The sequence below is a fragment of the Oncorhynchus mykiss genome, chromosome 13 (genome assembly GCF_013265735.2).
Source record: "Oncorhynchus mykiss isolate Arlee chromosome 13, USDA_OmykA_1.1, whole genome shotgun sequence".
NCBI lineage: Eukaryota > Metazoa > Chordata > Actinopteri > Salmoniformes > Salmonidae > Oncorhynchus > Oncorhynchus mykiss.
Window position 1 is genome coordinate 28852705 of NC_048577.1, and position 72089 is coordinate 28924793.

General features: G+C 42.9%; 2 protein-coding genes across 3 annotated transcripts; one reads left to right on the forward strand and one right to left on the reverse strand.

The window, feature by feature from the left end:
• The first annotated feature begins 6830 nt into the window (after window positions 1-6830).
• LOC110486062 (C-reactive protein) lies at window positions 6831-7901 on the forward strand. Its single transcript, XM_021557381.2, has 2 exons — window positions 6831-6942; window positions 7154-7901. Exons 1-2 carry the CDS (start codon window positions 6885-6887, stop codon window positions 7774-7776), a joined length of 681 nt encoding a protein of 226 aa, XP_021413056.1. The 5' UTR covers window positions 6831-6884; the 3' UTR covers window positions 7777-7901.
• A 726-nt stretch (window positions 7902-8627) lies between these two features.
• LOC110486061 (egl nine homolog 1) lies at window positions 8628-52110 on the reverse strand. 2 transcript variants are annotated; one of them, XM_021557379.2, is made up of 5 exons: window positions 51047-52108; window positions 33431-33550; window positions 18938-19074; window positions 18430-18497; window positions 8628-11249 (listed from the first exon to the last, which is right to left on the reverse strand). In XM_021557379.2, exons 1-5 carry the CDS (start codon window positions 51836-51838, stop codon window positions 11194-11196), a joined length of 1173 nt encoding a protein of 390 aa, XP_021413054.2. In that variant the 5' UTR covers window positions 51839-52108; the 3' UTR covers window positions 8628-11193. The 2 variants fall into 2 exon arrangements, with proteins under 2 accessions (XP_021413054.2, XP_036796603.1); XM_036940708.1 differs by lacking the exons at window positions 8628-11249; window positions 18430-18497; window positions 18938-19074 and adding an exon at window positions 31470-33311 and having other exon boundaries at window positions 51047-52110.
• Between the last annotated feature and the right edge of the window lie 19979 nt (window positions 52111-72089).

Here is a 72089-nt window from a genome sequence, read left to right on the forward strand (position 1 = left end):
TGGTGGAAAAAGTACTCAAAAGTCATACTTGAGTAAAAGTAAAAATACCTTAATAGAAAATGACTCAAGTAAAAGTGAAAGTCAACCAGTAAAATACTACTTTAGTAAAAGACTAAAAGTAGTTGGTTTTAAATATACTTAAGTATCAAAAGTAAATGTAATTGCTAAAATGTACTTAAATATCAAAAGTAAAAGTATTAATAATTTAAAATTCCTTATATTATGCAAACCAGACAGCACAACAAAACCAAGTCAAGACCGAGATTGGGAGGGGGACAAGGGGTCAGAGACCAAGTCAAGACTGAGACCAGAAAAGTGTGAGTCCAATTCAAGACCATGATTGTAATTGTGTCAAATCCCCAACATAATATGAGATCAAAATGTCCAGTATTTCTGCGTTCAATGAGTCTTCCTATAGATTTTTCTGATTTTCATTCTCAAAATCACAACTTTATTTTTATGTGATGGTCTAAGTCCACAACAATGTTTAAACCATATCAATCTGATTGGGTGGGCCTGGCTCCCCTGTGTCCACCCAGGCCCATCCATATCTACGCCTCTGATGCAAACAGCGAATCATGATAATTGCGCATCACAAATAGCCTACAAACCTACACTTCAGACTAAACCTTTTCAATACCTGGTTTGCATACCCATTGTTGCCTTAGTTAGCATTTACTGGTAGATATCATAAGTTGAAATGTCTTTCCTACTGTAACAGTATAACTTTAGACCGTCCCCTCGCCCATACCCGGGCGCGAACCAGGGACCCTCTGCACACATCAACAACTGACACCCACGAAGCATCGTTACCCGTCGCTCCACAAAAGCCACTGCCCTTGCAGAGCAAGGGGAACTACTACTTCAAGGTCTCAGAGCAAGTGACTTCACCAATTGAAACGCTATTTAGCGCGCACCGCTAACTAAGCTAGCCGTTTCACATCCGTTACACTACCCTACCAGCTACCGATGTAATTCTTCTGTGAGCTGCTCCATGCCAAAACCAGTTGAGAGCTGCACAATTTTGCTGCATGAGATGATATTCCGCTGAAACTAGGCTATGTGTATGGTGCCCATGTGAATATATTTCACTTTGCGGTTGTGTAAGGTATTTTGTGCATGATTTCTCAATACTACATAAATTATGTCGTATACCTTCACAACACTACCTTGATACACTTCAGGAGGGATTAACAAGTGAGTATACTTAATATCCACTGAAAAAGTGAGTATACGGTTTACACCTATACCACTGGCCCTGTGTTTTACATAAAATCCACTCTCCTATATGAGTGCACTGGTATTATGGTAGCTGTCCTTTCAGAATCACAAACCTGTCGCACACTGACGGTCAATAGGTTCGCCACTGTGCAAACATGTCCATAATAGATAAAGGCTGTGAAGATATTAATGTTTCAAGAAAGGGGTGTATATATTTGGCCTGGTGAAGCGGTTTTATGCACTGCCTGAATGGAAGTTGATAATTATGAGTTTTTTAATCCGCTGGACTCGGCTGGTCTCTGGAAGAAATGGCAAGTCCTCACTGTCCAAGACCAAGTACAAATGTATCCGAGACAAGACCAAGACACTCAATATGTGGTCTCGAGATTGGACTCGGTCTCGAGTACTTCAACACTGCCAGAAGAAGTGATATTCTAACATCAGGTGCGCTTTTCATTTGTTTATGTACTGCTGTAAATTCACCAGCTGACCTCGACTAGATTCCCACTGTGAGGATGAGCAACTCTGCAGCAACACCAGTTAATACTTCCACTGCGTTGTCCTTTTCCAGATATCAAAGGAAACATCTCTCAATTGTACGAGATGGTTGTTATATGCAGTTCTTTGGTCAATCTGAACGATTCTGTTGTGCCATTTGAGTAGAGCACCTTCACCTTGTCGTCATGACAAAGCAGACTATTGTTTTTGATATTGTAAACATGCTGTACTTTGATAATAGGGTGAAATGAAAAGTATTTTGTAATCTCTGCTTTGCAGAAAATATATATCTTATATCCCAACTATTTTCTTTCTTTACCATTTAAACACATTTACCATAGACAATATAATTGTTGTGGTAGTCTTAGGAAAACCATCTTTATTATCTTAAATGTTTTATTTATTTCACCTTTATTTAATTAACAAGGTAGGCTAGTTGAGAACAAGTTCTCATTTACAACTATGACCTGGCCAAGATAAAGCAAAGCAGTGCGAAACAAACAACACAGAGTTACACATGGAATAAACAAACATACAGTCAATAATACAACAGAGAAAGTCTATATACAGTCTGTGCAAATGAGGTAAGATAAGGGAGGTAGGCAATAAATAGGCCATAGTGGCAAAGTATTTACAATATAGCAATTAAACACTGGAGTGATAGATGTGCAGAAGATGAATGTGCAAGTAGAGATACTGGGGTGCAAAGGAGCAAAATAAATCAATAAATAACAGTATGGGGATGAGGTAGTTGGATGGGCTATTTACAGATGGGCTATGTACAGGTGCAGTGATCTGTGAGCTGCTCTGACAGCTGGTGCTTAAAGTTAGTGAGGGAGATATGAGTCTCCAGCTTCAGTGTGCCACCCAGACCTTCTTGGAGAAAAGTATCTGGCGTTGAACTTGGTGGGAGTAGTTGTGTGTGTATTTTAAGCTAAGGACCCTCTCATCTCTTGCTTTCAGACCTAGATTACAAGGGTTGGATTTGCACCAAAACATTTAATATCAGCACAAGGCATGTACAAAATCTAGTATAATGATTTTAGCCTCATATACATTGTCTACTGGTGTCACATTCGTTGTATGGATGAGACCAAGGCGCAGCGTGATGTGATTACATCTTCTATTTTAATGAAATGAAGAACACTTCAACAAACACGAACATGCCGCTCTGTAGAATAAGTGCAGACACAGGCAACTAATACATAGACAATCACCCACGAATTACCCAAGGAATATGGCTGCCTAAATATGGTTCCCAATCAGAGACAACGATAAACAGCTGCTTCTAATTGAGAACCAATCTAGGCAACCATAGACATACAAAACACCTAGACTAGTAAACAACCCCATAAACATACAAAAACCCTAGACAGGTGCAAAAAACACCCCTTGTCACACCCTGACCTAACCAAAATAATAAAGAAAACAAAGATAACTAAGGTCAGGGCGTGACAACTGGAATCGTTTTTAAATAACAATATGTAAGCAGTGTGGGAGCACATAATATGTAAGCAGCTCCATGGTCAATCCGTGGTCTGCATTGGCCGTTCAGCATTTACGGTTGATACGTCCTCTGCAGAAGTCAGGACATTCATAGTTCTTGCTTTTCGCAGAGCAGCGCAGCCCTGTTGTGAAGGAAGTTGTCAGGGAAGTTTTTGTTTATACAGGACCTCCCGCCCCCACTTATTGTCAATGAATCATGTCAGTGCGGAGCCCTCTGCATTGTTACAAAAGGGGTTGAGAGGCGTACGGCGAAGCGGTACGGAGCTCAATTTGGGCTCTTGGTGCCTCCCGAGGCTTCAAAATTGCATCACATCATCTACACCGCGCCTCAAGCATAAATTGTCTCTAATGCCATCACACTGTAGGCCGGTGGTTCCCAACTCCGGTCGTCGAGTACCCCAACAATACAGTTTCATCTTAGCTCATTGACAAACACACCTGATTCAACTTCTCAACTAATCATCAGGCCCTCAATTAGTTGAATCAAGTATGTTTGTCTGGTGCTACAACAACGATCTGTGCTGTTGTGGGTATTCAAGGACTGGAGTTGGAAACCACTGCTGTGGGCCTATGGCTGCATTGGCGTTGCATGCCATTATCATCTGCAAAATGGGTTCACATGGCTGATATCCTGAAAAAAATAGTGACAATCAAATTAAACTAATTGGAGAGCTTATGACTGAACAAAAAGGTCATGTTCATTTGAGAATATAACACAGAAACACAGACAAATTAGAGACAGATTCCCTTCCCCTCTTTATTGCAGGATTGTGATCTGTGATTAATCAACCTCAACACTAGTTAATCTTGAAAAATTGTTGTTATATTGGTGTGATGAACCTGTGTGTGCTTGCTTAGCAGCTTAGCTTCCTCCCTCTCTGCATACAACCCAAGGTGTACAACAACTCAAACCAGGGCCCCATGGCCGGCCATAGCCTTTTGGGGGCCCTAAGCGAGATATTAAGTTTTATACAAATATATATATATAATTTTTGCAGTTTTAAAACACATTTCATACAATTCTCCTCATTTTGCCATGGGGCAGAGGGAACATTTTGCAGTTTTAAAATGAATTTCATGCAATTCTACTTATTATGCCATGGGGCTGTCACGCCCTGGCCTATTTTGTGTTTTCTTTATTATTGTGGTTAGGCCAGGGTGTGACATGGGTGATTATGTGCTTGTCTTGTCTAGGGGTTTTTGTAGATTGATGGGGTTGTGTTCAGTGTAGTATTCTAGGTAAGTCTATGGTTGCCTAGACTGGTTCTCAATCAGAGGCAGGTGTTTATCGTTGTCTCTGATTGTGAACCATATTTAGGCAGCCATATTCTTTGGGTATTTCGTGGGTGATTGTCTCCTGTCTCTGTGTTTTGCGCCAGTTAGGACTGTTTTGGTTTTTCCACGTTTTCTTGTTTTGTATATGTATATTGTTCACGTTATCATCTTTATTAAAGATGTTCAACCATAACCACGCTGCATTTTGGTCCTCCTCTCCTTCCCAGGAAGAAAACCGTAACAGGGGCGGAGAGACAATTTAGCGGTTTTAAAGCTTATTTCCTGCAATTCTACACAATTTGCAATTGGTTGGAGGGAAGTTTTTGCAGTGTTTCATGCAATTCTAACATTCTAAAGCTCACAAGAAATAGCAAGCATTTTTGAAGCCGTCTGTTTCAGATACAAGTTTTAGGTGTGGTCTTTAACTTTTTTTTTCTCTCTTTTATTTACAAGGTACAAGTCAACAACAGTATTTGGATATGTGTGAACAGAATATGAGCTTATAAATATGAAAATGTAATTGGAAGTTTATAGTGTCCAATTAAACTTAAACGTTGCTTTAAGTCTGTTAAAGTGGCACTACATCTGTGTGAGACAAAACCATAGAGTGGGCATAAAGTTCAAATCTGCGGCAGAAGCTGTCCACCGTCTGGCCTGGATACAATTGTTAAAAGCCCAGTGCAGTCAAAATCCTGATTTCCCTGTGTTTTAAACACTATGAGGTTGGAATAATACTGTGAAAATTATGATAATGCCCTTTTAGTGTAAGAGCTGTTTAAAAAGACTGCCTGAAATTTCAGCCTGTTTTGGTGGGGTGGAGTTTTGGCCTGCCTGGTGACATCACCAGGTAGTAAATTAGTTAATAGACCAATAAGAAAGAGTTACACATTTCTCTGCTAATAACAGTTTTCAGTTTTCCCCTCCCCAGTCAGACCACTTCCAGAAAGCCCTAGCAAAATTCTTGCTTGAGAAATTGCTCTTTGCTAAGGAAGCTATTTTTGTTAATTTTTGACCATTTTGTATTGAAAGCAATCACAGTAAGGTACTTTTTTTTTATTGAATCCATGTCACGGTTGTCATAATAACATTCGGACCGAAGAGCAGCGTGAAATCGGTTCGACATTTTATTAGAAGTGAACCGCACAAAAAAAAACTATAAAGCGCAAACGACACGTGAAGCTATGGAGTGCTCACAGGCAACTACACATAAACAAGATCCCACAAAACACAGTGGGGAAATGGCTGCCTAAATATGATCCCCTATCAGAGACAACGATAAACAGCTGCCTCTGATTGGGAACCATACCAGGCCAACATAGAAATAAAACAACCTAGATTACCCACCCTAGTCACACCCTAACCAAAATAGAGAATAAAAAGGCTCTCTATGGTCAGGGCGGGACAATCCAAAACATACAATCTACTTGCAGTGCTCAGCAACTACACCACACCAGTCATCCAATAGACTCCCATTCAGGGCGACATACAGAAGTATCCAGGGTCAATGCCCTGCTCAAGGGCATGTCGACAGATCTCCCACAAGGCCAAACACGGGGACCCGAACCCTCCAAGATCCCCCACAGTTCCCCAATAGCTGCCCCTCAACCATCTGAGACCCCTTCCACAGTCCCCCCCCCCCCCAAAAAAAAATAACAACAAATATTTTACAAAAAGCCCTAAGAACCCCCCCACCAATGCACCAACAACCAAGAAAATTGACTAAAGAGAAAAAAGAAAAAGACAAAGGAAAACAGGAAACAACAATGCAAAAAAACAAAGGACATCAAGGACAACTACAATCATAACAGCAAGGCCAACGGTATATGTTTGAGTGCATGTCTGGCACTATTTACGTGTGTGCGTGTATATGTGTGTATTTGAATGAGAGTATGTGTATACGCATGTGGACAAACACCTGCACGGCATCAGTCTCAGGCACACCAGCATTAGCTGTAAAAACACTGCCCCTCAGTGTCATTCAAACTTACTTTTTAGTAAGTTTTATTTCAACTTTATTTTTCTAACTTTTATATGATGTTTTCTCAATAATACCATTACCTAATAACTGTGTGACAATGCCGACTAATACACCTGTTGACCTAGAAATTGGTTTGACCTAGAAAGTCTGATGGCAGAACATAAAACATCTTGATAAACTGGCAATGTTGATCAATCATATGAATTTAGATTCTCAGATGACTCTATTTTCTAATCTAGACCAATATCAAAAACAAGGAAGTGGGGAATGTGTTGTGTCTGGCTGGCATTCATAAGAGCATACAGGTAGTTCCTCCCATTTTCAGTCCGTTTTCTATACTATAAATAGGAATATCCTTTGAGGATGTGTCCATAACATTAGTGCTTACTCCAAGTGAAACTACAAAATGGAGCTGCAGACATGGCTCCTGATGGTCTTTACGTGCTGCTATGCTGTGCCACAAGGTAAGACTGAAATCTTGGAGATGGCCCAAAATACTATCATGAATTGTTGAATAATTACATGTGTTTCAGTAGTACTTACTGTATTTACTATACTAATAGGATTGCAAAATTCCCTGTAATTTTCCTAAGTTCTACAAATTTTCAAACACTACATTTTGAAAGTTTCCTCCCTTTGCAACTCTAATAACGAATCTTATTCTAATTGTAACAGACATGTCAGGGAAGCAAATCATTTTCCCAGTGAAGTCAAACACCGCCTATGTCAAGATAACCCCTGACATGAACAAAATCTTCTTTGCTGTGACTGTCTGCGTTCGATTTTTCACCGACTACCAGACAAAGGAGCTGACCATTTTCTCATTGGCCACGCCTTCTCATGCTGATGGTTTTGTAATCTTCAGGGGAGATGGGGGAAATTACAGGGTGTACATTGGGGACCAAGGTATCTATTTCTGGGGATTGCCAGACAAAATGAACGAGTGGAACTCTGTTTGTGGGACGTGGGATGCCAGCACAGGATTGACTCAACTGTGGGTGAATGGGAAGCCAAGTGCAAGGAAAGCGCTCCAAGCCGGCAGCTCCATCTCTGGTACTCCCAGTATTATTTTAGGTCAGGACCAAGATGCATACGTTGGTGGGTTTGATGTGTATGACTCCTTTTACGGACATGAGACTGATGTCCACATGTGGGACAGAGTGCTCTCCCCATGTGAGATCCAAAGCTACATGAAGGGGGAGGTGTTATCTCCAGGGAATGTGGTAAACTGGAACGCACTAAAATACACAAGGCATGACTATGTGGTTGTTGAGAGGATGCAGAACCTGACCTGTTAAACATTTGACCTCAAGAATCACAAACAGATCATTTCAAACCATGCTTAGATTTGTATACGATCATGTGTCTGTTATGCGTGGGAATCGTGTGGAACAGATTTCCAAAATTAAAATCACTTGGAGCTGATTTCCTGGTTGTTTTTTCAGTCTTTTATGTCCAACAATGAAAATGAAAAGAAGAAAAGTGTTGGGGGAGGAATAACACCACCCAGGTGCCAAATTTGGCCTGCGTGCCACCAGCTGGGGAATCCTGCTGTAGGGGGTTGTATCAATTATGTATTAAAACACTAGATTGTTGATTATAAAATTTGATTTGATATGTATTGGCCATTGAGAGACTTTAAAGCCACTGTCCCCCATATGGGTACTTCTCAGGAGCAGTCCTCCATAGGAATGAATGGAATGCTACATTATTTCAATTTAAGGGCAAAATTACATATATTTAAGCATTTATTTGTTGTAGAGTGAACAGTAACATTCGTATTCTCAAAAAATTATACTTTAAGGAAAAACTATTTTTGTTTTGTTTGTTCATATAATACAATTTAAAAGTATGCATTGAGGTGTCTGTTATGTAATATGCTTGACAAAGTGTTGGAGGTGTACAAAAATGGTGACAGTCACTTCAAAATAGCGCCACCTGTCAGTCATCTAGTGTTTATATGCACCATTGGTTTGTATGTGTGCTAGAGCAGATGGAAGTTATGGCTCCCTGCGTGGAGGCCACGTCAAGCAGTGTTCGGAATAAAGAACCAAAAAGGATGTAGCTGTGCCTGCCCACTTATAATGGTTGATATCACAATGCCAAATTACTTTCTCATTTTAATAAAATCTCAATAGTAAATACAATGAAAATGTACAACCACATCTTTATTAATAGTTTGTGTTTCCATGACAGCCTAATTTTTGACACCACAGTAAAGCAGACAGAGGGCTTTTTACTGTATCACCCTTCCTCCAGAAAGGGCAGGTGTAGAAGAGAGCATGTTGATGGGCATGGACAGAGAGTCATAGGATTTATCATGACCATTGTGGTCTGCACACTCCTGACCAGGGGGACCATGCTGTACAGAACTGTCTACCCCTCCAATACCTCCTAAAGCCCCACTGAAGCAGAGTTGGATGGAGTTTGTGATCAACACCCTGGGAGTGGCAGGGTGGATGATGTCCATACTGGCAATTATTCTGTTTCCCCATTACATTGGGGTTGTAGCTTTGGCCATCACCTCCATCACCAGCATCCTTGGGCCAAGTGCACTGAATACCTCAAGTGGAATTTGTCCATAGACAAGGTGACGGTCATTGGCTGGAACATTTCTCATCCTGGCCGGTACCGCTCATCTGATCTTTGTCTTCTTGGTTGCTCTTGATGTAAACTCGAAAGCCAAAAACGTCCAAATCATGTATCATCTTGGTGTTTTTTCTGAATTCAATAGGTGGGCCCCTGTCCTGCTCCTGATAGTAGGGACCATACTCCTGGTTAGAGCAGAACAAGCCAGACTCTGCTATTCACTCAACCTCTCTCTAACAGCTCTGTACAGCGACTGTCATTTGCTGTTACGTAAACAGTGTTGGCAGAGCTATCATCAACATTTATTTAGGGAGTTTCCTCCATATTCCTTGCACATATTTTATTCCTTCATACATTTGTAAACACCAAAAGAGTAGGGACTAGAAAAAGGTCATTGGCTTTCCTGTGGATGTGATGTGAGACAACACCTGGGAAGAGAAGCTCCTGAGGAGACTCAGCAATGAAGGGATATAATTCAGACATGGGTGAAAAAAATGTATATTTCAGCTGTGCTTGATTGAGCTTGCCCTTTACAATGGAACCAATTGAAAGGTCAGTAATTACATACTGGAATTTATATTCAGTATGCAAACAATACATACATACACTGCTCTCTAAATGTTGTCTTATTTACATGTCAACTGATTTATTGATAAATGAATAGATCAATGGCAAATAAATACAGTTTGAACAAAAATTCAAACCAGCGAGTTCGGATACTAGCCCAACGCTCTTAACCGCTAGGATACCTGCCGCATTCAGTTGGGTCTGCCAATTCTCCTGTTGATAAACTCATTGGTCAGATGTGACCACATGATGGCGATGGTGTATAGCCAGAGAGAATAGTCATGCCGGTATTCTTGCAGTCGCTCTCACTCACTTTCAACCTCTGCTCAGTGGTTAGTGAAGGTATCGCACACATGCATACGTGCAGATACACACACACACACACACACACACACACACACACACACACACACACACGCTGTAATGATGAGACCATACAGCAGTAGACTAAAATTGCACATACAAAACCCACCTTTTTACATAAAAATCTACTTCAGAACTGCAAGGCTAATAGGTAGGTGTCAGTTTTTGTTTTTTAAGACAAAGGTGATATTAACATCTGCAACAACTGACAGATCACTGCAGGTCAGGATGCTCCTGTAGCGCACACAGGGCCGTGTTCATTAGGGCACGCAAGGAAAACTTTTAAAACTGTTTTGCAACGGAAAACGAGCATGTCAGTTTCAGTCCATTTTCTTCTGTTTGGTGCCCAATGAACAAGACCCAGTTACCAAGCAATGAGTGACAGGACACAGAACAGCACCGCAGTCAAAATATACCTGCAATGTGAAAATCACTACCGCAGTTTGCAAAAAATGTGAAAACTTCTATCTTATTCGAGTCAGTGCAGCTCGAGCTATTAATAGCCTTTTTTATTCAACTAAGCCAAACCGGGCCGTGACTAGTTGTACTGTACTGGTCTGGCGTGATTGCTCATCATCCTAGAATTGTGATGCAAAGGATAATGTGAAAATAAAGTATCCAAATTAGCGCAGTGCGGTTTGAGTCGGCCCTATAGTGCGCATCAGGCAATAGCCGGACAGTGTCACAACCTCCTGTCGAGGGACATCACACACAGTCTTTTGTACCTTTTTTTATAACACTGAGAGATCCATCCGATGGAGACCACGACAACCCGTCTGACAGATAAGTACATATGGGTACACTTCTTTCATCACCCCAAAATTCACAACAATATTTTTTTTTGCATTCGGTTCACTTAATACATATTATTTTTCTCCATAGCTCATTTTTACACCGGCATTCTTCACATAATAAAGCCCAAAAATCAATGCAACAAGCAAAAACAGAAACTTGGCAAATAATGATGATTCCTTGCAGTGCAATGACATCACATTCAGGGTCTCTGTGTGTGTTGTGTGTCAACTTTGGATATTGGATATAAGTTTAAAGAAAGCAGACTATTCCAAGTTGGGTTCTTTCATATCTCTCTCCTCTACATCCCACCATCCCTTTTCCTTCCCTCTCTCCCACCATCCATCCCTCTTTCCCCATCTGTCCACAGCAGCAGCGGGTGATGGCAGGACGCTTCTCTCATATTAGCTCAGATCCGACGGCTTGTTCAATTCTACGTTTACTCCCTTTTCTCCTGCACCTATAGGACGGAATAGAGAAGGAGGGTAAGCGGGAGAGTTATACTTTATTCAATTTTATTCAACCCGTTAAGAAAGAATTCAAATGTTATTCATTTTTATTCAACCAGTTAAAAACAAATTCTTATTTCTTATGACTTCATATAAATTATTCTTTCTTCAAATCAAATCAAATTGTATTAGTCACATGCTCCCAATACAACAGGTTCACCTTACAGTGAAATGCTTACTTACAAGCCCCAAACCAACAATGCAGTTGAAAAAATATGAATAAGAATAAGAAATAAAAGGAACAAGTAATTAAAGAGCAGCAGTAAAATAACAATAGCGAGACTACATACAGGGTGTACAGAGTCAATGTGCAGGGTAATATGTTCAGGTACAGTGCCTTGCAAAAGTATTCATCCCCCTTGGTGTTTTTCCTATTTTGTTGCATTACAACCTGTAATTTAAATATATTTTCATGTGCATTTTATGTATTGGACATGCATAAAATAGTCAAAATTGGTGAAGTGAAATGAAAAAAAAAAACAGTTGTTTAAAAGAAAACAGGAAAGTGGTGCATGCATATTGATTCACCCCCTTTGCTATGAAGCCCCTAAATAAGATCTGGTGCAACCAATTACCTTCAGACATCACATAATTAGTTAAATAAAGTCCACCTGTGTACAATCTAAGTGTAACATGATCTGTCGAATGATCTCAGTATATATACAGTCGTGGCCAAAAGTTTTGAGAATGACACAAATATAAATTTTTCACTAAGTCTGCTGCCTCAGTTTGTATGATTGCAATTTGCATATACTCCAGAATGTTATGAAGAGTGATCAGATGAATTGCAATTCATTGCAAAGTCCCTCTTTGCCATGCAAATGAACTGAATCGCCAAAAAACATTTCCACTACATTTCTGCCCTGCCACAAAAGGACCAGCTGACATCATGTCAGTGAGTCTCTCATTAACACAGGTGTGAGTGATGATGAGGACAAGGCTGGAGATCACTCTGTAATGCTGATTGAGTTCGAATAACAGACTGGAAGCTTCAAAAGGAGGATGGTTCTTGGAATCATTGTTCTTCCTCTGTCAACCATGGTTGCCTGGAAGGAAATATGTGCTGTCATCATTGCGTTGCACAAAAAGGGCTTCACAGATATTGCTGCCAGTAAGATTGCACCTAACCATTTATCAGATCATCAAGAACTTCAAGGAGAGCGGTTCAAATGTTGTGAAGAAGGCTTCAGTGCGCCCAAGAAAGTCCAGCAAGCGCCAGGACCGTCTCCTAAAGTTGATTCAGCTGCAGGATTGGAGGCACCACCAGTACAGAGCTTGCTCAGGAATGGCAGCAGGCAGGTGTGAGTGCATCTGCACGCACAGTGAGGCGAATACTTTTGGAGGATGACCTGCTGTCAAGAAGGGCAGCAAAGAAGCCACTTCTCTCCAGGAAAAACATCAGGGACACACTGATATTCTGCAAAAGGTACAGGGATTGGACTGCTGAGGACTGGGGTAAAGTCATTTTCTCTGATCAATTTCCTTTCCGATTGTTTGGGGCATCCGGAAAAAAGCTTGTCTGGAGAAGACAAGGTGAGTGCCTCCATCAGTCGTGTCATGCCAACAGTAAAGCATCCTGAAACCATTCATTTTTTTATTTCACCTTTATTTAACCAGGTAGGCAAGTTGAGAACAAGTTCTCATTTACAATTGCGACCTGGCCAAGATAAAGCAAAGCAGTTCGACACATACAACGACACAGAGTTACACATGGAGTAAAACAAACATACAGTCAATAATACAGTATAAACAAGTCTATATACGATGTGAGCAAATGAGGTGAGATAAGGGAGGTAAAGGCAAAAAGGCCATGGTGGCAAAGTAAATACAATATAGCAAGTAAAACACTGGAATGGTAGATTTGCAATGGGAGAATGTGCAAAGTAGAAATAAAAATAATGGGGTGCAAAGGAGCAAAATAAATAAATAAATAAAATACAGTAGGGAAAGAGGTAGTTGTTTGGGCTAAATTATAGGTGGGCTATATACAGGTGCAGTAATCTGTGAGCTGCTCTGACAGTTGGTGCTTAAAGCTAGTGAGGGAGATAAGTAAGATAAGTAAGATAAGATAACCTTGCCATAAGGCAAAAGTGATAACTAAGTGGCTCAGGGAACAAAACATCAATATTTTGGGTCCATGGCCAGGAAACTCCCCAGATTCCCCAGGCGGGTGAACAAACATAAACCCACAAATTCTGACAAACTACAAGCATTGATTATGCAAGAATGGGCTGCCATTAGTCAGGATGCGGTCCAGAAGTTAATTGACATCATGCCAGGACGGATTGCAGACAGATTCTTGAAAAAGAAGGGTCAACACTGCAAATATTGACTCTTTGCGCTGGAGAGAGCACCTTGCCACAATAAAAGCCTTGGACACTTATGAAATGCTTGTAATTATACTTCAGTATTCCATAGTAACATCTGACAAAAATATCTAAAGACACTGAGGCAGCAGACTTTGTGAAAATTAATATTTGTGTCATTCTCAAAACCTTTGGCCACGACTGTACACCTGTTCTGGAAGGCCCCAGAGGCTTGCAACACCACAAGCAAACGGCACCCTGAAGACAAAGGAGCTCTCCAAACCGGTCAGGGACAAAGTTGTGAAGAATTACAGATCATTGTTGGGTTATAAAAAAAGATCTGAATCTTTGAACATCCCACCGAGCACCATTAAATCCATTATTTAAAAAAAATGGAAAGAATATGGCACCATAATAATCCTGCCAAGAGAGAGCCGCCCACCAAAACTCACGGACCAGGCAAGGAGGGCATTAATCAGAGGCAACAAAGAGACCAAAGATAACCCTGAAGGAACTACAAAGCTCCACAGTGGAGATTGGAGCATCTGTCCATAGGACCACTTTAAGCAGTACACTTTTAAGCAGTACACTCCAGAGCTGCGCTTTATGGAAGAGTGGCTAGAAAAAGTAATTGCTTAAAGAAAAAAATAGGCACACAAGTTTGGTGTTAGCCAAAACGCATGTGGGAGACTCTCCAAACATATGGAAGGAGGTAGTCTGGTCAGATGAGACTAAAATTGAGCATTTTGGGCATCAAGGAAAACGCTATGTCTAGCGCAAACCCAACACCTCTCATCACCCCGAGAACACCATCCCCACAGTGAAGCATGGTGGTAGCAGCATCGTGCTGTGGGATGTTCTTCATCGGCAGGGCCTGGGAAACTGGTCAGAATTGAAGGATGGTGCAAAATACAGGGAAATTATTGAGGGAAACCTGTTTCAGTCTTCCAGAGATTTGAGACAGGAACGGAGGTTCACCTTCCAGCAACATTTGAGTGGTTTAAGGGGAAACATTTACATGTCTTGGAATGGCCAAGTCAAAGCCCAGACCTCAATCCAATTGAGAATCTGTGGTATGATTTAAAGATTGGGGTACACCAGTGGAACCAATCCAACTTGAAGGAGCTGAATAAGTTTTGCCTTGAAGAATGGGCAAAAATCCCAGTGGCTAGTTGTGCCAAACTTATAGAGACATACCCCCAAAGACTTGCAGATGTAATTGTTGCAAAGGGTGGCTCTACAAAGTTGTCACGTATGCTCTCTCTCCAGCGCTCTAGGTCACCATGCTCCCGCACCTAAGCTGGATCGACAGGTTCCCGCGCCTTAGCAGAGGTGAACGCTCCGCTCCTGATACCCGGGATCGTCATCTTGGTCAATGTCATGTGGATGGAGCCGCGCGTCGGGGAGGGGGTGCAGTCACGTGTGCTCCCTCTCCGGCCTCTATGTCACCGGTCTTCTCGTTATGGCGCACACCTGTCACCATCGTTACGTGTATTATGACACTCACCTGGACTCCATCACCTCCTTGATTACCTGCCACTCCCTTTGGTTCCTTCCCCAGGCGTCATTGTTTCAGTTTCATGTCTTGACTTGCCAAAGGGGGTGAATACTTTCGCAAGCCACTGTAGGTAGAGTTATTAAAGTGACTATGCATAGATAATAACAGAGTATCAGTGGCGTAAAAGAGGGGGTGGGGGGTTGGGCAATGCAAATAGTCAGGGTAGCCATTTGATTAGATGTTCAGGAGTCTTATGGGTTGGGGGTAGAAGCTGTTTAGAAGCCTCTAGGACCTAGACTTGGTGCACCGGTACCCCTTGCCGCAGTGAGGTAGCAAAGAGAACAGTCTATGACTAGGGTGGCTGGAGTCTTTGACAATTTAGGGCCTTCCTTTGACACCACCTGGTATAGAGGTCCTTGATGGTAGGAAGCTTGGCCCCAGTGATGTACTGGGCAGTACGCACAACCCTCTGTAGTGCCTTGCGGTCAGAGGCCGAGCAGTTGCCAGACCAGGCAGTGATGCAACCAGATGATGCAGCTGCAGAACCTTTTGAGGATCTGAGGACCAATGCCAAATATTTTCAGTCTCCTGAGGGGGAATAGGTTTTGTCGTGCCCTCTTCACGACTGTCTTGGTGTGCTTGGACCATGTTAGTTTGTTAGTGATGTGGACACTAAGGAACTTGAAGCTCAATCTGCTCCACTACAGCTCCGTCGATGAGAACGGGGGCATGCTCAGTCCTCCTTTTCCTGTAGTCCACAATCATCTCCTTTGTCTTGATCACGTTGAGGGAGAGATTGTTGTCCTGGCACCACACGGCTAGGTCTCTGACCTCCTCCCTATAGACTGTCTCGTCGTTGTCGGTGATCAGGCCTACCACTATTGTGTTATCAGCAAACTTAATGATGGTGTTGGAGTCGTGCCTGGCTGTGCAGTCATGAGTGAACAGGGAGCACAGGAGGGGGGGGGGGGGGGGCTGAGCACGCACCCGAGGGGCCCCTGTGTTGAGGATCAGCGTGGTGGATGTGTTGTTACCTACCCTTACCACCTGGGGGCAGCCCGTCAGGAAGTCCAGGATCCAGTTGCAGAAGGAGGTGTTTAGTCCAGGGTCCTTAACTTATTGATGAGCTTTGAGGGCACTATGGTGTTGAACGTTGAGCTGTAGTCAATGAATATCATTCTCACATAGGTGTTCCTTTTGTTCAGGTGGGAAAGGACAGTGTGGAGTGCAATAAAGATTGCATCATCTATGGATCTGTTAGGGTGGTATGCAAATTGGAGTGGGTCTAGGGTTTCTGGGATAATGGTGTTGATGTGAGCCATGGCCAGCCTTTCAAAGCTCTTCATGGCTCCAGATGTGAGTGTTACGGGTCGGTAGTCATTCAGGCAGGTTACCTTAGTGTCCTTGGGAACAGAGACTATGGTGGTCGTGCTCTGCTTAAAACAGGTTGGTATTACAGACTCGGACAGGGAGAGGTTGAAAAAGTCAGTGAAGACACTTGCCAGTTGGTGAGTGCATGCTTGCAGTACACGTCCTGGTAATCCATCTGGCCTGTTTAAAGGTCTTACTCACATCGGCTGCGGAGAGAGTGATCACACGGTCATCCGGAACAGCTGATTCTCTAATGCATGTTTCAGTGTTATTTGCCTTGAAGCGAGCATAGAAATAGTTTAGCTCGTCTGGTAGGCTCGTGTCACTGGGCAGCTCTCGGCAGTGCTTCCCTTTATAGTCTGTAATGGTTTGCAAGCCCTGCCACATTAGACGAGCATCAGAGCTGGTGTAGTACCATTCGATCTTAGTTCTGTATTGACGCTTTGCCTGTTTGATGGTTCGTCAGAGGGCATAGCGGAATTTCTTATAAGCTTCCGGGTTAGAGTCCCACTCATTGAAAGCGGCAGTTCTAGCCTTTAGCTCAGTGCAGATGTTGCCTGTTATCCATGGCTTCGGGTTGGGGTATGTTGGGGTGGTTGGGGTATGTACGGTCACTGTGGGGACGACGTCATCAATGAACTTATTAATGAAGCCAATGACTGATGGAGTGTCGTCCATCGGAAGAACATATGCCAGTCTGTTCTAGCAAAACAGTCCTGTAGCTTAGCATCTGCTTCCTCTAACCACTTTTTATTGACAGAGTCACTGTTGCTTCCTGCTTTAATTTTTGCTTGTAAGCAGGAATCAGGAGGATAGAATTATGGTCAGATTTGCCAAATGGAGGGAGAGGGAGAGCTTTGTACGCGTCTCTGTGTGTGGAGTAAAGGTGCTCTAGAGTTTTTTTCCCTCTGCTTGCACATTTAACATGCTGATAGAAATTTGCTATAACGGATTTAAGATTCACTGCATTAAAGTCCCCGGCCACTAGGATCGCCGCCTCTGGATGAGCGTTTTCCTGTTTGCTTATGGCGGAATACAGTGCATTGAGTGCGGTCTTAGTGCCAGCACCGGACTGTGGTGGTATGTAGACAGCTATGAAAAATACAGATGAAAACTCTCTAGGTAGTTAGTATGGTCTACAGCTTATCACAACATACTCTACCTCAGGCGAGCAGGACCTTAAGACTTCCTTAGATATTGTGCACCAGCTGTTATTTACAAATATGCATAAGCCGCCATCCCTTGTCTTACCAGACATCGCTGTTATATCCTCCCGATACAGCGTACTACCAGCCAGCTAGCTGTATGTTGATAATGTCGTCATTCAGCCACGACTCCGTGAAGCATAAGATATTACAGTTTTTAATGTCCTGTTGGTAGTTTATTCTTCCTTGTAGGTCGTCAATTTTATTTTTGAATGACTGCATGTTAGCTAGTAGAACGGAAAGCAGTGGAGGTTTATTCAATCGCCAATGAATTCTCAGAAGGCAGCCCAACCTCCTTTCTCTTTTTCTCCATCTTCTCTTCACGCAAATGACAGGGATTTGGGCCTGTTCCCAGGAAAGCAGTTTGTCCTTCACGTGGGCTCGTCGGACTTGTTAAAGGAAAAAGCTTCTGCCAGTTCGTGGTGAGTAATCACTGTTCTAATGTCCAGAAGTTATTTTCGGTCATAAGAGATGGTAGCAGCAACATTATGTACAGAATACGTTTAAAAAATCAGTTACAAACAACACAAAAAAACAAACATAAAATATGTTCTTATGAATGTGTTCTTATGATGATCACTTTGACCCTGTATTCATAAAGTCTCTTAGTCTCACATTGCTGATCTAGGATCAAGTGCTGATCTACGATCATTTTATCTTATTTATTATGATCCAAAAGGCAAAACTGATCCTAGATCAGCACTCTTACTTTGAGATGTTTTATGAATACGTGCCCAGGACTCCATCTTACTTGTTAGATATTTCTCCTTGGCCCGAGCTCGTTCATCGGCATCAAAATACCACACTGTTATGGCATACCTGGACAGCGAGTGAGACAACGGAAACAGAGAGGTCAACTAACATACAATTATTTACATAATAGGTATACCTACTAACACCAACACTACCATTTGTCATGGTCCAACTTTTCTAACAGTATTGAGCATTTTCCAATATATTAAAGCTGGATATTGTTGGTGGTGTTGCTTAATGTGGTAACACTGTACAATAATGTCTGTTCATAGATCATGGCATGCATTAACCTAATGTAAACTATGTCACAATTCAGGCTTCAGCCAAGTTCTCAAAATGGCCTGTTGCGGATGCTTTACTTAAATTACATTACAATAAGCAACACAAAACAGGAGGTTTGGGATTGTGATGGAAGACAAGCAGAAAACCCTGGGTCAAAGGTCAGGACTATTGACATTTTTCTCTGGGGTCAAAAGGTCAGAGGTCAAGCTAAGAGATCACCCTACCTGGTGTAGTATGCCGGCTGCACCTCATGGGGGTTCCGCCGGTCCGACCAGAAGAAGAGCAGGCGGTCGAACTTGGGTTCGATGTCGACGAACTGCGCCTTGGCCTCTGGGAAAATCCTCAGGATTCCTCCGTGTTTCTATGTGACAATACAAGTCATGTGTGACATCAATACATTATCCAAATAATGAATTCATTCATTCAGAAATTAAGTCAAAATTTAATAAAAATGTATTCTCCCATTTCGATTTGTCAAATAACATAGAACCAATCCCCGCATAAAACAGTAAAATGTGTGAATAGAAAGAAAAATCACATCGAATAAGAAGCTTTAAAAACATCTACTGTTCTGGGCATCGAAACATAACTTTTTTCAAAATACTCGCTGCAGCAAGGTACATTGTTAATATGACAAGCTTTCGCAGGGAAACCAAGCACAGGGGCATTGTCATGCTGAAACAGGAAAGGGCATTCCCCAAACTGAATCGTCTGGAATGTCATTGCATGCTGTAGTAATAAGATTTCCTTTCACTGGAACTAAGGGGCCTAGCCCAAACAATGAAAAACAGCCCAAACCATTATTCCTCCACCACACAACTTTACAATTGGCACTATGCATTAGGGCATCTGCCAAATCCAGATTTGTCCTTGGACTGCTAGATGGTGAAGTGTGATTCATCACTCCAGAGAACGCGTTTCCACTGCTCTAGAGTTCAATGGCGAGCTCTACACCACTCCAGCTGACACTTGGCATTGGTGATCTTAGGCTTGTGTGCGGCTGCTCAGCCATGGAAACCCATTCCATGAAGCTCCCGACAAACAGGTATTGTGCTGACATTGCTTCCAGAGGCAGTTTGGAACTCAGTAGTGAGCGTTGCAGGCGATTTTTACGCGCAACACGCTTCAGCACTCGGCTGTTCCATTCTGTGAGCTTGTGTGGCCTACCACTTCGTGGCTGAGCTTATGTTGCTCCTAGACTTTTCCACTTCAGAATAACAGCACTTACAGTTGACCGGGGTAGCTCTAGCAAGGCAGAAATTTTACAAACTAACTTGTTGGAAAGGTGGCATCCTATGACGGTGCCACTTTGAAAGTCACTGAGCTCTTCAGTACGGGCCATTCTACTGCCAATGTTGGTCTATGGAAATTGCATGGCTGTGTGCTCAAATTTATACACCTGTTAGCAACATTGTGGCTTAAATAGCTGGATCCACTAATTTGAAGGGGTGTCCACATACTTCTGCCCATGTAGTGTATGACGTGACCCTGACTGCATAAAAAAAGTGATGTGAGGTTTGGGAGCCAAACAGGGTTGTATTTTGGTTCAAACCATTTGTACCAGATTCACCTTCAGTTGAAGCTAAATGAGGAAGTATGTGTGTTTGTTGCTATTTACTTCATGCAGATAAGTGTGGTTTGGTGTACACACATGACAAGGAAAACAAACAAGAGGAGCAATCACGTCCACCTCTTCCCAAATGCCACATACAAAGCTGTTACCATGTGAAGTGTTTCCTGGGAGTTGGGTTAGTGTGAGTTAAGAGGAAAATTAGTTACACCAATATAACAAACACAATAACACACACGCCAAAATGCACATTATAAACTGGGTGGTTCGAGCCCTTAATACTGATTGGCTGACAGCCGTGGTATATCAGACCGTATACCAGGCATGACAAAACATGCATTTTGACTGCTCTAATTACATTGGTAACCAGTTTATAATAGCTATAATGAACCTCTTGGCTTTGTGATATATGGCCAATATACCACGGCTAAGGGCTGTGTCCAGGCACTTTGCGTTGCGTTGTACATAAGAACAGCCCTTGGCTGCGGTATATCGGCCATATATCACACCTCCTCGTAACACACACATCCCAACACATGATCCTGACACACACATACAAATAAATGCATGCAAACACACATAGGTACACACAGCAGCACATGCATCCCTACACACACACACACACACACACACACCTTGAAACACGCAGGAAAGGAATGTTAAGGGTGCGAAAATGTTAAAAGGAGAATGGCTTTTTCATGTGGGGGGCTACCCTGTTGCAAAAACATGACTCATAACTGCAGGTTTGCGTGAACTGCTTGGGGGCCGGTGTGTGACAGGTATGTGTGAGGGGTGTGTCCATGGGTGGGGTGTGTGTGTGTTTGCATGTGACTACTAGGGGGCCGATGTGTGTGTGCAGTGTGTAAAGAAGACGGGGTCTGTTGACCTTCAAACATGCATGTTTCCCCCCAGCTTCTCCGGGGGATCAAGTTATCCGTTCACCTCCTAAATGAGGCTGGGGAATGATGAAGAACTGGTGGGTATGAGAGAGTACTAACTAGAGTTCTTAACCCTACATCATAAGTATAAAATAACTTAAAGGGAACGTATTGCTCTATGGAGTGATTTTCGTGGCAACAGAAATTTAATCTGATCTCAATCATTTTGAAATGATTCAACATGATTAAATTCAGAATCAATTTCTGTTGGCTCTAATATCACTCCATAGTGCCAAGTGGATACACTTGCCGTCCCAAAGCATGACAGCATTGAATCCAAGATTGCGTAGCAGTGGGATGTTTTGATTTTTCTTGTCCCGTCCCTTGTATATATACAGTGCCTTGCGAAAGTATTCGGCCCCCTTGAACTTTGCGACTTTTTGCCACATTTCAGGCTTCAAACATCAAGATATAAAACTGTATTTTTTTGTGAAGAATCAACAACAAGTGGGACACAATCATGAAGTGGAACGACATTTATTGGATATTTCAAACTTTTTTAACAAATCAAAAACTGAAAAATTGGGCGTGCAAAATTATTCAGCCCCTTTACTTTCAGTGCAGCAAACTCTCTCCAGAAGTTCAGTGAGGATCTCTGAACGATCCAATGTTGACCTAAATGACTAATGATGATAAATACAATCCACCTGTGTGTAATCAAGTCTCCGTATAAATGCACCTGCACTGTGATAGTCTCAGAAGTCCGTTAAAAGCGCAGAGAGCATCATGAAGAACAAGGAACACACCAGGCAGGTCCGAGATACTGTTGTGAAGAAGTTTAAAGCCGGATTTGGATACAAAAAGATTTCCCAAGCTTTAAACATCCCAAGGAGCACTGTGCAAGCGATAATATTGAAATGGAAGGAGTATCAGACCACTGCAAATCTACCAAGACCTGGCCGTCCCTCTAAACTTTCAGCTCATACAAGGAGAAGACTGATCAGAGATGCAGCCAAGAGGCCCATGATCACTCTGGATGAACTGCAGAGATCTACAGCTGAGGTGGGAGACTCTGTCCATAGGACAACAATCAGTCGTGTATTGCACAAATCTGGCCTTTATGGAAGAGTGGCAAGAAGAAAGCCATTTCTTAAAGATATCCATAAAAAGTGTTGTTTAAAGTTTGCCACAAGCCACCTGGGAGACACACCAAACATGTGGAAGAAGGTGCTCTGGTCAGATGAAAAGCAAAATTGAACTTTTTGGCAACAATGCAAAACGTTATGTTTGGCGTAAAAGCAACACAGCTCATCACACCGAACACACCATCCCCACTGTCAAACATGGTGGTGGCAGCATCATGGCCTGCTTTTCTTCAGCAGGGACAGGGAAGATGGTTAAAATTGATGGGAAGATGGATGGAGCCAAATACAGGACCATTCTGGAAGAAAACCTGATGGAGTCTGCAAAAGACCTGAGACTGGGACGAAGATTTGTCTTCCAACAAGACAATGATCCAAAACATAAAGCAAAATCTACAATGGAATGGTTCAAAAATAAACATATCCAGGTGTTAGAATGGCCAAGTCAAAGTCCAGACCTGAATCTAATCGAGAATCTGTGGAAAGAACTGAAAACTGCTGTTCACAAATGCTCTCCATCCAACCTCACTGAGCTCGAGCTGTTTTGCAAGGAGGAATGGGAAAAAAATTCAGTCTCTCGATGTGCAAAACTGATAGAGACATACCCCAAGCGACTTACAGCTGTAATCGCAGCAAAAGGTGGCGCTACAAAGTATTAACTTAAGGGGGCTGAATAATTTTGCACGCCCAATTTTTCAGTTTTTGATTTGTTAAAAAAGTTAGAAATATCCAATAAATGTCGTTCCACTTCATGATTGTGTCCCACTTGTTGTTAATTCTTCACAAAAAAAGGCACTGTAGTTTCTTTCTTCGTATGTATTTTTAATCTAATTTTTCCATCTACGGACTGAACATACCCAATGCCGTATGGATCTGCTATTTTTTATACTTTAGAACCGTAACCCCCTTCAAGCTAGCCAGCTACTAGCTAGTAGTCAGTTAGCCACTGCTAGTTAGCCATCACCGTTAACAAGGGACATCTGCCAGCTTCAGCCCAGTCAACTCCTGCCAGCCTGCACAACGCAATATCAACCCAGAGCATATCGGACTGCTTTTCTCCACCATATCTCCGGATTCTCACCGCAAGCTCTGAACCTTTACTCTGGATCATCGCAGTTAGCTAGCTGCTATCCGAGTGGCTACTCCTGGCTAACGTCTCTGTCACGAAGCAAGCACCAGTTAGCCTGGAGCTAGCCCCGAATCTAGGCCCGTCTCCCGGCTACCCGAATAGATCTATCAAGAATTCCTGGGATTCAATTACCTCTTTGGCCAATTGGCCTGGACCCTTTGCAGCCGACACGGAGCCCCACCAATCCATCACGACTGATCTGCCGACGTAACCATGCAAGGGGGTTTCAACACGCTTCCCCGTTGCAACGTCCCCCTGAGGCCCATCTGCTAGCACCGGTCTGCTAGCTGTCTGAATCTCTGTGCCTACAGCTCGCCTAGCTACTCACTGGACCCTATGATTACTTGGCTACACATGCCGCTCCCTAATGTCAATATGCCTTGTCCATTGCTGTTTTGGTTAGCAATTGTTGTCTTATTACACTGTAGAGCCTGCAGCCCTGCTCAATATGCCTTAGCTAGCCCTGTTGTTCCACCCCCCACACATGCGGTGACAGCACTTGGCTTAAATAGTGCTTCTAGAGACATAACCTCTCTCATCGTCACTCAATGCCTAGGCTTACCTCCACTGTACTCACATCCTACCATACCCTTGTCTGTACATTTTGCCTTGAATCCATCCTTCCGTGCTCAGAAACTTGCCACCTTTACTCACTGTTCCGAAGGCACTAGACAACCAGTTCTTTTAGCCTTTAGCCGTACTCTTATACTACTCCTCCTCTGTTCCTCTGGTGATGCAGAGGTTAACCCAGGCCCTGCAGCCCCCAGCATCACTCCCATTCCCCAGGAGCTCTCATTTGTTGACTTCTGTAACCGGCTAGATTCCCTTAATCTCACACAAATTATCAATGGAACACACCAGGTACAACCCAAAATCCGTAACCATGGACACCCTTTTAGATATCATCCTGACCAACTTGCTCTCTAAATACACTTCTGCTGTCTTCAACCAGGATCTCAGTGATCACTGCCTCATTTCCTGCGTGTGTATTGGATCCGCGGTCAAACGACCAACCCTCATCACTGTCAAACGCTCCCTAAAACACTTCAGCGAGCAGGCCTTTCTAACCGACCTGGCCCGGGTATCCTGGAAGGATATTGACCTCATCCTGTTAGTAGAGGATGCCTGGTTGCTCTTCAAAAGTGCTTTCCTCTCCATCTTAAATAAGCATGCCCCATTCAAAAAATGTACAACTAAGAACAGATATAGCCCTTGGTTCACCCCAAACTTGACTGGGCTTGACCAGCACAAAAATATCCTGTGGCGTTCTGCATTAGCATCGAATAGCCCCCACGATATGCAACTCTTCAGGGAAGTCAGGAACCAATATACTCAGTAAGTTAGGAAAGCTAAGGCTAGCTTTTTCAAACAGAAATTTGCCTCCGGCAGCACTAATTTCAAAAAGTTTTGGGACACTGTAAAGTCCATGGAGAATAAGAGCACCCCCACCCAGCTGTGCACTGCACTGAGGATAGGAAACACTGTCACCACAGATAAATCTACGATAATCGATAATTTCAATAAGCAGTTTACCACGGCTGGCCATACTTTCCACCTGGCTATCCCTACCCCGGCCAACACCTCAGCACCCCCTGCAGCAAACTTGCTCAACCCCCCTCCCCCATTTCTCCTTCACCCAAATCCAAACAGCTGATGTTCTGAAAGAGCTGCAAAATCTGGATCCCTACAAATCAGCTGGGCTAGACAATCTGGACCCTCTGTTTCTAAAATTATCTGCCGAAAAAGCTGCAACCCCTATTACTAGCCTATTCGTCTGAGATCCCCAAAGATTGGAAAGCTGCCATGGTCATCCCCCTCTTCACCTTAGACCCAAACTGTTATAAACCTATATCCATCTGCCCTGCCTTTCTAAAATCTTTGAAAGCAAAGTTAATAAACAGATCACCATCCATTTCGAATCCCACTGTACCTTCTCCATTATGCAATCTGGTTTCCGAGCAAGTAAAACTAAGTGCATGCTCTTCAATCGATTGCTACCTGCACCCTCCCCGCCCGACTAGCATCACTACTCTGGACGGTTCTGACCTATAATATATGGACAACTACAAATGCCTATGTGTCTGGTTAGACTGCAAACTCTCCTTCCAGACTCACATTAAGCATCTCCAATCCAAATTAAATCTAGAATCGGCTTCCTATTCCTATTACAAAGCCTTCACTCATGCCGCCAAACATTCCCACGTAAAAGGGGATGTTTTATCTCCCTCTCTAACTTTAAGCATAAGCTGTCAGAGCAGCTTACCGATCACTGTACCTGTACACAGCTAATCTGTAAATAGCACACCTGACTACCTCATCCCCATATTATTACTTACCCTCTTGCTGTTTTGCACCCCAGTATCTCTACTTGCACAACATCATCTGCACATCTATCACTTCAGTGTTAATGCTAAATTGTAATTATTTTCGTCTCTATGGCCTATTTATTGCCTACCTCCCTACTCTTCTACATTTGCACACACTGTACATAGATTCTTTCTATTTTTATTTTCTTTTGTGTTATTGACTGTACGTTTGTTTATGTGTAACTCTGTGTTGTTGTTTTTGTCACACTGCTATGCTTTATCTTGGCCAGGTTGCAGTTGTAAATGAGAACTTGTTCTCAACTGGCCTACCTGGTTAAATAAAGGTGAAATAAATAAATACAATTAAAAAAGGGCAAATGATACCTCATGCTTACATGATTGAAAATCAGTACCTTTATCACTTTTAGTTTACTCTATGTGATAATAGATTGGCTAACCAAATACTCTCTCTATTCATTGTTTAGGTATTTGTAAATCAGTGGTCTGTACTCTCTTGGTACCTTAACTTGTGTCCTCTTGGCTGTTTTCCTTCATAGTAATCCCAACTATGCCTCCAATTTTGTTAGCCACTGTCAGCTTATAAAGTTAACTGAAAATGTGGAAGTACCGTAACTTATTTTTTATTTGTACGAGGTAACAATCGGTCTACAACATGGTTTCTACTCTTTGAGGGTGTTTTCACATAGTCCTCTTTAAAGTGAACTCTTGGATAAGCTAAATAACTCAGTTATCTTTGTATTCACACTGCCCCTGCCTTTAAAATGAGAACTCAACTACTTTGACAGTTCACGTCACCTATTCTGTGATCCGAGTCCTCTTTGCATTGAAATTGATATGTTTCGAAAGGAACCAATAACTTTTTCTAACATTCACTCAATGCACTCAGGGTTTTTACAAAGCGCAAGACAAGCCATTCCATCAGTTATCGGACAGCCTACATACATATTGGAAGCTAATAGATTGCATTTATTTAAATGATTAGACAATCAATTTTATCAGAAGATACTATTAACATGTGCCTTCAGAAAGTATTCACACTCCTTGACATTTTCCACATTTTGTTGTGTTACAAAGTGGGATTAAATTGTGGGATTTAATTGTCATTTTGTGTCAAAGGACCTACACAAAATATTAGAGCTGAGTGTCTTTCTGGGTAAGTCTCTAAGAGGTTTCCACACCTAGATTGTGCAACATTTGCCCATTATTCTTTTCAAAATTCTTAAAGCTCTGTCAAATTGGTTGTTGATCATTGCTAGAAAACTATTTGTAGGTATTGCCATAGATTTTCAAGCAGATTTAAGTCAAAACTGTAACTCGGCCACTCAGGAACATTCCCTGTTTTCGGAAGCAACTCCAGTGTCGATTTGGCCTTGTGTTGTAGGTTATTGTCCTGCTGAAAGGTGAATACATCTTCCAGTGTCTGGGGGAAAGCAGACTGAACCAGGATTTTGCCTGCGCTTAGCTCCATTCCGTTTGTTTTTTATTCGGAAAAACTCCTCAATCTTTAACGATTACAAGCATACCCATAACATGATGCAGCCACCACTATGCTCGAAAATATGGAGAGTGGTACTCAGTAACGTGTTGTATTGGATTTTTGATTCAGCTTGTCTTCTTTTCACTCTGTCAATTAGGTTAGTATTGTGGAGTAACTACAATATTGTTGATCTATCTTCAGTTTTCTCCTATCATAGACATTAAACTCTGTAAGTGTTTTAGTCACCATTGGCCTCATGGTGAAATACCTGAGTGGTTTCCTTCCTCTCCTGCAACTGAGTTAGGAAGTCTGTATATTTTATAGTGACTGAGTGTATTGATACACCATCCAAAGTGTAATTAATAACTTCACCATGCTCAAAGGGATATTTTTACCCATCTACCTATAGGTGCCCTTCATTGCAAGGCATTGGAAAACCTTCCTTCCTGGCCTTTATGGTTGAATCTGTGTTTGAAATTCACAATCATGCTTTCATTCAAAATTGTACACCCAATGTAGGCTACTGCTCCCTTAAGAGCTAGAATTGATTTTGGGCCCTATGTTGTGATTCTCACCAAATATGATGTTGAATAAACAGCTTATGAAGCTCTCTTAGCCTATAGATCACATATTGCAAACAAATAATCTTAACTAAAACAACCACACATATTTTGGTTTTCTGTGCATCCTTGACAATAGCTAATCAATATAAAAAACAGCACTTTTTTTTGCCAACCTGCACCATCTCTCTCTTGTGGCACCAATCTGAGGGCTTATGTCAGGGGAAACTGTGTTGCATTAGCCTAGTGTGGTGCGGGAATAATGACAAGCGAACCTGAGGAGCTCACATTGCCCTAAAAAAGGGAACCGGACCCCCATAATTCAAGCAACCTCTCGAGATCACGTGGGCTATGGAAAGCTATTTTAACATGTATTCATTGAAATTCATTTTTTTTTATATATCAATAACTCCCAATAGGATTCAATGGAGAAACTGCTGTTTGTGAGTTCGATTCCCCCAGCAGACAAACTTTTTTCCTCCCTGAAAATACTATCCACTGCTGCTCCTCAACAGCGCCAGAGGAGTTGTGCTTAGGCCTACATAATGTGAATATTACTGTAGCAACAGGGTTAGGGTCAAGGCTTCCTGCGCATCTTTGCTGCAACACTCCTAACTTGGAGAAATACACGTGCAACCATGTTGCTGTGTCTTCCTGTTGGGAGCAGAGAACGTATGTAGCAGCATGCAAATGTGATCCTGCCCACATGAAGGTCATTATCATAGAATTATTGATATCAAAAAATGATTTATTGATATCAAAAATAATTAACAAATTATACAAATAATAAAACATGTCATATGAATAATAAAAATATATATTTTATTTTTTGATTTATAAAAAGCAATTTTATATCAATAAATATTTTGTGGGATATAACAATTAAATTACTAATATAAGAAATTCAATTAGTGATATAAAGAAAGACAATTATTGCTATAACATTTTTATGTATTTCCATATGGGGGCTCATTTGAGGGGTCTGAGTTCCTTTAGAGTGTTCACACTGCACCAAAAAAATCAAGGGAACCGCACTGAGTTCACAAAAATTGACTGAAAGGGACCAAGTGTGAAAACACCCTGAGTATCTGCATGGTGTAAATGGCACTAAACACACATACTTTCTAATTCGTCCTGCAGTTTGTTTTATAAAGTCTCTTTATCCATAACTGAAGGCACATCTGGGCTTACCCAGGCCTCCTTTTAGAAACTTGATCTGTTAATAATCCTATATTGTAGATGAGTATTTCTTAAAAACCTGTTTGTGGAGACCCAAAGGGCTGGACATTTTTGCTTTGGCCTAGCACTACACATGTAATTCCACTAATCAACTCATCCTCTAACCTTTGATTAGTGGATTTGTGTAGTGCTAGGGCAAAAACTAAAATGTGCACCCCTTTGGGTCCCAAGGACCAGGATTAACACTGCTGTAGATGGCACAGACCAAGTCATGGTGTAATCTAACATCCTACTATGTGCTCTGAAATAAACTGAACAAAAATATAATTGCAACATGTAAAGTGTTGGTCCCATGAAACATGAGCAGAAACAAAATATCCCCGACATTTTCCATATGCACAAAAAGCTTATTTCTCTCACATTTTGGCACACATTTGCTTACATTGCTGTTAGTAGTGAGCATTTCTAATTTGCCAAGATAATCCACCAACCTGACAGGTGTGGCATATTAAGAAGCTGATTAAACAGCATGATCAGGTGCACCTTGTGCTGGGGACAATAAAAGTCCACCTTGTGCTGGGGACAACAAAAGTCCACTCACAACACACACTGTGTTGTGTTGTTGTTTTAGAGAATTTGGCAGCACATCCAACCGACCTCAGAACCGCAGACCACGTGTAACCACGCCAGCCCAGGACCCCACATCCGGCTTCATCACTTGCGGGATCGTCTGAGACCAGCCGATGAAACTGTGGATTTGCACAACCGAAGGATTTCTGTCAGAAAGTATCTCAATGAAGCTTATCTTTGTGCTTGTCATCCTCACCAAGGTCTTGCAGTCCGGAAGTCGTAACCGACTTCATGGATGAATACCGGGCAGATGGCAGACAGTGTGTATGGTGTCGTGTGGGCGAGCGGTTTGCAGGCATAAGATCGGGACAACGAAAACAATTGCATTTTATTGATTGCAATTTGAATGCACAGAGATACCGTGACAAGATCCTGAGTCCCATTGTCGTGCCATTCATCCACCGGCATCACCTCATGTTTCAGCACAATAAAGCACGGCACCATGTCACAAGGACCTGCACACAATTCCTGGAAGCTGAAAATGTCCCAGTTTTACATGGCTTGCATACTCACCAGCCAGTGGGACAACATTCCACATGCCACAATCAACAGCCTGATCAACTCTATGCGAAGGAGATGTGTTGCCCTGCATGAGGGAAAATGTGATCCACTCCCTTTCTTTTAAGGTATGTGACCAACAGATGCCTCTCTATATTCCCAGTCATGTGAAATCCATAGATTAGGGCCTAATTTATTTATTTCAATTGACAGATTTCCTTATATGAACTGTAACTCAGTAAAATCTTTGAAATTGTTGCATGTTGCGTTTATATTTTTCTTCAGTGTATTAGCAGCTATTAAGACCCACTGGAATTGTCTACCTCTTAGTCGAGTTCCTAATTATAAAACAGGTTGTTTGGATGCTGATTGGTTGATCTGAGGGCCAACAACTCCCGCAATATACCATGACGTGTTAATTCCACTGTCCCGCAGCCCAGGCAGGAAATTCATAAACTTAATCTCCCTTGGGGAAAAAATACTATTTGGTTTGCAACAGTTGTCTGCGTCATGTGCAACAATGTATCATTTGACAAATGCGATCTCTCCTGTGCCAGTAGGCTATCTAGCCCAAGAACGAACGTGAACCTAATAATTTACCATGGAAACCGTAAACACTCAGAATTCGATTCCGTCATTAACCAGCGCAGTGTAGGATATGTATTAAATATGTATTAATATTTATTAAATCCTTATTTATTGAAGTTCTTGTCTCATCATCGAATGCTATCTACATGTCAACGATTTGTTTAGCATAGCAACGTCGAATGAATATAATTAACGACTGGGCCAAAACATGAGAAAATAACTCACGACCAGTTCTTCCATTCGTGTGCCATCAACGGAAAACGTCACTATTAACATCACCAACTAGCTTGGTTAGCTTGGACTCGCCAACCATAATAGTTGTTGCCTCTGTAGGCCTATTGGATATTTATTAAGTCATTATTTATTGAGGTTATTGTCTCTCATCATTGAATCTCTGCTAACTACCTACATGCCAATGATTTGTTTAGCATATCTATGTTGAATGAATATAATTATTTGAATTAAGGACTGGGTAAAAACATGAGAAAACAACTAAAGACCAGCCAGCTAGGGGAGCAATTTCAGAATGCAAAACCAAATTTACTTGTAATGAATATTTTAATAAATATGTTGGCAAACATTTTCTAAAAGCAATAATGCCCACATACCCAGAAATTATCGTGTGACAACTCCCTCCAAGGGCTGTATCCCGGCCATTGGCTTCGCCTAGGGTCTCAGAACAGCCCTTGACGGGAGCTGTCTGACAATAATTCCCAGGTTCTCAGGTATTATTTTTTTAATAATTCCCAACCCCTGGTCCCCAACAGCACACATTTTTGTTGTAGCCCTGGACAAACTCACCTAATTCAACTAATTGAGGGCTTGATGATTAGTTGACAAGTTGAATCAGGTGTGCTTGTCCGGGGGTACTGGATGACTGGATGTTGGAAACACTGATGATGCATCTATTGATAGAACCTCAGCTGCTATCAACTTCTCCAGCATTCCACGGAGACCTGCAGCCATTCCATTTATGTGATATTCCAGAGCTAGCACACCTGATTTAACTCGTTAACTAATCATCAAGCCCTTGATTAGGTGAATCAGGTGTGCTGGTTCAGGGCTACAACAAAATGTTCTGGGTGTCCGATGGTGAGGCATTTGCAAGTTTACTGTCGTGCTCAGCAGGGCACACCATAGGCAAATTAAACAACAATAAATTCAAATCTGTGTCCTTATTGGAAAAGTTTAGGTAGTTCCTTGTTTCACTCCGATTTCTCCTTACTGAACATGACCCAGGTAAAATCTCTAAGTGGTCCTAATTTCATAATTAGCTGCTAATCTTACACCAGGCCTGTAGGGCAGTGAGACTGACAGCTTCTCTTCTGTTGAGTCTTACTAGGACCTTGGCTGCAGCCCTAATATACGACCCCACTAGCGGATTCCAAACTGATAACTCCCTATCCCCTTATTCACGTTCATTCTTTCAGATCTGAGAGAAGGGTCAGCAAAGGCAAAGATCAGGGGAAAAGAGAAGGGAGGGCGCTATCGGATTAGAATTAAGGCCCACAATGTCAGAGTGGGAGTGTGAGAGGAGCTGCCTGCCTGTCATCCCCATTCCAGCATAGTTTCCACCTGCAATCACAATGTTCTAGTGGTAGCCCTGGGGTTGGTTCTAGCAGTTACTGCCACTCCCTTTGGTGCATGAATGCCTGTGTGTGCGTGGGATTGTGAGCATTATTTGTGCAATTACATGAAAATGTAATAGCAGTGAGTGCCCACATTAGCTGTAAATTATGCAGACTGTGTCCATTACATGTTTTCCGTCCCAACAGGACTCCATAGTCAGCCGTGCTTCTGCCATCACTTGTCACACTGTAGCATGTATGGTTGCCATATTAGAACAGATTCACAAGGTGTTGTTGTCCATCAGAGGCTGTCCTTATATGGACACCATACATATGTTATGGAGTCAGTTACCTGACGACTCAAACTGAGTTCTTCCGCTGCTCTATCATTTGCTACACACTTCAGTCAGACTGCCATTGTTAAAGTCGTCTGTGGTGACGTCAAAATGAGGGGTGCTTTACAAAACAATGTCATCAGTGATTGGATCATCTCTAACCAATCAGAGTATCAAAGCCAATGATACATTTTCAAAATGACTTCTGGCTCTGGCCCAACCCACTGGTTTCTGGAGCAACGAGTTTCAGAAGCAAGGCAATGGAGTCATTGTACAGTATGTGTGGGATTCATCCATAGCGTGTCAGTACCTGTTTAGACACCCCCCTTTCCCCTCACTTTATCGATCAACACTTCTCCCCTCCGCATAAACTCATTTAGTGGGCTGGTTGGTGAACTTTGGAATTACATCCAGAAACTGGCATGGAATTTATTTAACTAGGCAAGTCAGTTAAGAACAAATTCTTATTTACAATGATGGCATGGAATTAACAAAGTCAATATACAAAGCCACAGTGTTGTTCCCAGCAGAGAAAACTGGTTGCAACGACGTCATTATGGCATCTTTGATGAATAGGCCTTTTTTTTAAGGAACCAGAAAAATAAGGAACAATATTTTTTTTTACTGGTTAGAATTTGACCAAAATATGTAGTCTTTCCCACGCCATCTTCATCTTGTAATGAAAAATACTTCTTTACCCGGTGAAGTCTCCACAAACTGAGAATCAGTTTACAACCAGAAAAAAGGCACATTTGGGGTTAGTAGCAGAAAACATTTAAACAAATAAACTAAATATTGGACATAAAGTTTGCTTTCAGTTCATTGTATTGACATACCTTAGCCTCCCAGTCTTTATTGAGATAGTAAATACATGTTACACATCTCCCATCGCCGTTAGGGTTATCCACATGACGTACATACCCAGTCCCGTCGCCTGGGTAACAGGCCACCATGGCCTGAAAAAGAACATGAGAAGGACATGTTAGGAGGAAATATTTTGGGTAGCCATTTTGACAGTGTTGTAAAAGTTGTCACAAGATAAAAATGCTTCCCAACAGTAGACATACTTTCAACACCTATTTCTGAGATGTCCATGCAAGTCAGCAATAAATTACACCGGTTGAGGATATCAATTGCAGATGCAATTCAGTTGCTTGGCTGTTGCTTCCAAATTCATTTTTAAATACATTTTGTGACAATCATTACAATGCATTTCACAACAAATGATTAACGCATAGCCAATTGTTTAAAGTGACCCCTTTTAACAGGCTATTCTATGTCACTTCAGAATACTTGCCTCCATGATTAGGCTACACTCTGGTAAAGCATATAAAAGAACAGCATATTTCCTATTATGAAATTGTCATGTCATTTAAGAAGTCTCGTTGATTCATAATTGATAATACTGCTGTTGAAATTCATATGTGTACAAAAAGTATATACAAAATTATTGCCGTTCAATGCATGCTAACAAAAAAGAGAATCACAAACAAAAAGGGGAGCTTGTTATTCATAATTGCTGATATGTGAAAGACGAGGCAGAGAGGAGATTGACACGCTTGCTGGGCTGATTTGAAAGGAAAGAGGCTAATTGGAGTAGCCGAGTTGTTTTTGCTGTGTCATCGGTCTGGCCTTTACTTCAAGTGTTAGAAAACAATGATTTATTATGTCGGTCTCTGGGTCACACGCACAAGTTGTTACGTAATAAACCGTGGGTGGGAAGAAAAAAAAAGCCAGCTGGATTATTTTTATACACAGATACATCCTCTTTATTTGTATTTTTTTTATAAATGGATACATCCTTTTGGTTCTCGGGTATTGCCACGGGACCGGGCCAAAGTGGAGGGACAAACACACACACACACACACACACACACACACACACACACACACACACACACACACACACACACACACGTATTTTGCTCAGTCATTGGAGATGTATAGTACTTCCAAGGACATAGGCTACAATTGAGTAGTCACAAAGTAGTATATTTTGTCAGACTTTATTTGGATAGTCCCATATAGATGATCTACATATCAAAAGAGATGGCACTGTGCTCTGATATTGATTCATTCATTGTTAGGAAAGAGCTTGCAAAAAAAGGCATTTCACTGTACTTGTGCATGTGACAATACAACTTGAAACTTGAAAGTACAGATGGTCAAACAAGGCAACAGTAAACATGTCGTCCCCCATGAATGATGCCGCACCCCCCTTGGTTCAATTAGTGTAATTTTATAAATGACAGATCTCTGTGGCAAGATGCATCATTCACCCAAGTTGAATCAAATTGGGCCAGTGGTGTCTGAGATATCGCATGGGTTAGCTAGACTCATTTCCATGAGCGTGTGTGCCAAATTTCACGTTGTTTTAGGTACTAGTCTGGAAAATATTGTGTTGAGAGACTTTTGTCCATAGATGCCACATTTTTTGCGTGAGTTGCATTTTAAGTGTTTTTTACAACATTCTAAAGGGTGGAAAATCCCTGGGTTCCTGAGGCAAATTTTAACTAGCTTGTTAAAGCGCCACCATCTCGACAATCAGTGTAATTTTGTAAATGCCGGATCTCTATGGCAAGACACATCATTCACGCAAATTTTCATCAAAATCAGTCCAGCGGTGCCTGAGAAATCGTGTGTGGCGAACAAACATACTGACGGAAGGGGACCCATTTAATCATGGGGGACAACTATCTGTTGATAAGCAATTGCTTGCTTAGGTTAAGATTAGGGCTAGGGTTAGTGGATAGTTACTTGAAATGTTGTTGACAGTTATTGAACTGTCAACTACTGAACATCTACAAATCATATACAAACCACTTATTTTGGACTATCCAAATAAAGTGTTACCGTATATATTTCATATCTAATCACAGAAACAGAAGACATTGATGCTACAAATCTCTTATCGGCAGACTCGGTTTTTCGGATGACTGCCTTGCCTGGTTCACCAATTACTTTGCAGACAGAGTTCAGTGTGTCAAATCGGAGGGCATGCTGTCCGGTCCTCTGGCAGTCTCTATGGGGGTGCCACAGGGTTCAATTCTCGGGCCGACTCTTTTCTCTGTATATATCAATGATGTTTCTCATGCTGCGGGCGATTCCCTGATCCACCTCTACGCAGACGACACCATTCTATATACTTCCGGCCCGTCCTAGGACACTGTGCTATCTAACCTCCAAACGAGCTTCAATGCCATACAGCACTCCTTCCGTGGCCTCCAACTGCTCTTAAACGCTAGTAAAACCATATGCATGCTTTTCAACCGTTCGCTGCCTGCACCCGCACGCCTGACCAGCATCACCACCCTGGATGGTTCCGACCTTGAATATGTGGACATCTATAAGTACCTAGGTGTCTGGCTAGACTCTAAACTCTCCTTCCAGACCCATATCAAACATCTCCAATCGAAAATCAAATCAAGAGTCGGCTTTCTATTCCGCAACAAAGCCTCCTTCACTCACGCCGCCAAACTTACCCTAGTAAAACTGACTATCCTACCGATCCTCGACTTCGGCGATGTCATCTACAAAATTGCTTCCAACACTCTACTCAGCAAACTGGATGCAGTTTATCACAGTGCCATCCGTTTTGTCACTAAAGCACCTTATACCACCCACCACTGCGACTTGTATGCTCTAGTCGGCTGGCCCTCGCTACATATTCGTCGCCAGACCCACTGGCTCCAGGTCATCTACAAGTCCATGCTAGGTAAAGCTCCGCCTTATCTCAGTTCACTGGTTACGATGGCAACACCCATCCGTAGCACGCGCTCCAGCAGGTGTATCTCACTGATCATCCCTAAAGCCAACACCTCATTTGGCCGCCTTTCGTTCCAGTTCTCTGCTGCCTGTGATTGGAACGAATTGCAAAAATCGCTGAAGTTGGAGACTTTTATCTCCCTCACCAACTTCAAACATCTGCTATCTGAGCAGCTAACCAATCGCTGCAGCTGTACATAGTCTATTGGTAAATAGCCCACCCATTTTCACCTACCTCATCCCCATACTGTTTTTATTTATTTATTTTTCTGCTCTTTTGCACACCAATATCTCTATCTCTACCTTTACATAACCATCTGATCATTTATCACTCCAGTGTTAATCTGCATAATTGTAATTATCTGCCTACCTTCTCATGCCTTTTGCACACAATGTATATATAGACTCCCCTTTTTTCTACTGTGTTATTGACTTGTTAATTGTTTACTCCATGTGTAACTCTGTGTTGTCTGTTCACACTGCTATGCCTTATCTTGGCCAGGTCGCAGTTGCAAATGAGAACTTGTTCTCAACTAGCCTACCTGGTTAAATAAAGGTGAAATAAAAAATAAAATAAAAAAAAATCTGTTACCATTCAATTCCAAAGTATGCAAACTGACAACACTCTGAATTCGACCTGCTTTCCAAACAATATCCCTGTCAAGTTCCTATAGCAAGTCCTCTTCAATTATGTTCTACAATAATCATAACTATGCTAAACTAATAACAGAATTCCGATAGGTCCTTAGACTGTCAACAAGGGCCAGAGTGTAATCCACCACCCCACAGGACTGTATGATACTATGACATGAGACTGCTTACACTGCCGTTTTTGTGTTTATTTGTGACCTGGAAGGCCTTCTGATCTCTTTTCCATCTGTGGAGGAGGGAGGAGGACGGAGGGGTGAGATGAGATGAGGGGAGAGGGGGACGGGGACGGGAGGCTGTTAACCACCAGGATGTTCTGCACGTCTCACGTTCACGCCGCTCTGCCAGGGTCATTTCCAGATGGTGGAAACCCCCTCGTCTTTTTATTTAAGAGAGGCCCGCACGCAAAAGAAAGGAAATCAAAGGGAGGAAAGGGGGTCGGAGGTCACAAAATCGGTCACCGGCGCTCTGGGTCAGACCTTGAGTCTAACTGGTATAGGCAGTGGTGACCATAGGTGTGTGTGTGTGTGTGTGTGTGTGTGTGTGTGTGTGTGTGTGTGTGTGTGTGTGTGTGTGTGTGTGTGTGTGTGTGTGTGTGTGTGTGTGTGTGTGTGTGTGTGTGTGTGTGTGTGTGTGTGTGTGTGTGTGTGTGTGTGTGTGTGTGTGTGTGTGTGTGTGTGTGGAAACCATGCCGTGAAGTGAAGGCCAGAGTTGGTGATAACCAATTATTTTTATTTTTTGCACAACAGAACAATCCATCCTAGAAAGTTTTGGAATGTCGAGGTCGGAACGTTGGGAACAAGGGCACGCGAAGATTTGAGGGAAAAAAATCTGCTTAGCTCATCAGGATAGGGCGGCAGGTAGCCTAGCGGTTAAGAGCATTGGGCCAGTAACTGAAAAGTCGCTGGTTCCAATCCTGAGCCGATTAGGTGAAAAATCTGTTGATGTGCCCTTGAGCAAGGCACTTAACCCTAAATGCTCCTGTAAGTCACTGGATAAGAGTTTTGGCTAAATGACGTTACATTTTTTGGGGATAAATGCTTAGATCTCGCTGCGCTCGCCCTCGGATTCCGTAGAGTGATCTCCACGCTGCAGCCGGCAGTCAGTGACAGGCTACGCATGACAGATGACAGCCCCCACAATCCATTATTCCAACCATTAGTGCTGTGCAAGAGCGATTTCCATCGAGAGAGGGCATGTGAATGGAGAGAAGGGCAGGTGAGGGGGTTGGCAGCCATACCGCCTTCATACAGACAGTGCCCATACTAAACCTGGGGTTGCAAAATTCCGGAAACTTTCAATAACTTCCCTGGTTTTCTAGAAATCCTGTTTGGAGGATTACAGATTTTCTGCTTATTCGCTCCTGAATCTGGGAATCCTCCAACTGAGATTTTGGGAAAACCAGAGAACTGATTTAAAGTTCCAAGAATGTTGCAACCCTACACATACCTTATTATGACACAACAGCAGTCTACAAAATACAAGAAACATCTTATAGTGTAAGCACTTAATATGCATAACAAGACTGTTAAGGGGGTTGAGAGTCATTTGGTAACTGTGACCTGAAATTTCTGCTCGTTACTTTACTTTCCAGATGTTTAATGAACGCTTTATGTTAACAAAGTTGGTGATCAGTTACATTGTCTTCCGCACTGCTGCAAGCAGACGTGACAAAGCCAATGTATGCGTTATGGACTAGAAATGTATTGGAGCGAGGTACTCGCTTACTGTAGGCACAATGCATAAATGGGTCACAGCTCTGAACTGTATAAGGCCACATAAATGGAATAGGCTATATTGCACTTGTAGGCATTGCGCACAATACACTTCAACACTCCAGTCTTGCACACTTGGAGTGAGTGTGTCTGTATCTGAGTGAGTGTATCTGTATCTGAGTGTAAATGTCTGAGTATTCCTGTGTTTGTGTGTCTGAAGGTGAGGGTGTCTGTGCATATTTCAGTCTTTCTGTGTAATTGCATGGTTTGAAAATGAGTGTGTGTCTGTGTGAATTCACCTCAGTGAGTGTGTCAGTGTGTGCGTGAGAATGGTCTGCTGCTCTCTCATCCTGCTCGATCTCTCACACGCGCCACCTCCAGAGTAGGGTTGGGTAGTATCCAGATTTTCATATCGTGATACCATCCTTCTCTCATTCCGGGATATTACCAGCATAGCACACAAGCGGGAGCTAAAAACGCAAGAAAAGCTAATTGGCCTTCTATTACCAGAATGCTAACAACATTAGCACAAAAAAAAAATCAAAGACACTGCTAACTGCTAATGAGTGAAAAACAAACAAACTAATTGCAAAGGGAAATCGAAAGTCAAGAGAAATTGAGAAATTATGTAATAAGAGAAATAAGAGAAATAGTGCAAATGAACAAAGTTGTGATGCATGCTTTTCTGAAGGAAGAGCAGCATGTGAACACTGAAAAATGGAGGAGGGAAAAACATGCTAATAGGAAGCACAGGGGAAGAAATGTAGCTGTGCAAATAACTCATCCAGAGTTTGACTTCTGGCAGAAAGGCATTATGAGATATCTGGTGAATTACATACAAGTGTAACTTCATCACCTCACGTGCGCCGCACAACTGAGACTCGCCGATATACATAGAACACTATGGACTCACCGGCTCCTGCTGTGCTATTTAAAAATAAACACACGACACACGACCGGCTCATCTGACAGGTAAAATGAAGAACTCAATCTGCTTTATCTCCTAACGTATAACACAAGTTGACTGCAGGGAGGTACAAATATTCACATTTATTGAAAACTTAATAGAAATTGTTGACAGTATTGAAAAACCATCCTGTGGCTTTGTCCAATATACCACAGGAGGTTGGTGGCACTTTAATTGGGGAGGACTGGCTTGTGTTAATGGCTGGAGCGGAATTAGTGGAATTATAGCTGTTCTGTAACGACAGACGCTGGGTGACGAGATGCAAGTACAGGGTGTGGATTTAATAATAAATTGACATGAAACAAAACAAGAACAGCATCTGGACAGGAGAAACATTAACATCAATGCTGACTCGGGAATGAAACTGAGGAAGTGACAAATATAGGGGAGGTAAATGACGTGATGGAGTCCAGGTGAGTCCCATAATTAAGCGCAGGAGAGCGTAACGATTGTGGCAAGTGTGCGTAATGAGTGAACTGGTGACCTCAAGCACTGGAGAGGGGTAGCTGGAGCAGACGTGGCAGTACCCCGTCCTCTAGGGGTGACACCTGGCGTCCTACCTGAGCGAGCCTGGTGGGCCGGCCGAGGTGTGGGAGCCCGACGAGCCGGCCGAGGCTTGCGAAACTCTCAAGCCAGCTGAGGCATCCCCGATTTGGTCGGTAGCGGCACCCGGACCCAATGTCACCAACAAAAAATAAATAAATAACAAAAAAACTCTGCTTCCAATTGGTGAGTCAGGATTCTGTAACGGTTCTGTAAGAACAGACGCCGGGCGCGAATTGAAAGTACAGGGTGTGGATTTAATAATAAATAGACATGAAACAAAACAAGACCAGCGTCTGGACAGGAGAAACATAACATCAATGCTGACTTGGTAAATGAGGTAAATGACGTGATAGAGTCCATGTGAGTCCCATAATTAAGCGCAGGTGCGCGTAATGATGGTGGCAGGTGTACGTAATGGTGAGTGAACTGGTGACCTCGAGCACCGGAGAGGGGGAGCTGGAGCAGACGTGACAGGAACGGTATCAAATATATCAAGCACATTCTTTCCATGTGTTTGATGCCATTCCATTTGTTGCGTTCCAGCCATTATTATGAGCCGTCCTCCCTTCAGCAGCCTCCACTGCAGTATACGGTATAAACGGTATACTGCCCAAGTTACTCCAGGGTGAAGAGTGGCTGAACTGATCTAAACTCGGCGGTGGCTGTGTCGGCAGCTGGAGCCCATCCAGACAGGATTTATTTTAATGATCGCGCTACGTGCGGTGCGTGAGGCTGCCTGTCTGTCTTCTAGCTGGCTGCTGTTCCTCTATTGGGGAGTGGGGACCTGCCCTGGCACTAGAAGAGCATCCAGGCCAGGCTCAACCGGTGTTGGAGTAAACACATTTGTTATGGTCAAAGGGAGGGAGGTTAGCGAGCCAATTGAGGATTGAGACAGACATGCACAACCCCCGCAGTGTGCAGTTTACGTTTAATGAGTTACTGTATGACACAGACACTTAAGTGTTGTTTGAGATGGAGGTCCTGAACTGCCTTCAAAGTGACCTTTTAAAGTGAGACTGACTTTCACGTCGGTTGTGCACTGTTTTATGCCTTAAGCTAGATTTACTTAAAGCAGCTGTTTTAAAAAGCAACTGTTTTCACTCTTTCAATGCAACTTCACTTATAACAGGAAGCAACTCATCCATGTTTGAAATTGCATGCAATATCCAATTCAATCATAGTCAATAAATATGCTCTTCTTTACGGCAGTGTTCTACAATTTAGGTCCTGGGGACCACCAAGGGTGTGGACATTTAAGTTCTATCCCAGAGCTACACACACCACATTAAAACGTATCAGGGGCGTGAATGTGCAAAAGCAGTGGGTCCCCTAAGATCACGACAGAAGAGCATTGCACTACTGTAAGAATTTGCTACAACAAGTCGTGCCATCATATCAAAGCTTTCTGTGCAGCTGGAGACGAAAGTCGGTAGCCCCACTCCAACCATTGGTAAAGCTTATTTCAGAAGCACATGAGAACCCATTTGGACCAGGATTCATTTGGTTTTCACATACCAGCTGCAGCACAGATAAGGAGTTCAAGCACTCAAGGATCCAAAAAAAAGGACGTTGCTATGATGTGAACATTTCTTAAATAACCTCTCAAGCAGAGTAACATAAAACTCTTATTTCCTGTCAGTTTCAGACTGTACTGAGGGGGACTTTCCACAGGGAGTCTACAGTGCCACTGTGAGTTCTGGGCGACTGGAGGAGCCTTGGTCTTCTGAATTAAAACAACGGGGCAAAACCGTCTCTCCTTAGTCTGTGCATCTCCACCTTAGAATGTAAAGAGAGGCATTGGGCATTTCCTAGAGCTCCAGCACCGACCCACCACCAGGGAGGAAGTATAGGCTGACAGACCCAGAGACACCAGGGTCGTGCTCATTAGGGCATGCAACGGAAAACAATTTTTGCCACGAAAAATGAAAATGTGTGTTTCTTATTGGACGCTGACCCTGTTCTCAGCCTGTTCTCAGCCTGTTTTGTTTACATTCCCTAAATTGCTGTTTTAGCACCCATTAGCCTTTATCTCCTTAGCCTGTGAGGGTCAACCCGTTGCATCGCTGCCTGTCCAAACAAGCCCCTAAATTAATCAATAGCGCTTCCTAGACAGGAGTAAAATGGCGAGAAAACTGCCAGGACTGGTTCAAACAACCCTAACGCAGCCTGTAACTCACCAAAGGCGTTTGGATTTTTTTTATGTGACCTGAGTTAACCAGTATAGACAACCAGGAGGAATTATGCCATTAGTTTCCCATTACCACGTGTGGACCACTGCATTTTGTAGGTCCCCATAAGTAAGATTCTTTAGGAAGCACAGGTGGATCCAAAATGTAGGCAATGGGCCATGTTAAGGGGAAAGGGATAGTGTACAATTATTTGCCTAGTAACTTGAGCATTTTCTCATTGTCTAGTAGGTGCTAACATGCTATTGTGCTAATGGTCAGAGAAACCAGCATGGCCCTGCTGCCTGTATCAGTTTCTGCAGGAAGTACTGCTTCGGCGCTTCTGGAAACATCCTGTTGTAGTGCACGGCCACAGATGACACAGGGACCAGCTGCATTGAACTGTTGCCAATTTCCTTGAATGTGTACAAAAGTGTATCTGGTGTTGTGCATTTTCCAAATATCGTCTAGTATCTTCCATTTGTTCCCAACGGAAAAAGTCTATCAATTGCAGTTGACATGTCCTTTGAACTGTCAAACAGAAAAGTACACAGGAAGTTCTCCTAAGCAATTTTAACACCCACAGTGTTCAAATAAACACTTTCAACATGTACATATAATTATCCGGGAAAGCGTTAAATTAAAACTTTAGCGTGTTAGGCTCCAAACACTTTGGGTGATAATGTATATTTCAAAATAGTGACAAGAGACAACACATAGATGTGCAATATTTGGGGGCAAATAAGTCAAAGCCTTGCAATCACAGAAAGGGAACATTTTCTTATCCTTTAAGACCTTGACAGAGTGCATTTGTGCAAAGTCCCAGGACCTCTGGAAAACAATCAATAAGGAAACAATAATGTAAAAAAAAAAAAATGTTAGCTGATACAGCAGGTCCCAGGACCGCTGGAAAACAATCAATAAGGAAACAATAATGTCATATATTTATTTTTTTGTTAGCTGATACGGCAGGGGAGTCTGAATACTCGCCGCACAATATCATGGTCAGTCTGTTTATTTTCCTACTGTTTAGGCCTAACACCCGGAAAATGTTCAAATGAAACCTTCAGGCCTGGACACTACTCTGCTTCTCACAAACTAATGACTGAGGCAAACGTCCAATTATTATAGAAAATAAACAAGCTTGCAGGGCGGATTACTTCCTATCAAATTTCTCTTGAAAGCCCCATCTGTACTCTAGGTAGAGGATTGTTTTCCTTTAAGATCCTACCATAGTGTTATTTCCAGTGTAGTATTGCTGTAATTTCATATTACTTTGAGATCTTGACACCAGATACCAATTCTAGTAACCACAAAAGCCAGGCTTTGCTTGTAGTGAAATGTTGTGTTTGCATTCCCCACGTCAACAACTGAACCAATCATTATAGATAGAAGATACATCACATCAAGACACAGAGCATGTTAGGGTTCCAAAAGCAACATTCTCAGAGTAGTTTAGACGTTTTTGGTTTGGTTAGACACTCGGATATAAAGTTCACAGACCTTGAATCTGGGGCTTGCGTGACAAGCAAGCAGAGCTGCACTGTTTTCCACAAAGTTGAGCTTCATGCGTGCGTCTGTCTGTGTGTAGGGCCTGATAAGGGAAGCCCTCCAATCTACAGTCCAAACAGTCACGGATCTATCAGGGGTCGTCCTTCTTCACAGCTGTGACGAAACAAGTCACCTTGCTAGCCAACAGTGTGGAGAGAACTACAGCAGCTCGAAGGGTTCAGAGACACACACCCAAACAAAACCCATCAGTAACTGACACATCAGTGTATTTTTTTCTCTATTGGTCAAACAACTTAAAGTAATGGAATATGTAGCATCTGCCCGGAGGTGCTCTTGAGCCAAAGGAAGTACCCTAAATGGACAGAAATAACCCATTGTCCAGAAATGACCTCATTGGACAGAGTGGCACATCACAACCATGAGAAAAAGCATACATTGTTTCCCTAATACTATTAAATGGATGTGTGATTTCATAAAACAGGAAATGAATTTATTAACGTATAATATGCATATGAAACATGCAGACAACATCCAAGCCAAAATGTTACTTAAACAATGACAAAACTAAACTTCCATAGTGTATCTTTAAGGCAATTGTCCTCTAAAACAAAACACAACCTTTTTGAGGCATGGGCGCAAAGCTGACGGTAAAGGGGCGTTTCTCGCATGCAGGAAATGTGAAGGTCGTCCTGGCGATGGATGACTCAAATACAGCCTATCAGTAGCATTGGGTGCAGCCTGCCAGGAAGTCCCTGTTTAAAGAAATGGACTCTAGTTTTTATATCAGAGGGTTCAGAACAATAGAGAGAGAAGATACACAGCAGTTTGGCTGTGGGCCTGGGGACTGCAATGAACCCCTGGCGAGAACCTATAAGGGCCACAACAGATGCATTAGTCCTCCCGAGGTGGACAGATTGTGGAATGAAGTAGAGTTTGGCAGTAGAGTACCATTTACAGCTGGTGAGAGAGGCACAAGGGGCAGCAATGCAACTCAATCGAAGGTATTCAAATTGCTTTGCATTTAATAATTTTCCATTGTTTTGTAAAAATTGCATCACCTGTCAACCGGTTAACAGTACACACCAACTCTGTATATAGAATGGTTAAGACTTCAAAGTTTGCCAAGAGATTAGACTTAATGAGTGCATACTAGCCTTGTGGTTCAACTGGTGTGTGTGGATAGACTGGAGGAATAACACAGTACTGTATTATAACCCTAGAACAGTTCTGTCTGGTGGAGGGGTGAAGACTGATCTCACACACAAGTATAGGTTACGTTCCTGCCCGACTAGATGTGTACCAATGGTTGTGTGCCACATCATTAACTGTGCAGTCGGGCATCAGATGGCTATATCATATGATGTGGTTAGCTTATATGTTTATACATATCCAAGCGTAGTAAGGTCTGGCATGTAAATGAAGCAATAAAGTCAGGCAGGAACTCAATCATAAAGTAGGGGACGCATCGGAACCAACGATCAGTCCAACACCGTCTGTGGTCGACCATTGCTCACAGGTGTATGCCTCACCCTCGCCGTTAGTTGGACGTGAGCGATTGGCCGTCATTCCCAAATTCATGTATAATCTTGTTCAGGGCGGACAAAGGGTAAAGAGTAGTCAGTGGCCAGCCAACGCTGAATCCTTTCTGTTTTAGGCTTAACACTTTTGACTGCCCCCTACGTTCTTGACTTTTCCTAAATAAGTGTTAGAATGGTTATCCCCCGTTTCCCCTGCTTCTCCCAACAGTTGAAAGGGGGGGGGGGGGGGGAATACCTAGTCAGTTGTACAACTGAATGCCTTCAACTGAAATGTGTCTTCCGCATTTAACCCAACTCCTCTGAATCAGAGTGGTGCAGCGGATTACCTTAATCAACATCCACATCTTCGGCGCCCGGGGAACAGCCTTGCTCAGGGGCAGAACGACAGATGTTTACCTTGTCACACCTTTCGGTTACTGGCACAACGCTCTAACCACTACGCTACCTGCCATGCCCATCACCCCAATAATTGACTCGACACTAAACCTGAACTATACCGAAACTGATTTCACACATATAACAACAGATTAAATAAATGAAGTAAAGTATAATGGGGGAAAAGGGGGTAAATGGGTTGATGAGCGAGGGAAAGCGAACAATGTATAATTATGTAATCACCAACTGTGAATAAAGAACAGGACGGGCCATTCTATTGTATTGATCTGTCCTAATTATAATCTACAAAATGGTATGTACCCTATATCAGGGTTGGCAAGGGGAGAAATGTCACCATGGACAATTTCTTCACTGCACTGTCAATGGCAGTGTTTTTATACACTTTTGCAAATGTAAAAAATAAAAAACCTGAAATATCACATTTACATAAGTATTCAGACCCTTTACTCAGTACTTAGTTGAAGCACCTTTGGCAGCGATTACAGCCTCAAGTCTTCTTGGGTATGACGCTACAAGCTTGGCACACCTGTATTTGGGGAGTTTCTCACATTCTTCTCTGCAACTCTGTCAGGTTGGATGGGGAGCGTCGCTGCACAGCTATTTTTAGGTTCTGGCTGGGGCACTCAAGGACATTCAGAGACTTGTACTGAAGCCACTCGTGCATTGTCTCGTGCATTGTCTTGGCGGTCATTGTCCTGTTGGAAGTTGAACCTTCAGTCTGAGGTTCTGAGCGCTCTGGAGCAGGTTTGCATCAAGGATCTCTCTGTACTTTGCTCCGTTCATCTTTCCCTCTATCCTGACTAGCCTCCCAGTCCCTGCCGCTGAAAAACATACCCACAGCATGATGCTGCCACCACCATGCTTCACCGTAGAAATGGTGCCAGTTTTCCTCCAGACGTGACGCTTGGCATTCAGGCCCAAGAGTTCAATCTTGACCATAAAATCTTGTTTCTCATAATCTGAGAGTCCTTTAGGTGCCTTTTGGCAAATTCCTTTTACTGAGAAGCGGCTTCCGTCTAGCCACTCTGCCATAAAGGCCTGATTGGTGGAGTGCTGCAGAGATGGTTGTCCTTCTGGAAGGTTCATCTCCACAGAGGAACTCTGAGCTCTGTCAGAGTGAACATCGGGTTCTTGGCCACCTCCCTAACCAAGGACGTTCTCCTCCGATTGCTCAGATTGGCTGGGCGGCCAGCTCTAGGAAGAATCTTGGTGGATTCAAAACTTCTTCCATTTAAGAATGATGGAGGTCACTGTGTTCTTGGGGACCTTTAATGATGCAGACATTTTTTGGTACCTTTCCCCAGATCTGCGCCTCGACACAATGCTGTCTCGGAACTCACAGCAAAGGGTCTGAATACTTACGTAAATAAGGTATCTGTTTTTTATTTTTAATACATTTGCAAACATTTCTAAAAACCTGTTTATGGGGTATTATGTGTAGATTGGTAAAAAAAAATATATTTAATACATTTTACAATAAGGCTATAACGTAACAAATGTGGAAAAAGTCAAGGGGTCTGAATACTTTTCGAATGCACTGTGTGTCAAGCAAGTGAAAAGTATGACGATTTTTGTCAACTGTTGGACAACCGATAACAGCTAAATAAAATCCAAATTATGCAATTGTGTGACGACGCACACAATGTGAGCATGAGCTGACAATAATTAACTATTTTTGACTGCTGTCATAGACACTTATATTCATTATAATGCCATTATTGCTTTTCTGATGATTTGTACAATTTATCAAGGTTACTTGTCGCTTATAATGATGTTTAGGCTACTGATGTTTTAATCATTTGACCACGCATCTTGCTGACTGTGTGTCTTGGTGGTTGGGGCATTTATCTTATTTTGCCATTATAAACAGAAGCTGTTACCGAGTTCGAACACATATGCTTTCTGTTTCATTGTTGTAACAATGGCACTCCACAAAAAAAATTGATTCACCACTTGAATTTGGGTGTTTTCTGTTTTTACATACAGTAACATAAACTAATGGAAATGCTGTAGTGTTATTTGAAATAAAATAACAATTGTATTCTAATGTTACCCAAGGCCTTCATAAACACAATCAAATTATAATGTTTGCCATATCATATATGAAATGTATGAATTACACTGTTAGAGTGTTGCAGTCAGAATCACTCCTCATTCGCTTGAACGGGGTTCCTCGAGGCCCAGCGGTTCTAGTGTTAAGAGGGAGAGGTTGTTGTGTGGGAGTGTGGCACATTGGTAGTGCTGTAGTCCCCCAAGCACATATGGCCAATAATTGCATGAAATCAAATCCCGCCACCACTTTCCTCATGAATAAACTGAAAAACATACGTTAGGACGACAGAGCTCCATTGTCCTTACAAAGAAAAAGGAGGTAGTGATGGAGGGAAAGAGAATCTGGACTCTTTAGTAATTCTCTCTGTTTTTTTGTCAAAAGACTCAAATATCCTAGCATATGGAAAGTAGCATATCGTAGTAATAGTTTAAGTCTTCATAAATGTATGTAATATTAAATGAATTTAAACAATATAATAATCACCAAGTAATTTTGTTGTGAGTAACACTGATTTTGTTTTGTTTCAAGCAGTGGTGTAAAGTACTTAAGTCAAAAATACTTTAAAGTACTTTATATATTGTTTCCAGTGTAAATAGTAAAGTAAACGCAACATGTAAAGTGTTGATCCCATGTTTCATGAGCTGAAATAAAACATTCCAGAGATGTTCCATATGCGCAAAAAGTGTATGTCTCTCAAATGTTGTGCACAAATTTAGTTCACATCCATGTTAGTGAGCATTTCTCCTTTGCCAAAATAATCCTATGCCCTCCCAGGCCCACCCATGGCTGTACCCCTGCCCAGTCATGTGAAATCCATAGATTAGGGCCTAATGAATTTATTTAAATTGACTGACTTCCTTATATGAACTGTAACTCAGTAAAATCTTTGAAATTGTTGCATGTTGCATTTATATTTTTTGGTCAGTAAATATTTTTGACAACCTTTACTTCAGTACATTCCTAAAGAAAATAATGTACTTTTTACTCCATACATTTTCCCTGACACCCAAAAGTTACATTTTGACAGGAAAATGGTCCAATGTATGCACTTATCAAGAGAACATCCCTGGTCATCCCTACTGCCTCTGATCTGGCGGACTCACGAAACACAGATGCTTTGTTTGTAAAGAATGTCTGAGTGTTGGGAGTGTGCCCCTTGCTATCCCTAAATAAAATAAATAAAACATTTGACAATTGTGCTGTCTGGATTGCTCAATATAAGGAATTTTAAATAATTTACACTTTTACTTTTGATAATTAAGTATATTTTAGCAATTACATTTACTTTTGATACTTAAGTATATTTAAAACTTTGTAATTTACTGGGTGACTTTCACTTTTACTTTTGTCATTTTCTATTAAGGTACCTTTCTTTTAGTCAAGTATGACAATTGAGTACTTTTTCCACCACTGGCATGCAATGTGCACTATTCAATTACTATTTTCCCCCATTAAAAGACTGTTATTTGACTGAATGACGCAGGGACCAGCTGGAGAAAGGGGGGGGGGGCTTGTGAGCTCTCTGCAGGATGGGGGTAGTGTGTGTAGGCTCCTTAGTACATTCAGAACTCTTGGTGTAAGGTGTGAGGTGTTGGACTGACAGACTCAGGGACACGGGTTCCTGTCCATATCAGGGCTACTTTCCAAATTTTCGTTCATACATTGCATTCAGAAATTTTTCAGACCCCTTGCCTTTTTCCACATTTTATTACGTTACAGCCTTATTCTAAAATGTATTAAATTAATGTTTTTCTTCCTCAATCTACACCACAATACCGCATAATCACAAAGTGAAAACAAATTTTAAGAAATGTATGCTAATTTATTACAAATAAAAAACAGAAATACTTTAATTACATACGTATTCAGACCCTTTGCTATGAGACTTGAAATTGAACTCATCCTGTGCATCCTGTTAACATTGATCATCCTTGAGATGTTTCAACAACTTGTAGTCCCCCTGTTTTAAATTCAATTGATTGGACATGATTTGGAAAGGCACACACCTGTCTATATAAGGTCCCACAGTTGACCAGTTCATGTCGGAGCAAAAATGTCTGCAGCATTGAAGGTCCCCAAGAACAGTGGCCTCCATCATTCTTAAATGGAAGTTTGGAACCACCAACAATCTTCCTAGAGCTGGCCGCCCAGCCAAACTGAGCAATCGGGGGAGAAGGGCCTTGATCGGGGAGGAGACCAAGAACCCGATGGTCACTCTGACAGACCTCCTGAGTTCTTCTGTGGAGATGGGAGAACCTTTCGGAAGGACAACCATCTCTGCAGCACTCCACCAATCAGGCCTTGTTGGAGTTTTCCAAAATGCAGGATCAAGGGAATGATGAACAGAGCAAAGTACAGAGAGATCCTTGATGAAAACCTGTTCCAGAGCGCTTAGGACTGGGGTGAAGGTTCACCTTCCAACAGGACAACAACCCTAAGCACACAGCCAAGTCTCTGAATGTCCTTGAGTGACCCAGCCAGAACCCGGACTTGAACCCGATCTAACATGTCTGGAGAGACCTGAAAATAGCTTTGCAGCGAAGCTCCCCATCCAACCTGACAGAGCTTGAGAGGATCTGCAGCGAAGAATGGGAGAAACTCCCCAACTACAGGTGTGTCAAGCTTATTGCGTCATACCCAAGAAGACTCGAGGCTGTAATCGCTGCCAAAGGTGCGTCAACAAAGTACTGAGTAAATGGTCTTAATACTCATGTAAATGTTATACTTCCATTTTTTTTATACATTTGCAGATTGATGAGGGAAAAAAACATTTAATCCATTTTAGAACGTCTGTAAAGTAACAAAATGTGGAAAAAGTCAAGTGCTCTGAATACTTTCCGAATGCACTGTTTAAAGCCTATGCTTATTCCATATTATTTTAAGAATAGGCCTATCTGTTATTATAATATTATATGTATTATATATTCTTATAGTAGAATTAATATGATACCATATTCATATTATTATTATTACACATTTAAAAATATTGTATTATTGTTTTCAATATTATGATTATTATGTTGCTGCAAAAATAAATGCTTAAGACTTTCATAACTTTTAAATATGCCTACATGGAGAAGATAAATAACTATTTCAATAAGTTAAAATCTAATAATAATGTGCTACTCACTTTCAGTGTTTACTTACTTTCGTCCTTCCATTTATTCTGTAGTTTCCCAGTTTACCATTACAGTGTCGGACCATGTCGTCCATGCGACTCATGAGAAAGGCTACCTTCTCACAACCAGGTTCTCTTCCTTCAGTCCAGGTTATTTTGTCTCCTCGTATATCTTTAGTGGAGTCGCTTCTTTGACTAACCAACTGCCCATCAGTAAATTTACCAGTCTTGTGGAGGGCTCTCACATCCTCCAAAATGCTCAGTCCAGTCTCTTCTCCAAGGAAATTGTCAACAACACAAATGCCATGCTTATTCATACATGGAACAATATAGTCCATAGCCAGTTTTTGCGGGGGGGACATCGTTTGTCCGTTGGTCTTAGAGCTGAGTTTAATTCCTTCCCCAGTCTGCTTGCTGTCAGTCACACTACCCGAGCGAGTTGCTGAAGTGATCAAATCTTTCATTCTTTCGCCACCTGCAGGCGGATTTGAAAGCCCAGTGTTTGTGGTGCTCTGAGAAGCTTTTTTACTCTGTTGTTCTGTGCTTTTCTTTTTTAGCTGCTTGTCTTGCCCTCCTTTCGCAGTCCGTGCGGGCTGTTGTGTTGATTCGGGCTGTGGCTGACACTGTGGTTTCTCGGCCTCTCTACAAAACTGCTTGTGCTTCTTCCAGTCCGCTTTCTGGTGTTCTTTACTACAGTAGAAAGAGTTCCGACACCGTCCACATTTAAGCAGGTTTTCCATCTTTCCACAAAGCTCACAATACTGCTGGTCCATGTCCAAATCGGTCCCGGCGGCCCTTTCCTTTACGCTCTCTCTCTCCATGCTTATACAAGAGCGAATGCCACTTTAAACCGAGGTATTTTCACGCGCTTCTACCGTGCAAGTTTAGAAGGCTCCTGAAACAATACAAACGAAACCGGAGAGCGGGGGCTCCCAGGTAAATCATTGAATCACGCGGTGACTTGCTCTCCTTTTGGGTTTCGTAGTAGATAAAATACTCTTTGAACGCGACATAACAAATTGTCTGACTCTTGTTTGCAGTGTGACGTTCTGGTCGAGTCGCATGGCGACGACGCACGGTACACCCCCCAACCCCCCCAACTCACTCCACACGTAGCCCAAAGTAACCCAACCCCTGGCGTCAGCATAACGAGGGCATGGCCAACCGTTAAGGGCCAAGGCCCATTCATAAGGTTGAAACAAAGAGTGCAGTATTTTTTCAAATTAGTTGTTGTTTTTGTCATTCAAATCATTATTAACTATAACCACTCATTATTTTATATTTTCAGTTAAAGTTAAAGTGGTTGTTTACATATGCATGTTATGTTTAATGCTTATGAATGTGTTTCTAAGTTATGAATGTGTTATGAAGTCCTTAGGTACATTTCATGATTTGATGTTCCCAATATTCTTCTCATCATTAAATAGAAAGTGTTTCGACCTGCAATGAAGCTTTGTTAATTTGCAATATGTCTTTCATCAAATTTACTTTTTATACTAGGATAAAGATTGAACTTATTAGCCTAACATAAAAAACGGCATATTCAGAGTTGATTTAAAAAATATATGATACTACATTATAAATATAATATCATCATACTCATAAACCAGAAATATGTCTCCTACATCATAAACCAGAAATACCTGGACTGTAATAAGAAGAAACAGCAACAGCAAAACTGTTGACAACAATTCACCACCCATTGATGTTTGACTCATTCACTGAAAATAGATACTGGCAAAAGGTCATGTTCCTTTACCTAGAAATTCCTCTGCACCAGCAGCATAAAATAAATGAGGATTAATATCAAACCGAGTTGAACACCTGCTTGGTAAATACTGGCACTCTTACAGGAACTGTAGGAACTGAGTCTGGCTGCACGCACACAGTCGGCTTCAGTCTTTTTAGAGAGGAGGACCTCATATAGCACTCGACCTTTACCTCTCCCGAAGAAGAAGGCATGAATGTGTTTCATTGTAAAAACAAGGAATAGACCAACCTGCAACCTTACTGTCTCCTAGCAGGGTTATAATAAACCATGAGTTGGAAGTGTATCATCAAAATTATACTGCTCAACTTTGGAATAAAAGGGTGTTGGTGCATTTAAAAAGTTGAGCATGCACTTTAAAGAAAATATAGTTCAAATATCAACAACAACAAAAAGATTTTGATTGTGATAATACCCATTTTTGCTGTATAAACAGAGGGACACAAATGTAATTTTAAAAAACAACAACACAAATCACCAAGTAGAAACGTTTGGTGACACTTTCTATGAGGCACCAAAACTTTCAAATTGTGTTATGCCACTAGAAAGTGGCAAACTTTCAAATTGTGTTATAACACTAGAAAGTGTTACCAAGTTTTTTCTAGGCACTAGGGCCAACTCAGCCATTACATGAAGTGTGTCAAGGCACTGATTATGACATGCCGCCCTTGGATAAGACATAAAATTACCCAAAGATTATTATTTCTCATTGCTATCTTAGGGAGAGGTAGAGAATTGGACTGAGGCAGACATTTTGTCTGCCAAGTTTTTGAAGGGAACATTAGGGGCTTTTTCTAACTGTTTTTTTCTGTAGTTATCTTAAAGCTTGAAGATAATTTTAGAGTAGAGTCCTAGATGAATTGCTTTTTCATCCATGCTGACTTGACCACTGGCCCTTTCCCAACAATTCAAGATTTCTTAAAAACAAATATAGTTTTTAATCAACATTCCAAAATTGATCGACAGCCCAACATTGTGGTGGTTATCTCACAGCAAAACAGCAAGTGTTAAATCAGAAGTGTCTATATTGTCCTACGCCACACGGTGTTAGCTACCTCTGTGGAGTGTGGAACAATATAGACACTTTTTTGTGTTATATTTAATCCTATAAGTGTTCGCTTTCGGGGAGTTTCAGTAACCGCAAAGAGTTGAAAATGAACACTAATACAGTTGACTACTTTTGAACACTGTAGAGTTGTAACTTGAATTATACAATGTAAAACCTTAAGGTTAAGATGTTCTCACAGACGGCTAGTCTTTAGAGTGGTTGTTGTTTGCACAGTAACCATTAACATCTCTCAGTGGCTACATCTGGGGCGTAATTATCCCTGATATGAAAAGTGCTTTGATAAGGTCTGTCTGAGTAACAGTTGGCTTGCTGGAACTTTTTCTGCTAATAATATCTTAGATACGCTAAGAAGGGAGGCTATTTTCACAACAACTTTTGGTAACTTTCTATGAGGCACATGCATTTATAATGCCTTATGATAGGCCTACCCTTGTAGTGTGTTATAACACTGGCTGTGAACTGTCATAAGAACTCGTAAGTAGATATAACATCCATATAATACACTCTCTGAATTCTGAAATACCCCTTTGTACAGTACCAGTCAAAGGTTTGGACACACCTACTCATTCAAGTTTTTAAAAAAAACGATTTTCTACTTTGTAGAATAATAGTGAAGACATCAAAACTATGAAAAAACACACATGGAATCATGTTAAACAAATGAAAATATATTTTATATTTGAGATTCTTCAAAGAAGCCATCCTTTGCATTGATGACTGCTTTGCACACTCTTGGCATTCTCTCAACCAGCTTCATGAGGTAGTCAGTCACCTGTAATGCATTTCAAGGTGCGCCTTGTTAAAAGTTCATTTGTGGGATTTATTTCCTTCTTAATGTGTTTGAGCCAATCAGTTGTGTTGTGACAAGGTAGGGGTGGTATACAGAAGATAGCCTTATTTGGTAAAAGACCAAGTCCATATTATGGGAAAAACAGCTCAAATAAGCAAAGAGAAATGACAGTCCATCACTACTTTAAGACATGAAGGTCAGTCAATCTGGAAAATGTCAAGAACTTTGAAAGTTTCTTCAAGTGCAGTCGAAAAAAACACCAAGCGCTATGATGAAACTGGCTCTCAAGAGGACCACCTCAGGAAAGGGAGACCCAGAGTTACCTCTGCTGCACAGGTTAAGTTCATTAGAATAACTGCACCTCAGATTGCACCCCAAATAAATGCCTCACAGAATTCAAGTAACAGACACATCTCAACATCAACTGTTCAGAGGAGACTGTGTGAATCAGGCCTTCATCGTCGAATTACTGCAAAGAAGCCACTACTAAAGGACACCAATAATAAGAAGAGACCTGATTTGGCCAAGTAATACGAGCAATGGACATTAGATTGATGGAAATCTGTCCTTTGGTCTGACGAGTCCAAATTTGAGATTTTTGGTTCCAACCGCCGTGTCTTTGTGAGACACAGAGTAGGTGAACGAATGATTTGTGGTTCCCACCGTGAAGCATGGAGGAGGAGGTGTGATGGTGTGGGGGTGCTTTGCTGGTGACACTGTCAGTGATTTATTTAGAATTCAAGGCACACTTAACCAGCATGGCTACCACAGCATTCTGCAGCGATACACCATCCCATCTGGTTTGCGCTTAGTGGGACTATCATTTGGATAATGACCTAAAATGCACCTCCAGGCTGTGTGAGGGCTATTTTACCAAGAAGGAGAGTGATGGAGTGCTGCATCAGATGACCTGGCCTCCACTATCACCAAAACTAAACCCAATTGAGATGATTTGGGATGAGTTGGACCGCAGAGTGAAGGAAAAGTGGCCAACAAGTGCTCCACACATGTGGGGGAACTCCTTCAAGAGAGTTGGAAAAGCATTCCAGGTGAAGCTGGTTGAGAGAAGACCAAGAGTGTGCAAAGCTGTCATCAAGACAATGGGTGTCCACTTTTTTGTGTACTACATGATTCCATATGTGTTATTTAATAGTTTTGATGTTTTCACTCTTACTCCACAATGCAGAAAATAGTACAAATAAAGAAAAACCCTTGAATGAGTAGGTGTGTCCAAACCTTTGACCGGTACTGTATGTTTGGATAGTAGGTAGGCCTATTATATTCACTTCATGGCCAGCCTGACTGTCATCTCCTCAGTTGCTTATTAGGCCCAATTTGCTGCCACATATAAAATGACTCAACAACATTGGCACTGGGGCACAGGGATGTTTGGCAATAACTCACCTTCTCTTTTCTGCTCCATCTGATGGCGGCAGTAACTTTGCACGCCCCAACAAGGAAGGCTTTGTTAGGCCCTGCCATGATGGTACGTGGTGCTGACGTTGGCACCTGCGGGTAGACCTGAACCCACCAGTGGTGGTGGAAGCATCACAGTATTGGCATTGCCAGTCTTGGCTTGCAGCTGAGTGTGCCTCTCTGATGCACGTGTATGCAAAACAGCTGTGTGTAAAGTGACCTTTTGCAGTGTTATGGATGAACCATTATGGATGAAACACCAGTTCGTTATGGAAGCAGAGTCAAAATCATAATCAATGATTGGATAGAATGAACACAGCAATTTATGGATAAATAGTCTAAGCTAACCTTAACTCGTTGCAATTGATCCATTATTCTCACATGGGGGCTTTGAAAAAGCCAGACCTTCACAGAAGAAGGCTTTAAGCATTTAAAGAGAACGTGGAGAGAGGACTCAAGCAACTGTGCATTCACGACCCACATAAACTCCCACATCGCTCAGTCTGTGATATGTATTGTCTAACTAAGAAAGGCCCAGTTGACCCAAAGTGATAAGCGCACTGGGTTTCTTAACAGATGCATACCAAATATAAATTCCTGCCCCTATCTACATGGCTGCGATATTACTACCTCCTTTAGAGGGTGTCACAATATACCAACCCCCTTTAGAAGGTGTTGCAAAAGATGGAGGTATACTATTTAACCGTCTGTGTTTTGCCCTCATTTTTATGTCACTTACGCGGTTCACCGCTCCCATGGAAAACAAGGGACCTGGTTTTGTCGATGTGGGCAGACATTTTGATATTCTTGGATGCCTTCCACGCCAGCTCATTTTCAAGGTTGCATCTGAAGTCTTACCCTATATTCTTCCTGTCTAGTGCACCTTTGACCAGAGCCCTATGGTCCAGAGCCCTATGCACTACACAGGAAATAGCAGAGGTGTGGACTCGAGTCACATGACTTGGACTCGAGTCACAAATATGATGACTTGCAACTCTACTTTGACTTTAACACCAATGGCTCGTGACTTGACTTGGACTTGAGCCTTTTAACTCGAACTGACTTGATACTCTACCCAATCCCAAATATAATAAATTATGCTATTTAAAAAAGTGTGCAGTGTATCAACTCTTCATTTAACGGATCACAGTTGGAATCAGACAGCAGCCAATCAAATTGTGCCAGCTGAGAGAAAGTTGTGCGTGGCAATGCAGAGTAACGTCGGCAGGTGAATTCAGATGGAGCCCTTGGAAAGATGATACCCAAAATGTATTTTCGGATATAAAGACTACGCTGTATCAACAAAAAAAGGATTGCAACTTACAAAATATGCAGGAAGAAAATTAAAGACGGAGATGCAACAATTTCCAACTTTGTTCGACATTTGAAGCAGCACAAAGAACGGTGTGGCTAATATAGCCGACAGCTATATATTTAATTACTTTGCTAGTGTAGGCTAACATAACGTTAAATCAATGACCCTCCACACAGTCAGTCAGTGCGGGAACGTGAACATTGCACCCAAGATTGAGCTACAACTGGCTACGCAGTTGGTAGCCTAAATCCTGCCTGATGTTACTGCTGTTCCTAAAACCATTGACATTAGTTAGCCTAATGCAACCACACAGAGTGTGTGTGTGTGTGTGTGTGTTATGGTTGGGAGATTGTGTACAAGCCTGCATCGCCCGATTGCGTACCATAGGGGGGGGGGGGGGGGGTGTATCTTTCTCATGGCTACCCATGTTTTTCCACGGAAATATAACGTTTATTTGGAAAGTAATAAATATATTGATATTTTTAAAAGCATTCATGATTTGTGTAAATGTAATATACTGTCTTGCTCTTGTTAAAAATATGAAATGGTATAACATTTGGTGAAGAGCACATTATGACTGGTTTAGGACTCGAAACTCAAAGTTTAGGACTTGTGACTTTTACAAGTTAAATGTGACTTGTAAAACAATGACTTGGTCCCACCTCTGGGAAATAGGGTGCCATTTGGGATGGATCCCAACTGTTTATTGTGGAGAAAGTCAGGTGTGCTGTCTTTTTTTCTCTTTCTCTCCTTCTCCTTCTCTTCCTTTTCTCCTCATCACCTTAAATAAACCAGACTGTCCCTGTATTATTTCAGATCATCAGCGTAGGGGGAAAGTGTGGCCTGAAACATTGCTGAATGTTGAATTGAAAAGGAATTTTGTGTTTCATGTGATACCCTCCTGTTTACCCCTGTACTGTATATTCACTGATGTGTCTTTATGTTTCACTTAACATAACGACACATCAGTGAATATACAGTACAGGGGTAAACCTTTGAGTTACTTTGTATATATAGTTTACTTTAACGTATTAAACATGTTTTATAATGGCCCTAATCGAAATGATAACAATCCTTTTTTAAGCATTGCACGATGGATTTTCTCATGGGTTTGGGAATTACTGTCCCACCTTTTGCGAAATAATGACTCAACCCATGTTACTAAAAAGGTGGGAAAAGTTTAAGCCTCGTCTCTTGCCAATCCACTGATCCAATACTCCACGAGTCACCTAATAGTCACCTTGATTGCTTAATGGCACATTAATGCCCAAGTGCCAAGGGAAGGAATGTTGGACACTCCACAAATCATCCAACCGTGGATGAACTTCTAATTTTAAAAATGAATCTCTCCAAAAATAAGTCCCTCACTGTTGCCGCCTGCTACCGACCCCCCTCAGCTCCCAGCTGTGCCCTGGACACCATTTGGGAATTGATCGCCCCCCATCTAGTTTCAGAGTTTGTTCTGTTAGGTGACCTAAAATGGGACATACTTAACACCCCGGCAGTCCAACAATCTAAGCTAGATGCTCTCAATCTCACACAAGGTACAACCCTAAACCCTAGGTACAACCCTAAATCTGTAAACAAGGGCACCCTCATTGACGTTATCCTGACCAACTAGCCCTCCAAATACACCTCCGCTGTCTTCAATCAGGATCTCAGCGATCACTGCCTCATTGCCTGTATCCGCTACGGGTCCGCAGTCAAACGACCACCCCTCATCATTGTCTAATGCTCCCTAAAACACTTCTGCGAGCAGGCCTTTCTAATCGACCTGGCCCGGGTATCCTGGAAGGATATTGACCTCATCCCGTCAGCTGAGGATGCCTGGTCATTCTTTAAAAGTAACTTCCTCACCATCTTAGACAAGCATGCTCAGTTAAAAAGAAATGCAGAACTAAGACAGATATAGCCCTTGGTTCACTCCAGACCTGACTGCCCTCGATCAGTACAAAAACATCCTGTGGCGGACTGCAATAGCATCGAATAGTCCCCACGATATGCAACTGTTCAGGGAAGTCAGCTTTTTCAAGCAGAAATTTGCATCCTGTAGCTCTAACTCCCAAAAGTTCTGGGACACTGTAAAGTCTATGGAGAACAAGAGCACCTCCTCCCAGCTGCCGACTGCACTGAGTCTAGGTAACACGGTCACCACCGATAAATCCATGATAATCGAAAACTTCAACAAGCATGTCTCAACGGCTGGCCATGCCTTCCTCCTGGCTACTCCAACCCCGGCCAACAGCCCCCCCCCCCCCCCCCCCCCCCCCCCCCCCGCAGCTAATCGCCCAAGCCGCCCAAGCCGCCCCAGCGTCTCCATTACCCAAAGACAGATGGCAGATGTTCTGAAAGAGCTGCAAAACCTGGACCCGTACAAATCAGCTGGGCTTGACAATCTGGACCCTCTATTTCTGAAACTATCCGCCGCCATTGTCGCAACCCCTATTACCAGCCTGTTCAATCTCTCTTTCGTATCATCTGAGAGGGGAGACACCCTGGACCCAAACTGTTACAGACCTATATCCATCCTGCCCTGCCTATCTAAGGTCTTCGAAAGCCAAGTCAACAAACAGATCACTGACCATCTCGAATCCCACCGTACCTTCTCCGCTGTGCAATCTGGTTTCCGAGCTGGTCACGGGTGCACCTCAGCCACGCTCAAGGTACTAAACGATATCATAACTGCCATTGATAAAAGACAGAACTGTGCAGCCGTCTTCATCGACCTGGCCAAGGCTTTCGACTCTGTCAATCACCACATTCTTATCGGCAGACTCAGTAGCCTCGGTTTTTCTAATGACTGCCTTGACTGGTTCTCCAACCACTTTGCAGACAGAGTTCAGTGTGTCAAATCGGAGGGCATGTTGTCCAGTCCTCTGGCAGTCTCTATGGGGGTGCCACAGGGTTCAATTCTCGGGCCAATTCTTTTCTCTGTATATATCAATGATGTTGCTCTTGCTGACGACACCATTCTGTATACTTCTGGCCCTTCCTTGGACACTGTGCTATCTAACCTCCAAACGAGCTTCAATGCCTCCAACTTCTCTTAAACGCTAGTAAAACCAAATGCATGCTTTTCAACCATTCACTGCCTGCACCCGCACGCCCGACTAGCATCACCACCCTGGATGGTTCCGACCTAGAATATGTGGACATCTATAAGTACCTAGGTGTCTGTAAATCCTACCGATCCTCGACTTCGGCGATGTCATCTACAAAATAGCTTCCAATACTCTACTCAGCAAACTGGATGCAGTTTATCACAGTGTCATCCGTTTTGTTACTAAAGCACCTTATACCACCCACCACTGCGACCTGTATGCTCTAGTCGGCTGGCCCTCGCTACATATTCGTCGCCAGACCCACTGGCTCCAGGTCATCTACAAGTCCATGCTAGGTAAAGCTCCGCCTTATCTCAGTTCACTGGTCACGATGGCAACACCCACCCGTAGCACGCGCTCCAGCAGGTGTATCTCACTGATCATCCCTAAAGCCAACACCTCATTTGGCCACCTTTCCTTCCAGTTCTCTGCTGCCTGTGACTGGAACGAATTGCAAAAATCACTGAAGTTGGAGACTTTTATCTCCCTCACCAACTTTAAACATTGCGCACCCAATTTACCTACCTCATCCCCATACTGTTTTTATGTATTTACTTTTCTGCTCTTTTGCACACCAGTATCTCTACCTGCACATGACCATCTGACCATTTATCACTCCAGTGTTAATCTGCTAAATTGTAATTATTCGCCTACCTCCTCATGCCTTTTGCACACAATGTATATTACTCTTTTTTTCTTTTTTTTCTACTGTGTTATTGTTTACTCCATGTGTAACTCTGTGTTGTTGTCTGTTCACACTGCTATGCTTTATCTTGGCCAGGTTGCAGTTGTAAATGAGAACTTGTTCTCAACTAGTCTACCTGGTTAAATAAAGTGTCAATTAAAATGTAAAAAAAAAAACATTTATCACCCTACACTGCTCTGCGCTGGCACTCCTGGTGGTGGGGTTTAGAGATAGTAAAAACAAACAACGAACAAACAAATAGAGAGAAAAACAAAACACACAAGTTTGGCAGACTGGCGAGGAAGGGTTTGTGTGCCTGCCTTGTCACAAGGTAAACATAACAACTTGTCATACGCTGACATAACTACCCTGTCATAAGGTAGACATACGGTTGTCACAAGGTAGACAAAAGTCAGCAATGTTTCAGGCCATAGGGCAGCTATACTCTACCCCATTGTTATGAGGTAATAAGCAGGTTTTCCCAAACCTATTTATAACATATTTTCACATGCACCCATACATAGGGCAACTATCACTGTAAAACCTGATTAGTTACATTTACTCAAATGGTTGTAGGAAACCAATGGCACTGAACCATTTGAGAATATATATATATATTTTGAGTATACTGCACTGTCAATGTTTGAGTAAGCATAACAAGTGTTCTTGTTAACTGTACTTAAATAAACAGCTCAAATGTAACGTAACACGATGGTGTTGGCTTTACCTGACATTTTTATTTATTTTTATTTTCACTTTTATTTAACCAGGTAGGCCAGTTGAGAACAAGTTCTCATTTACAATTGCGACCTGGACAAGATAAAGTAAAGCTGTTACGGTGCGTGAATGAGGACCCAAAAGCAAATTAACGTAAACAGAACTTCTTTAATAACAAAACATAGGTAGGCTCAGATGGACCGGCAGATTCCGACAGGACAGGACAAGGTTGCAGCAAACATGACGATAGTCTGGTTCAGGCATGAAAAACACAAACAAGAATCCGACAAAGACAGGAACAAAAACAGAGAGAGATATAGAGGACTAATCAGAGGGAAAAAGGGAACAGGTGGGAAAAGGGGTGACGAGGTAGTTAGGAGGAGACAAGGAACAGCTGGGGGAAAGAGGGGGAGAAAAGGTAACCTAATAACGACCAGCAGAGGGAGACAGGGTGAAGGGAGAGGACAGAAACAAGACACAACATGACAATACATGACAGTACCCCCCCACTCACCGAGCGCCTCCTGGCGCACTCGAGGAGGAAACCTGGCGGCAACGGAGGAAATCATCGATCAGCGCACGGTCCAGCACGTCCCGAGAGGGAACCCAACTCCTCTCCTCAGGACCGTACCCCTCCCAATCTACTAGGTACTGATGACCACGGCCCCGAGGACGCATGTCCAAAATCCTATGGACCCTGTAGATGGGTGCGCCCTCGACAAGGATGGGGGGGGGGGGAGACGAGCGGGGGCGCGAAGAACGGGCTTGACACAGGAGACATGGAAGACCGGGTGGACGCGACGAAGATATCGCGGAAGAAGAAGTCGCACTGCGACAGGATTAATGATCCGAGAAATACGGAACGGACCAATGAACCGCGGGGTCAACTTGCGAGAAGCGGTCTTAAGGGGAAGGTTCTGAGTGGAGAGCCAAACTCTCTGACCGCGACAATATCTAGGACTCTTAGTTCTACGCTTATTAGCAGCTCTCACAGTCTGCGCCCTATAACGGCAAAGTGCAGACCTGACCCTCTTCCAGGTGCGCTCGCAACGTTGGACAAAAGCCTGAGCGGAGGGGACGCTGGACTCGGCGAACTGAGATGAGAACAGCGGAGGCTGGTACCCGAGGCTACTCTGAAAAGGAGATAGCCCGGTCGCAGACGAAGGAAGCGAGTTGTGGGCGTATTCTGCCCAGGGGAGCTGTTCTGACCAAGACGCAGGGTTGCGAAAAGAAAGACTGCGTAAGATGCGACCAATAGTCTGATTGGCCCGTTCTGCTTGACCGTTAGACTGGGGGTGAAAGCCGGAAGAGAGACTGACGGAAGCCCCAATCAAACGGCAAAACTCCCTCCAAAATTGAGACGTGAATTGCGGACCTCTGTCCGAAACGACGTCTGACGGAAGGCCATGAATTCTGAAAACATTCTCGATGATGATTTGTGCCGTCTCTTTAGCAGAAGGAAGCTTAGCAAGGGGAATAAAATGAGCCGCCTTAGAGAACCTGTCGACAACCGTAAGAATAACAGTCTTCCCCGCTGACGAAGGCAGTCCGGTGACAAAATCTAAGGCGATGTGAGACCACGGTCGAGAGGGAATGGGAAGCGGCCTGAGACGGCCGGCAGGAGGGGAGTTACCGGACTTAGTCTGCGCGCAGACCGAACAAGCAGCCACGAAGCGACGCGTGTCATGCTCCCGGGTGGGCCACCAAAAACGCTGGCGAATGGAAGCAAGCGTACCCCGAACGCCAGGATGGCCGGCTAACTTGGCAGAGTGAGCCCACTGAAGAACGGCCAGACGAGTAGGAACGGGAACGAAAAGAAGGTTCCTAGGACAAGCGCGCGGCGACGGAGTTTGAGTGAGTGCTTGCTTTACCTGCCTCTCAATTCCCCAGACAGTCAACCCGACAACACGCCCCTCAGGGAGAATCCCCTCGGGGTCAGTGGAGGCTACTGAAGAACTGAAGAGACGAGATAAAGCATCAGGCTTGGTGTTCTTAGAGCCCGGACGATAAGAAATCACGAACTCGAAACGAGCGAAAAACAGCGCCCAGCGCGCCTGACGCGCATTAAGTCGTTTGGCAGAACGGATGTACTCAAGGTTCCTATGGTCAGTCCAAACGACAAAAGGAACGGTCGCCCCCTCCAACCACTGTCGCCATTCGCCTAGGGCTAAGCGGATGGCGAGCAGTTCGCGGTTTCCCACATCATAGTTACGTTCCGACGGCGACAGGCGATGAGAAAAATACGCGCAAGGGTGGACCTTGTCGTCAGAGAGGGAGCGCTGAGAAAGAATGGCTCCCACGCCCACCTCTGACGCGTCAACCTCGACAACGAACTGTCTAGTGACGTCAGGTGTAACAAGGATAGGTGCGGATGTAAAACGATTCTTGAGGAGATCAAAAGCTCCCTGGGCGGAAACGGACCACTTAAAGCACGTCTTGACAGAAGTAAGGGCTGTGAGAGGAGCTGCCACCTGACCGAAATTACGGATGAAACGACGATAGAAGTTTGCGAAGCCGAGAAAGCGCTGCAGCTCGACGCGTGACTTAGGGACGGGCCAATCAATGACAGCTTGGACCTTAGCGGGATCCATCTTAATGCCTTCAGCGGAAATAACAGAACCGAGAAATGTGACGGAGGAGGCATGAAAAGAGCACTTCTCAGCCTTCACAAAAAGACAATTCTCTAAAAGGCGCTGGAGGACACGTCGAACGTGCTGAACATGAATCTGGAGTGACGGTGAAAAAATCAGGATATCGTCAAGGTAAACGAAAACAAAGATGTTCAGCATGTCTCTCAGGACATCATTGACTAATGCCTGAAAGACAGCTGGAGCGTTAGCGAGGCCGAAAGGAAGAACCCGGTATTCAAAGTGCCCTAACGGAGTGTTAAACGCCGTCTTCCACTCGTCCCCCTCCTTGATGCGCACGAGATGGTAAGCGTTACGAAGGTCCAACTTAGTGAAAAACCTGGCTCCCTGCAGGATCTCGAAGGCTGAAGACATAAGAGGAAGCGGATAACGATTCTTCACTGTTATATCATTCAGCCCTCGATAATCTATGCAGGGGCGCAGGGACCCGTCCTTCTTCTTAACAAAAAAAAAACCCCGCTCCGGCGGGAGAGGAGGAGGGGACTATGGTACCGGCGGCAAGAGCTACAGACAAATAATCTTCGAGAGCCTTACGTTCGGGAGCCGACAGAGAGTATAGTCTACCCCGGGGGGGAGTGGTTCCCGGAAGGAGATCAATACTACAATCATACGACCGGTGTGGGGGAAGAGAGGTGGCCCTGGACCGACTGAACACCGTCAAATCACCAGGCTCCTCCTGTGAAGAAGAGACAGAGGAAACAGGAGGGATAGCAGACATTAAACATTTCACATGACAAGAGACGTTCCAGGAGAGGATAGAATTACTAGACCAATTAATGGAAGGATTATGACAAACTAGCCAGGGATGGCCCAAAACAACAGGTGTAAAAGGTGAACGAAAAATTAAAAAAGAAATGGTTTCGCTATGATTACCAGAAACAGTGAGGGTTAAAGGTAGCGTCTCACGCTGAATCCTGGGGAGAGGACTACCATCCAGGGCGAACAAGGCCGTGGACTCCCTTAACTGTCTGAGAGGAATGTCATGTTCCCGAGCCCAGGTCTCGTCCATAAAACAGCCCTCCGCCCCAGAGTCTATTAAGGCACTGCAGGAAGCTGACGAACCGGTCCAGCGTAGATGGACCGACAAGGTAGTGCAGGATCTTGAAGGAGAGACAGGAGTAGTAGCGCTCACCAGTAGCCCTCCGCTTACTGATGAGCTCTGGCTTTTACTGGACATGAAGTGACAAAATGACCAGCAGAACCGCAATAGAGACAGAGGCGGTTGGTGATTCTCCGTTCCCTCTCCTTAGTCGAGATGCGGATACCTCCCAGCTGCATAGGCTCAGCACCCGAGCCGGCAGAGGAAGATGGTAGTGATGCGGAGAGGGGGGCAACCGAGAACGTGAGCTCCTTTCCACGAGCTCGGTGACGAAGATCAACCCGTCGCTCAATGCGAATAGCGAGTTCAATCAAGGAATCCACGCTGGAAGGAACCTCCCGGGAGAGAATCTCATCCTTTACCTCTGCGCGGAGACCCTCCAGAAAACGAGCGAGCAAAGCCGGCTCGTTCCAGCCACTGGAGGCAGCAAGAGTGCGAAACTCAATAGAGTAGTCTGTTATGGATCGATTACCTTGACATAGGGAAGACAGGGCCCTGGAAGCCTCCTCCCCAAAAACAGATCGATCAAAAACCCGTATCATCTCCTCTTTAAAGTCCTGATACTGGTTAGTACACTCAGCCCTTGCCTCCCAGATTGCCGTGCCCCACTCACGAGCCCGTCCAGTAAGGAGAGATATGACGTAGGCGACACGAGCAGTGCTCCTGGAGTAAGTGTTGGGCTGGAGAGAAAACACAATATCACACTGGGTGAGGAACGAGCGGCATTCAGTGGGCTCCCCAGAGTAACACGGCGGGTTATTGATTCTGGGCTCCGGAGATTCGAAAGCCCTGGAAGTGGCCGGTGGATCGAGGCGGAGATGGTGAACCTGTTCTGTGAGGTTGGAGACTTGGGTGGCCAGGGTCTCAACGGCATGTCGAGCAGCAGACAATTCCTGCTCGTGTCTGCCTAGCATCGCTCCCTGGATCTCGACGGCTGAGTGGAGAGGATCCGAAGTCGCTGGGTCCATTCTTGGTCGGATTCTTCTGTTACGGTGCGTGAATGAGGACCCAAAAGCGAATTAACGTAAACAGAACTTCTTTAATAACAAAACATAGGTAGGCTGATGGACCGGCAGATTCCGACAGGACAGGACAAGGTTGCAGCAAACATGACGATAGTCTGGTTCAGGCATGAAAAACACAAACAAGAATCCGACAAAGACAGGAACAAAAACAGAGAGAGATATAGAGGACTAATCAGAGGGAAAAAGGGAACAGGTGGGAAAAGGGGTGACGAGGTAGTTAGGAGGAGACAAGGAACAGCTGGGGGAAAGAGGGGGAGAAAAGGTAACCTAATAACGACCAGCAGAGGGAGACAGGGTGAAGGGAGAGGACAGAAACAAGACACAACATGACAATACATGACAAAAGCAGTGTGACATAAACAACAACACAGAGTTACACATGGAATAAACAAACATACAGTCAATATCACAATAGAAAAGTCTATATACAGTGTATATGAGGTAAGATAAGGCAATAAATAGGCCATAGTGGCGAAATAATTACAATTTAGCAATTAAAAACCAGAGTGATAGATGTGCAGAAAATGAATGTGCAAGTAGAGATACTGGGGTGCAAAGGAGCAAAAAAATAAATAAATAACAGTATGGGGATGAGGTAGTTGGATGGGCTATTTACAGATGGGTTATGTACAGGTGCAGTGATCTGTGAGATGCTCTGACAGCTGGTGCTTAAAGTTAGAGAGGGAGAAATGAGTCTCCAGCTTTAGTGATTTTTGCAATTCGTTCCAGTCATTGGCAGCAGAGAACTGGAAGGAAAGGCGGCCAAAGGAGGAATTGACTTTGGGGGTGACCAGTGAAACATACCTGCTGGAGCGCGTGCTACTATGGTGACCAGTGAGCTGAAATAAAGCGGGGCTTTACCTAGCAAAGACTTATAGATGACCTGGAACCAGTGGGTTTGGCGACGAATATGAAGCGAGGGCCAGCCAACGAGAGCATACAGGTTGCAGTGGTGGGTAAGTATATGGGGCTTTGGTGACAAAACGGATGGCACTGTGATAGACTGCATCCAGTTTGCTGAGTAGAGTGTTGGAGGCTATTTTGTAAATGACATCACCGAAGTCAAGGATCGGTAGGATAGTCAGTTTTACGAGGGTATGTTTGGCAGCGTGAGTGAAGGCTGCTTTGTTGCGAAATTGGAAGCCGATTCTAGATTTAATTTTGTATTGGAGATGCTTAATGTGAGTCTGGAAGGAGAGTTTACAGTCTAACCAGACACATAGGTTGTCCACACCTAGTTGTCCACATATTCTAAGTCAGAACCACCCAGAGTAGTGATACTAGACGGGCGGGCAGGTGCGGGCAGTGATCGGTTGAAGAGCATGCATTTAGTTTTACTTGCATTTAAGAGCAGTTGGAGGCCACGGAAGGAGAGTTGTATGTTGTTGAAGTTCATCTGGAGGTTAGTTAACACAGTGTCCAAAGAAGTGCCAGATGTATACAGAATAGTGTCTGCGTAGAGGTGGATCAGAGAATCACCAGCAGCAAGAGCGACATCATTGATGTATACAGAGAAAAGAGTCGGCCCGAGAATTTAACCCTGTGGCACCCCCATAGAAACTGTCAGAGGTCCGGACAACAGGCCCTCCGATTTGACACACTGAGCTCTGTCTGAGAAGTAGTTGGTAAACCAGTCATTTTGAGAAACCAAGGCTGTTGAGTCTAGCGATAAGAATTTGGTGATTGACAGATTCGAAAGCCTTGGCCAGGTCGATAAATATAGCTGCACAGTATTGTGTCTTATCGATGGCGTTTATGATATCGTTTTGGACCTTGACGTGGCTGAGGTGCACCCATGACCAGCTTCGGGAAACCAGATTGCATAGCGGAGAAGGTACGGTGGGAATCGAAATGGTCGGTGATCTGTTTGTTAACTTGGATTTCGAAGACTTTAGAAAGGCAGGGTAGGATAAATATAGGTCTGTAACAGTTTCGGTCTAGAGTGTCTCCCCCTTTGAATAGGGGGATGACCGTGGCAGTTTTCTAATCTTTGGGGATCTCAGGCGATACGAAAGAGAGGTTGAACAGGCTAGTAATAGGGGTTTCAACAATTGCGGCGGATAATTTTAGAAAGAGAGGGTCCAGATTGTCTAGCCCGGCTGATGTGTAGGGGTCCAGATTTTGCAGCTCTTTCAGAACATCATCTATCTGGATTTGGGTGAAGAAATGGGGAGGCTTGGGCAAGTTGCTGTGGGGGGTGCAGGGCTGTTGACCGGGGTAGTGGTAGCCAGGTAGAAAGCATGGCCAGTCGTAGAAAAATACTTATTGAAATTCCCAATTATCACTGATTTATCAGTGCTGACATTGTTACCTAGCCTCAGTGCAGTGGGCAGCTGGGAGGAGGTGCTCTTATTTTCCATGGACTTTACAGTGTCCCAGAACTTTTTTGAGTTTGTGCTACAGGATGCACATTTCTGTATGAAAAAGCTTGCCTTTGCTCTCCTAACTGCCTGTGGATATTGGTTCCTAACTTCCTTGAAGAGTTGAATACACGGGGGCTATTCGATGCTAATGCAGTACGCCACCGGATGTTTTTGTGCTTGTCAAGGGCAGTCAGGTCTGGAGTGAACCAAGGGCTAATTTTGTTCCTGGTTCTACATTTTTTGAATGGTGCGTGGTTATCTCTCTCACTTTATAGCTCGCTCTCCCTTCCTCTCTCACTCCACAATCTCCCTTCTATCTGTATCGTGGAGGTATGCTCTTGCAACAGATGGAAGCAATCCAGGGATAGCAGCAGCGTTTGAAAGGAGCCATCCAACATTCTACCGAAGCTACGTGTCAGACTGTGGCCAAAGAATGGAGAGATATCACATTCTTTGATGTTAATTGCCGTAGTAAAAATAGATCCAAGTGCCAAACCCTCCTTCCTGTGGCTATTGGGCCTGTAACTATTTTTTACTGATGGGCAGCTCAAGACCTCATATAACATCATTTGTATTCAAGGTTGCCATTGAGAGTCCCATCTAGTTGATGAAATACTATTTAAACTGTGTTGATTTTGTGGCTCAGCTACTTTTCTTCAAACCAAGCTGCTTACCTATTGCAGATTCAGTCTTCCCAGCCTAGTGCAGGTCTACAATTTTGTTTCTGGTGTCCTTTGACAGCTCTTTGGTCTTGGCCATAGTGGAGTTTGGAGTGTGACTGTTTGAGGTTGTGGATAGGTGTCTTTTATACTGATAACAAGTTCAAACCGGTGCCATTAATACAGGTAACGAGTGGTGGACAGAGGAGCCTCTTAAAGAAGAAGTTACAGGTCTGTGAGAGCCAGAAATCTTGCTTGTTTGTAGGTGACCAAATACTTATTTTCCACCATAATTTGCAAATAAATTAATTGAAAATCCTACAATATGATTTTCTGTATTTTTTTTCCTCATTTTGTCTGTCATAGTTGAAGTGTACCTATGCTGAAAATTACATAACATTTTTAAGTGGGAGAACTTGCACAATTGGTGGCTGACTAAATACTTTTTTGCCCCTCTGTATATGCTTGATGATTTACAGTTCATGTATAGTCTACAATCTTTTCCTTGTTTTTTCCCTCAGTGTCACAGTTCCGCAAATGTACTATATGGAGATTATTTTGAGATGATATTGTACCATCTATTATTCTGTGGTTGGGTGCTAATCATCATAACTAAAGTGCACAATATAAGAGAAAATAAGTGAAAATAAGAGAAAAACACATCTACTGGTGAAAATATACAAATGTAAGGATATCGCATAGTATTTATTTTTCCTTCACTATTTACTATAAATATTCAGTGTCACAGCACAACATATCTTGGCTTCAAATGTCAAATCAATTATGTTATTATCATCATGACAAAAAATATCTGTCATGCCATCAATTCAAAAGAGCTGTCACGAAACCATACAAACATGCTTCCAGTAGAGGTCGCTGTAATACAGGCAACTGGTCCTCAGCAACTTCAGTCTTACATTCTACAGATACAGTATATGAAAATAAAATGCCACTACAAAACTGTTTGAAAAAGAAGAACATCAATCGACTGAAGTCGCTATTTCTATAGTGTTGTAGAGGTTAATCTGTCTATGAATGAAATTCCACAAGTTTCATCCATGCTTACTCTAACTCAGACCAGTATTCAGTTGTTACAGTCACAGGCATTCAGACATATGTTGGATGTTTGCCCCAGTTGGATGTTTGTCCCAGTTGGATGGGCAGGTTTGCCTCAGCACTACCACCAGACCATAGTTCTGTTCAGTAGGCATGAAACGGAGGGAAACGCACCTAAATGGAGTTAAATGGGAGGTACTATCTGTACTTGTCCAATAAGAACTACTTGTTTTAGTTTTTCATTGTAAAACCTTTTAAAACATTTTCTGTTGCATGTCCTAATGAACACGACCCAAACTTGGCCTCATCAGTGCTCCAATTTTGAGTAGTTACACTCACGCCTGGTGGATGAATGCCTTTTACAACAGGTCAACAAGGCATCTGTCTGGTCAACAATCTGTGTGTGTGTGGGGGGGGGTCTTGTCCTCTTTCATGATTTACACAAACCAGCCTCTCCCATCTGCCAGTGTGGCCTAGTTGCGTCACTTTGGCGCACGTGAAATGTGTAAATAGAAATCACCCCCGTTGCGAAGTCAAATATATGTGAGAGCTGAGAGTCAAGGGACAGCAGTTGCCCGGAACCACAGTAAAAATAGAAATGTGTTTTTTCTTTTTTGGGTTGTTTATTTGATCTCATCCCTCCTGTTTTTGATGAGTCAGTGAGTTGAGCGTTGCCTCTGTCAGGGCCCTCATGCTTGGCCTCCCCACGAAACGATTTGGAGAACTCTCCCCCACCTCTGTGTTGCTTAGTTGGTGTGACCTTTTCCCTCTCTCTTCTCTCCTTTTTCTCTGCTCTCTCTCTCTGTTCTCTGTCTCACCTGGTCTCTCTCTCTTTTCTGGCTACAGTAAGTTTGGCCATGGGTGAAACAAGACGAAGACTAGAGTTACTACGCTTATCTGCAGGCAAAAGTATCTCTCTGCGTGTGTGTTAGGTTCATGACCTCGATTAAAACATTCTGTACACTTGATTCATCTAGTGGTCATAGTTTCCAGTCGGCTGGATTTCAAAATCTATAATCAATGCATGTAGGCTACAGTATGGTGAAAATGCAGGAAGCCATATGGTTATGCTTATGTTGAAAATGCATGCACAGTATGTAAAAAATGGAGCAAGTTACATGGTTATGGTTATACTTAAAGTTCTGGCTAAGGTTATGGTTAAGGTTACAGCTATGGTTAAGGTTATCAAATCCAATCAAATTTTTGGGGATCACATACAAGTGTTTAGCAGATGTTATTGCGGGTGTAGCGAAATGCTTGTGTTTCTAGCTCCAACAGTGCAGTAATATCTATCAAGTAACATCTAACATTTTCACAACATATACCCAATACACACAAATCTAAATAAAGGAATGTAATTA

What these genes read in the sequence shown, in the direction of transcription:
- LOC110486062 (XM_021557381.2), top strand. Translation starts at nt 6,885, where the DNA reads ATGGAGCTGCAGACATGGCTCCTGATGGTCTTTACGTGCTGCTATGCT. An exon ending in CTGCTATGCTGTGCCACAAG is followed by an intron (nt 6,943 to 7,153) that starts GTAAGACTGAAA and finishes TAATTGTAACAG; the next exon opens with ACATGTCAGGGAAGCAAATC.
- LOC110486061 (XM_021557379.2), bottom strand. Translation starts at nt 51,838, where the DNA reads ATGGAGAGAGAGAGCGTAAAGGAAAGGGCCGCCGGGACCGATTTGGAC. An exon ending in GAATAAATGGAAGGACGAAA is followed by an intron (nt 33,551 to 51,046) that starts GTAAGTAAACAC and finishes GTTCTTTTTCAG; the next exon opens with GCCATGGTGGCCTGTTACCC. An exon ending in CAAGGAGAAATATCTAACAA is followed by an intron (nt 11,250 to 18,429) that starts GTAAGATGGAGT and finishes TCCGTCCTATAG; the next exon opens with GTGCAGGAGAAAAGGGAGTA.